Raw genomic sequence first — 60,948 nt, forward strand, 5'->3', positions numbered from 1 at the left:
TACCCATGAGAAAAAACCCAAATAGTAAATACCAAACTCGTTCAAAGAGTATGTAGTACACGTCTCAATTATTCAAATCGCTTGTCTATAAATACTACAATCGCTAATATTTTTAATGATAAAAATCATGGGTACACCTTTTATCCTTAAGTGGAAGACTTAGAGTATCACCAGCCTAGTAGTCAGTAGGCGAGTGTAATATTTGAAAAAGACGTCTAGTTAAGGACTTAAATGCACCCACCTAACACACGGCTAATTTTTTTTTTAAATGAAAGAATAATGATTAAACTTTGATTTTTGCCCGGTCGTCACAAAATCGTACGGTGCAGGTTTTGTAAAATTGACGTTTATTTCAGAAATTAGTTGAAAATTATATAATTACGACATGTTTTTCAAGCAAAGGAAATTAGTCGTATCTCTTCTTTTAGACAGAATAATTAAGTGAATTAGATTCTTAAAATAATGAAAAACAATATTTACAACTGTAAGTCCGCATGCTTTTGCATTCCTTCTAAATATTTGACATTTTGTACGTAAATATTCATAATCCCGACCTTTTCGGATCTACAATAAATTTTTTATTAAATGTTTTTGCAATCTATCCGTTTTAGTTCACACCAAATTACTCATCAGTTATCGTTTTTTCATTTAAGATCAAGACTTTATCTCAACATTTCTTAAAATCACGAATTTCTGTAATTTTATGATGTTGGGTAAAATCACTATAATTTCCGGAATCCCTTATCTATTTCGTTATCGTTTTTTACTGAATATATTAGTCGATTTCCGTGTACTTAATAGTGCTATTAGAGTACGATAAATCATATTTAAACGGTTCTATTTCTATCTTTAACTTCAGTGTAGCTTAAATAGATATAAAATCGTCCAAAATAAAGATCAAATCAAAGTAAAACATAGTTTTTGAGTTCTGTAGAATTCACCCCTTTCAAAATAAGGAATCGTATCGGAAAATTGTAGAAAATCTTCCGAGTCGTGTCCAATTTTCACAGTCCAGTTCACAATGAAACCCTTCCTTTGCTAAAAAGCAAAAAAACTATCCATTTATTGACACAGATGCATAGTCTGTCATATATTTACTACATAGAAACTATGTAGTTAACACTTAAATGAAGATACAGTTGTATCCGCAGTGGGAACACGAAAAGATGAAGTTTACAGAAGACTGGTCGATGAATATGAAAAAAATGAAAACATCCCATTTGAAAATACAAAATATCATAAGAGTTGCTATAAATATTTCAAAAGTAAGCACAACCTATCAACTTCTGTTTTGTCTGTACAAAAACTTTGTACTACATGTACCAATTTTACCGACCAGTAGATCTTCTCATATATCAACGAGAACAGTAGATCTACAACTCATTCTGATTTGTCTGTTTGTATATCTTGCAAATGTATAAAGCCTATAAGCAAGTTACACAACGTCATAAGGTATCCTCTGAGGAGCAAACTCAAGCTGTATTGAGTGTTACTACATATATCTCCTACAATGATCTGATTTACAAAATAACTCATGATAATTTTACTATTAAATCTTTATACCATCGAGCTTGCATCGCTAAATATTTGCTACAAAATTTGAAATTAAAGAGCTATTTAGTTCTTAACATAAAACAGCTTTTACTAACATTTCGACGATTAAAGATGACGTGCCTGTACACAAGGAAGTATTCTGGTTAACAACTTTAATTACTTGATCAGTTAACCGGGCTTAATTTCTGCCCGAGGATCGCCGCCGAGAAAACTACACAACATATTATCAGCTTCAACAAAAACTAAAAAAACATGGTCAATTTATAGTTACATGTATACAGCTTCAACAAGGCCAAGGTACATCCAATATTGTATACAGTAGCTCTATAATTTTGTCTTATGCGGTAAAGATGGAAAATTACCCGTTTAAAATGACTGTGATAATCGGTCTGTACAATTTAAAGATCTGAGCAGTGACTGCGAAACTGGTTGCAAGCACTTAGTGCAGCTACTTTACGGAAGCAGATATAGGGTAAAGTTGTAATCCAATCAGATGAATATCCATTATCTAAAAACATTTCACTGGATTATTCAATTGAAATTATGCCACCTGCTTTAAAAACATTTCTGTGTTGTCTTTTGGGTGATGGCACATCTGCGGCAGTTAATAAAGCGTACGATATTCCTATTGACAAAGTTCTTAGATGTATGGCTTTAGTAGAATGTATACTATCTATAAATATTTTTTTTACTCTTTTTCATTTAGGTTTATCACTACCAATGCACCGTGTTTATGGACACACCTTTGATAACTATTAACAAGTTTGACTGATCAGGAGATTAGAAACAATGAAAATGGGGCATACATTCTACATGGCATTATTTTTCTTCTGGGGGTTAAAATTTTATCCAAGACAATGTCGATCCAACTACAGAAACAATAAAAGATCTCCGTATGACTTTGGTTGGCTAAAAGGCAACATCGGTCCGGTATGATGTCATCCAACTTTCTACAAGATTTGATCTGTTCACGCATTGGTATAGGTATAGGGGGAGGGTTGAGATTTCCAAAAACATGTTTAACACCGCCGCAATTTTGCGCCTGTCCCAAGTGAGGAGCATCGTGCCTTTCTTAGTTTTGTATGATTTTTTATTTTAACTTCTTGAGTATATTTCGAAGCTTAGTATGACGTCCATTATCGTTTCAAAGTAGTTCATTTTTGTTTAGGGGCCAGCCGAAGAACACCTCCGGGTTTTGGAAGTTTCTTGCTGCATTGACGACCCATTGGTGGTTTTTGGCCGTTGCCTGCTTTTTAGCAGGTTGGTGTCTCCTCTATATAGATGATGTTCTTTCACTAAACAATTCAAAATTTGGTGACTATGTGGAACGCATCTATCCAATCGAACTAGAGATAAAGGATACTACAGATACAGTTAAGTCGGCTTCATATCTTGACTTGCATCTAGAAATTGACAATGAGGGTCGGTTGAAAACAAAACTTTACGACAAAAGAGATGATTTCAGCTTTCCAATTGTGAACTTTCCATTTCTAAGTAGCAACATTCCAGCAGCACCTGCATACGGGGTATATATCTCCCAATTGATACGATATTCCCGTGCTTGAATTTCCTATCATGATTTTCTTGATGAGGTTTGCTGCTCACAAGGAAGCTATTAAACCAAGAGTTCCAAATGGTGAAGTTGAAATCATCCCTTCGTAAATTTTACGGACGCCACCACGAGTTGGTTGACCGTTATGGAATAACCGTTTCACAAATGATATCGGATATGTTCCTTACGTCGTAACTACAATCCCCTTCCCTTTCATGAATATGACCTACCGAATTAGACTATTTACCGGATTTGTAATCACATAAGCAACACGACGGGTGCCACATGTGGAGCAGGATCTGCTTACCCTTCCGGAGCACCTGAGATCACCCCTAGTTTTTGGTGGGGTTCGTGTTGTTTATTCTTTAGTTTTCTATGTTGTGTCGTGTGTACTATTGTTTTTCTGTTTTTCTTTTTCATTTTTAGCCATGGCGTTGTCAGTTTGTTTTAGATTTATGAGTTTGACTGTCCCTTTGGTATCTTTCGTCCCTCTTTTTTTGACAAATCCCTCATGACTGTTCCAAATTTTTAATTCAATCTGTATATAGTAGATCTTGTGTCCGCTTTGAGCAAAACCTCTGCTGTACTGATATATGCCCATGCCAAGGAAGTTGTCTTTGTATGGATATGTTGACTGATAAGAATGATGAGATTACAAGTTAAAATGAAGCTATAATATTCCGATATCGCAATATTCCGACACCTAAATGGTCCAAAATCCCATTGGTCCGACGTTTCGATCACGGGATTTTAACGGGGTTGTCAGGCTTTCAAACTAACAGGAGACCATACGCTTCCTCAATTTTAATAAACAGCTCATCATGGGACTTTTCTAAACAATTAAAAATACGTCATATGTTATATTTTCCCCTTGCTTCAAATATTTTGTTTCGGATTATTTATATCAAATTTGCAGATATATATGTTTGTAAATACGTGCAATCAAATGATATGGAGGTATTATATGATTTAGATAATGCAAGGGCGACTACAGATACATTTGTGTGACTTAAATGTTGATTTTCAAAGACTCCGAGAGAAAACGTTATGTAACATGCGTTACCGTTAAAATCAACCAAAATTAATTAATATTATGATAGAAATATATTTTCCCAACAGTAATACAGCATTCCTATACAATAAAATTAATGGTACCAATTACTTGCACCAGATGCGCATTTCGACAATACATGTCTCTTCAGTGATGCTCGTGGCCAAAATATTTGAAATCCAAAGCTTGTATAAAAGATGAAGAGCTATAATCCAAAAGGTCCAAAAAGTATAGCCAAATCCGTGAAAGGAATCAGAACTTTGCATGAGGGAGATACATTCCTTAATTTATGATAATTTCTAATATTTTTTAACAGCAAATTTTAATAACACAAAGAATCCGTATGTTTATGCCAGTACCGAAGTACTGGCTACTGGGCTGGTGATACCCTCGGGGACTAATAGTCCACCAGCAGAGGCATCGACCCAGTGGTAGTAATAAAATTAATGGTACCAATTTTCTTATACCAGATGCGCATTTCGACAATACATGTCTCTTCAGTGATGCTCGTGGCCAAAATATTTGAAATCCAAAGCTTGTATAAAAGATGAAGAGCTATAATCCAAAAGGTCCAAAAAGTATAGCCAAATCCGTGAAAGGAATTAGAGTTTTGCATGAGGGAGATACATTCCTTAATTTATGATAATTTCTAATATTTTTTAACAGCAAATTTTAATAACACAAAGAATCCGTATGTTCATGCCAGTACCGAAGTACTGGCTACTGGGCTGGTGATACCCTCGGGGACTAATAGTCCACCAGCAGAGGCATCGACCCAGTGGTTGTAATAAAATTAATGGTACCAATTTTCTTGCACCACTTGTTTCGTTTTTGCATTTGTTTTGACTCGATTTTACAACTGGAAGTATCCGTGAATTGAAATTGCACCCATGACCTTTGACCTCGATTAAAAAAAAGCACCATAATTTCTTTTGACGACCGGGATATTTAGAAAGTACACATTGTTAGCTTTCTAGTGATATATAATTTAGCAGTGTGTTAGGTAGGTGCATTAAAAATGTAAATTTGGCCCTTATATCACTCGCCTACAGCACTTCGGTGTTGACATGAATATCAATTATATGGTAATTTTTATAAATTTCCTGTTACAAAGTTTTGATTTTTTTGAAAAACTTAGGATGTTTTTTTTATCCCAGAAAGGATTTTCTTATCCCAGGAATAGATTACCTTAGGGTATTTGGCACAACCTTTTGGAATTTCGGATACTCAATGCTCTTCAACCTTGTACTTGTTTGGCTTTATAACTGTTTTGATCTGAGCATCACTGGTGAGTCTTATGTAGACGAAACGCGCGTCTGGCGTAAAAAAATATAATCCTGGTACCTTTGATTATTAAAAATGACGCACTTGTGTCTGCACAAACAAAACGTTAAAGTCCAGTTAAAATTTTGAAACTGATATCAGTTGAACATATAATAGTATGATGTATTTTCTCACATGAAGCAAACTGGGATGCAGTATTCAGTACGTTAGTGATCTGGACGATATTTATCTAAATGCACGCAAGAACACCTTTATTATGTTCGACCTTTAAAAGACCCCATCAATTCAAAAGTATTACGTTTCAATAGTTTAAGAAGCACACAATCCTATTAAATATTTTACAATCTTTAAAGGTAGTTAATAAGCAGCATTGTGAATCTCATTGACAATGTGTACAATTACGGAAAATAATTGAATTAAATTGGGTTACAAAATTACAGACAATATATCCTCTTGGTCCTAAAGAAAATATCATGAGGATGTGTAATATGTCTATTAGATTTTTTTCAATATTTTTGATATATTTTCTAAAACAGTTCGTAAAAAACGTTGTCATGGGCGTAGAAAACATTGCAATCAAAGAAAATATCGTACCAACAAAAAAAATATTTCGGACCTAATTCAAAACAACGATAGACATTATCTGTTAGCCATGTTCTTTTATTTACCTGTAAATAAATAACATCAAATCTAAGAGGAATGCAACACAATTCTGTAGTACAGTCAAAAGTATGAAATCGTCCAAATTATAATTGCAAATTGGTCCATGGAGACTAGCTGTGCATCACTATTTATGGACCTGTTCGTTATTGTTTTGAGCTACAATCAATGACTAAAATCAACAAAGGTCGAAACAACATCTGATTAAAAAAATTAATGATACTTTTATATATGTTGGTGATATATTGGCTGTCAATAATGACGACTTCAGTACAAAAGTTATCATGCCATACTGACTTTAAATAAAGATCATTATAACGGTACATTCTTGATTCCTTTATCTTTAACGGGAAGCTTATAACCAGAATTCCTGACAAAAGAGATGATTTTTCATTTCCTATTGTTGATTATCAATTAGTAGATGGTGACGTTCCCTTATCACCAGCTTTTGATATATCTCAACTTGTACGTCTCGCTCGTGTAGGTAACAACGTATTAGATTTTAATGAAAGAAATCTCTGTATTAGAAAGTATTACAATAATGTTTTCGATATCACAAATTAGGTTAAACATGTACTGAAATTTCTCTTCGGTACAAGGACATCATTCGTATAATAAATCAACATGTAGACATCTTATACGTTTAGATATTTCACCTCCAATCTTTTATGGTAGAATTATTTACAAAGCACACCATGTCGGCAATACTTAAACCAAACCAAACCAAACAGACTTATTCAAAAGGGATACAGTAACGATACTGTTGACGGGTCATTTATTATTGCATATTTTGGTGTTAATATAGGGTCTTTGCATCGGACATAAAAAGTTATCAAAGGTACCAGTTTTCTTATCTTTTTATAGTTATCGAATATGTAGATTTTTAGCTCACCTGGCCCAAAGGGCCAAGTGAGCTTTTTTCATCACTTGGCGTCCGGCGTCCGGCGTCTGTCGTCGTCCGTCGTCGTCGTCGTCGTCGTCGTCCGTCGTCGTCCTGCGTTAACTTTTACAAAAATCTTCTCCTCTGAAATTACTGGGCCAAATTTAACCAAACTTGGCCACAATCATCATTGGGGTATCTAGTTTAAAAAATGTGTCCGGTGACCCGGCCAACCAACCAAGATGGCCGCCATGGCTAAAAATAGAACACAGGGGTAAAATGAAGTTTTTGGCTTATAACTCAAAAACCAATTTAGCATTTAGAGCAAATCTGACGGGGTAATATTGTTCAACAGGTCAAGATCTATCTGCCCTAAAATTTTCAGATGAATCGGACATTTCGTTGTTGGGTTGCTGCCCCTGAAATGGTAATTTTAAGGAAATTTTGCTGTTTTTGGTTATTATCTTGAATATTATTATAGATAGAGATAAACTGTAAACAGCAATAATGTTCAGCAAAGTAAGATCTACAAATAAGTCAACAAGATCAAAATGGTCAGTTGACACTTTAGGAGTTATTGCCCTTTATAGTCAATTTTTAACCATTTTTCGTAAATCTTAGTAATATTTTAGAAACATCTTCTCCTCTGAAACTACTGGGTCAAATTTAACCAAACTTGGCCATCATCATCATTGGGGTATCTAGTTTAAAAAATGTGTCCAGTGCCCCGCCCAAGCAACCAAGATGGCCGCCATGGCTAAAAATAGAACATAGGGGTAAAATGCAGTTTTTGGCTTATAACTCAAAAACCAAAGCATTTAGAGCAAATCTAACACACAGTAAAATTGTTCATCAGGTCAAGATCTATCTGCCCTGAAATTTTCAGATGAATCTGACATTCCGTTGTTGGGTTGCTGCCCCTGAAATGGTAATTTTAAGGAAATTTTGCTGTTTTTGGTTATTATCTTGAATATTATTATAGATAGAGATAAACTGTAAACAGCAATAATGTTTAGCAAAGTAAGATCTACAAATAAGTCAACATGACCAAAATGGTCAGTTGACCACTTAGGAGTTATTGCCCTTTATAGTCAATTTTTTAACCATTTTTCGTAAATCTTAGTAATCTTTTAGAAAAATCTTCTCCTCTGAAACTACTGGGCCAAATTTAACCAAACTTGGCCATAATCATCATTGTGGTATCTAGATTTAAAAATGTGTCCGGTGACCCGGCCAACCAACCAAGATGGCCGCCATGGCTAAAAATAGAACATAGGGGTAAAATGCAGTTTTTGGCTTATAACTCAAAAACCAAAGCATTTAGAGCAAATCTGCTACAAATAAAATTGTTCATCAGGTCAAGATCTGTCTGCCCTGAAATTTTCAGATGAATCGGACATTCCGTTGTTGGGTTGCTGCCCCTGAAATGGTAATTTTAAGGAAATTTTGCTGTTTTTGGTTATTATCTTGAATATTATTATAGATAGAGATAAACTGTAAACAGCAATAATGTTTAGCAAAGTAAGATCTACAAATAAGTCAACATGACCAAAATGGTCAGTTGACCACTTTAGGAGTTATTGCCCTTTATAGTCAATTTTTTAACCATTTTTCGTAAATCTTAGTAATCTTTTAGAAAAATCTTCTCCTCTGAAACTACTGGGCCAAATTTAACCAAACTTGGCCATAATCATCATTGTGGTATCTAGATTTAAAAATGTGTCCGGTGACCCGGCCAACCAACCAAGATGGCCGCCATGGCTAAAAATAGAACATAGGGGTAAAATGCAGTTTTTGGCTTATAACTCAAAAACCAAAGCATTTAGAGCAAATCTGACACAAATGAAATTGTTCATCAGGTCAAGATCTGTCTGCCCTGAAATTTTCAGATGAATCGGACATTCCGTTGTTGGGTTGCTGCCCCTGAAATGGTAATTTTAAGGAAATTTTGCTGTTTTGGTTATTATCTTGAATATTATTATAGATAGAGATAAACTGTAAACAGCAATAATGTACAGCAAAGTAAGAACTAAAAATAAGTCAGTCTGACCAAAATAGTCAATTGACCCCCTAAGGAGTTATTGCCCTTCATAGTCAATTTTTAACAATTTTCTTAAAATTTGAAGATTTTCAATAACATTTTCCACAGAAAGTACTGTTATAGATAGAGATAATTGTAAGCAGCAAGAATGTTTAGTAAAGTAAGATCTACAAACACATCACCATCACCAAAACACAATTTTGTCATGAATCCATCTGTGTCCATTGTTTAATATTCACATGGACCAAGGTGAGCGACACAGGCTCTTTAGAGCCTCTAGTTATCAAATCAACTAAACAATGTGAATATCAAACCTACTGCTAGCAGCCGGTTGGATATCGAATATCGATTAACGAACAAAAAACCCCGTTAATACACCGGCTTAGCGAGTAAGTCCAACACACACAAAGGTTAACATTTACATCACATTAATATATTATCGCCTGATATCACTTGAAAATTCCTACTTAATAACTCTCTATCCAAATCACAATTTGTAAAAGTAAACCATTATAGATAACAGTACGGCTTTCTAAACAGAGACTTGGCTCACACCAAACAGCAAGCTATAAAGTGTCTCAAAGTATTTAGTTTAAACCACTCAAGAAGAAACAGCAACGGTGTAATCTATATAAAGAAAAAAAATACTAATGAACCACATCAACAACTGACAACCACTGCACAGCGGGTTCCTGACTTAGGTCAGTCATAGTAAACATATTTTAATAGGCAATAACCTTCACCCATCCAGAAATAATAGTGTAACATCACAACTTAGAAAGACACACTATTATAGAAAGACACACTATTATAGAAAGACACACTGCCTAATGGTGAGTTGAAGCAGGTTTATATTTGTCTAAAATCACTTCCTGTTTACTGATATTAGATTGAAAGTTTCTTATTAATATTGTTCTAGGAGAAAACAGGCCAAATAATATATATATCAAAGGGCTAGAAAATCATAAGTTGAAAACAAACTGACAAATGTGCAAGTTATGGCAAAAAAAAAACAACCCAAAAAAAAAAACCCCAGATAACATGACAATATATTATTGTTTAACTATTATTTGCAGTATCAAATATATATAATTTGATATGTTTTATTTTGATGTAATTTGTAGGATGTTGCATCAGATACATTCTTCTCTGTGCATGAGTCAAACTTCAGTTTGGATATAAGTATTCAGGATATGATTTTCATGATAAAAAATAGAGGTAGATAGTCAAATACTAATTTTAAAATAACTTAGGCTTATTGTCCTCTATTTGTTTTGTAGACACATATGATACGATCTTACACTTTAAATCCTATAGTTGATTGTTGTCGTTTGTTGCTGTATATCATATTTAATTTTCGTTTATTGTTTTGTACATTAATCAGGCCGTTAGTATTTTCGTTTGAATTGTTTTTCATTGTCATTTCAGGGATTTTTTAAAATGTTTATATATATCAGTTTTGCTTATTGTTGAAGGCGTTTCGATGCCATATATTTGTTTACTTCTATATAAATTTGTCTCTGCTGGAAAGGGTTCAAATTGGAAAAAATAAAGCATCTTCTTATTTTTATATTTTTATATAACTATTGTTCTACATCAATTTTACAAATGTCTGTTCTTAGTCTGAAATATAGCAGTAGTTTACCACTTTTTTGTTCGTTGATATAGTTTGATGTTGTCGGTATTTAGGGATATTTCAATTTTAGAATTTATCTTGGATTTCGAGTTTTTATCATGCTTTTTTCCAGGTAAAAATATGAAGCTTAAACAGAAAATAGAGTTGATCAATCGATGGATCAGACTTGATTTAGCGGAGATTGAGATTTTCAAGGAGCAAAATAAAAACGCTGCATTGGCAGAGGTACATAATGTAACCACTAAACAAAGATAGTATTCATAGAGAGGATAAAGGAACAAAAAAACAAAAACAATGTCAACATACCACATTCAACATACACGGTGCACAACAAACCAAGCAATAACCAAAGTAAAACAAAAAAAAAAACAATTGGATCAATCTTACGTGGTCTGGATGGATGAGCAGATTCATCTCACAAAAATGTTCCATCCTGATAACTCATAGTTCGTTTTCATAAGTTAAAAAAAACCAACAAAGGATCTTCATTAACCACGCTGGATATTACTTTACATAATTTAACAAATATCCGCTTTACTTAATTTTACAAATATTCACTTTATCAACAAACTATCGTCATTCCCATTGAAACCAATTGTGCCCCACTGTTTGCCGACAAGTTCCTTGATCACTATGAGGCAGACGTCATGCAGGAACTTCTTAGGAAGAAAGATAAGCAATCAGTAATATCCTTCAATTTTACTTTCTCCTTTATAGATGATGTTCTCTTACTAAATAATTCAAAATGGGTGACTATGTTGAACGCATCTATCCCATCGAACTAGAGAAAAAGGATACAAAAATACAGTTAAGTTAGCCTCTTCTCTACATCTAGAAATTGACAATCAGGTTCGGTTGAAAACAAAACTTTACGACAATGAGATGATTCAAGCTTCCCAATTGTGAACTTTCCACTTCTATGTAGCATCATACCAGCAGTGTCTGCATACGGAGTATATATCTCCCAATTGATAGGATATTCCCGGGCTTGTATTTACTGTCATAATATCATTAGCAGAGGGTTGCTGACCACAAGGAAGCTATTAAACCGCGCGTTCCAAAGGATGATGTTGAAATCACCCCTTCGTAAATTTTACGCACGCCATCACGAGCTGGTTGACCATTATGCCATATCCGTTTCACAGATGATATCGGATATGTTCATTTTGTCGTAACTACAATCCCGTTCCCTTTTCACGAATGTTACCTACCGAATCAGACTATTTACCGACGGGTTCCACGTGTAAAGCAGGATCTGCCTTCCCTGTTGGAGCACCTGAGATCATTTCCAGTTTGTGGTGTGTTGCTTAGTCTTTAGTTTTCTATGTCGTGTCGTGTGTACTATTATTTGCCTTTTTCCTTTTTCGCCATGGCATTGTCAGTTTATTTTCTATGTATGAGTTTGACTTTCCCTCTAGTAGCTTTTGCCTCTCTTTTATATAATTTTACAAATAATCAACACCAAAAATCTATGGAAAATGCTTATTAAATATATGAATGCTATCTTATCTACCAATAACGTTTGCGTATAAATAAGGAACGTTTATCATTAGGGGAAGTAATTTCATCAAACGTTTTACAGGCGCCATCTACAATTTGTGGATATCTTAATCACACATTCCCGGGGGAATGTGACAGTTGCTATAAATAAAATCACATTTTTTTTGTTTCTATATGGTATCATTTTTGAAGTTATACTTGCTTGTAACACACGACTAAGTGATGCCACATTGGATTATGTTCGGTCTCTCCCTTCGGAACACATTTTTAAAATTGTTTGTGTTGCTCGATTTATAGTTATCTAGGTAATATTGGGATACTTATCTAATGGAATTTTTTTAAGGAGACATTAAATATTTTTTGAACTCATCTTTTTTACCATGTCATATCAGCGTCAAATTTACAAGTTTACCACATCTCTCCTATTTTCAATTTTCACAGTTGTTATTTTATAGTTCGTTTCTGTGTGTGTTTTAGTTTTTTTTAACCTTGATTTGTTTTCTCTCAATCGATTTATGACTTTCGAACAGCGGTATACTACTAATAACTTTAGTAATATAAAATGACAATGAATCAGTATATTTTGATTATTTAGAATGTTGCATTACAGGTTTCAGTGGAAGAAATATCAAATCTCCTAAAAAAGTCACTGGTCGACAATGAGGTTGATTTTGTTAAACTTGTTCTCAGTTACTTTGGACAGGGTTACAAACAATTTTTAACAGAAAACCTGTATTTGCTGTTTCAAGAGGTATGTTTTATAAGCAATCAGATTTTTTAATCAACGATTATTTTTATAGTTTTCATATGATTTGATAGTAAGATATGTATACAGTATGTCTATTTGCCAATACTTCTGTTTTGAAATGTATGCTTTACCAAGACCTTGTTAATAGAGATCCAGATACTTACGCTAATTATCAGTTTCGTTAACTGTTCTAGCGTTCTTTCTAGTTGTCATTGTGTACGTCTTTTATTAACTGATTAGATTTTTTTTTGTAATATCCTTTTTGGCATGGCTCGGTATGTTTACATATCGCTATTGGCGTTATTGTACTAAGTTGATATTTTGCATTCTTGTTCTCATGTCTGCTTATGAGCATTGTTTATATGCCAATTTAAAACAAAATACCTCTTTATGTCTGTTTATTTTACTCAGACAATGTTGTTAATATAATGAATGCTATACGACAGTCAAACAATTGAGAACTTTTGATACTATAAACCCAAATTTTTTTACAAAAATACATGCGGGTACCAGGTCCGGGAAATGATATTTTTTCTATCCGTTTAAGGTGTTTGAGCATTGATTTTGCCACTTTTTAACGGAATTTCAGTTTTTGAATTTTCCTTGGAGTACAGTAATTTGTTATTAGTTTTTTTTTATTGTGAGGAAAGACCATACTGTTTCATTTTTTTGCCACACTTTGACGAATGTATCAGCCTTCAGTGTAGGACTCGACGCTTTTAGGTTCACACTTTATATGGGAGTTACATGTACATATGACTTTCCCAAAAATTTGGTTGGTTTGGAGTTATCTGCCCGAAACCGTTTTATCCTTTAAAAACCATAACTAAAATAGGTACAAGGATCTAAAGATAGCACATGTATATTTGTTATACACACAATAAACTCCAGTGCGTTATATTTTTTTTATTTCCTGTCACTTCCTGGAATTCTGCAAGAGACGTGCCATTACGTATGTATTGGCTTAATGAAACTGTACTTTGTTGATTATATCTTCATATTCAAGATTCTTTTACAGCCACAGAGCTTGTGACTTCAGTGTTGACATTAAATGTCATTTAGGACTTGTATGTTTCAATTTTTTTTATGTGTCAGTTATTTATGTGTGTTGCTTTGTCATTACTGTTGTGTATGTATGGTATGACAACACTTTGTGTAAATGTGAGAGTAATATAATAAACCTTCTTACAAATGGGAAGTTTATCTAGGTGTAAATACAGGTTTATTAAGAAGATTTCAGCAGTATTGTAGCAAGATCTGCTTACTCTTCCGGAGCACATAACATCACCCCAGTTTTTGGTGAGGTTCGTGATGCTTAATCTTTAGTTTTCTATGTTGTGTCTTGTTAAGTATTATTTGTCTTTTTATCTTTTTTCGTTTTTCGCCATGGCGTTGTCAGTTTGCTTTTGATCTATGAGTTTGAATGTCCCACTGGTATCTTTCGCCACTTTTTAAATCTCTGTTTCTCTTCGGAAAATGCTAAATCAGGAATGTGACAATTGTTTTCATTTAATCTTTCGTTGTGATTAAGCGTTAGGTATTGACTTTTTTTTTGGTGTTCGTATTTTTGATTTTACACAAGAGTTTTGTTTTCTGTTTGTATGGGTATACCTGATTTATAAAGTTCAGATAGCAAAAAGATGCAAAATATGCAAAAAAAAAAAAAATAGATGTATCTTCCATTGTAGTTATTTAAAATCAATAACGTATTATGTTATAGATAATGAATAATCCTGACATACCGAGGTGTGTTATACGACAAGACAAACCTTTAAATATGCATTTTCTGACTTATATACCGTGCAAAATATTAATAAGTAAAATCACAAAAATACTTAACTTAGAGGAAAATTAATTCGGAAAGTCAATAATCACATGGCAAAATCAAATAACAAAACGCATTAAAAACAAATGGACAAGAACTGTCATATTCCTGACTTGGTACAGGCATTTTCAAATGTAGAAAATGGTGGATTTAACCTGGTTTTATAGCGCTAACCCTCTCACTTTGATGACAGTCTCATCAAATTCCGTTATATTTACATTGATGCGTTAACTAAACAGACACAATAAATAAAATAGTAAAAATATGGGTACATCAGTCATCATCGTATAACAATTTTAAAAGTAACAATTAACAGAACAAAAAAACATCTATCTACAAACACATTCATTGATTTGTGTGTCTAACGTCAGAAAATGTTATACGTCACATAGATTTGTCGTTCAATGTGTATACAAACAATTGTTAAATTTACATAGGCAATGTTAGCATACAGGGTTAAAAAATCAAAAGTATGGAAGAATAAATTTCAGAAATAGACCCGAGATTTAATTGGTTATCAAAAGTACCAGGATTATAATTTTGAACGCCAGACGCGCGTTTCGTCTACATAAGACTCATCAGTGACGCTCAGATCAAAATAGTTCAAAAAGCCAAATAAATACAAAGTTGAAGAGCATTAGGACCCAAAATTCCAAAAAGTTGTGCCAAATACGGCTAAGGTAATCTACTCCTGGGGTAAGAAAATGTTCAAAATTTATATATAGAATTTATAAGAATCCACAAATAGTTAATGCCACTACGCCTTGAATGATTTTGACGTTTGTGGTTCAACGTATTTTGTAATTCATAATAGAACAATATCATAATGACATAAAATAGAACAATATCATACTGACGGGATCTTTTAAAGTACAGAGTCACGTTATAAGAACCAAAGAAATACAAAAAGTCGCATATACAAAACACACCACAAAAAAATGAAAGACAATACAAACACATTGACGAGATGTATAAGTACCGAGCCCCTTCAAACGGATATCACATAAAACCATTCAACAGTAAAAGTAATATTAATAATAGAAAAAAGACAAATGAAAAAACTACAAAACACGTTTTTAAGATGATAAACAACATCAATACGCACAATCTATACATCAAGACCATCGTGTATTATTTGTGAAATTTATACGGAATATCTATCAACAAGGTCTTGGTACCTTCCGATGAACTATTTTTGAAAAAGGACGAGATTTTCTTTGACATACCCCGGTAATGTTCTTTGACATACCTCGGTAATATTTGCAAAGATTTGCAGCATTTGCATCCTATTTGACCAACCACACTAAAGTAGAAACTTCTTTTCTGATGCGTCCAACTTTTATTATGCCATACGTCTTTTTTTAATGTGAAATAAAAACACCTTATAAATCTAGATTATTTTAAAGTTTAGAAATATTTATCCACGCCAAATTAAAATATATTTGCACAACATGAAGTAAGTAACCGCCCGATAGTGGTGTATGAAAACTACAAGTAAATTTGAAAGTCATTTATTGTACCAAACTAGTTGTGGTTTCTTTCTATGTCTTAATGTCTTGAAGTGCATGGATTCAGAGATGGGGAGCAGTTGTGTTGCTGGACATTCACTATACGAATTTATACAGTCACTAAAGGTAATTTAAATTGTGCTGAATAATTTCGATTCTATTTACGTTCAATGGAATCATATGCGTGACATTCAATGTTTGACTGTCAATGTTTCACTGTCAATAATGAGAGGTTTAGTTAGCTTAAAAACCAGGTTTGATGATAAATTTTGTCTATAAGAAAATGCCTGTACCCAGTAGCAATTGAAAAGATAGCTAGATGTATAGGTATTACAGTGACACCATAATGTAAAGCTTGTCAGGACCCAAAATGCAAACCAATTTTTTACGTAGGGTCAATATCTAAGAACCATTTGGAAACGAAAACATACGTGGACAAAGTAATTTATTTATTATCTATAATATCGCCAAATCATAGTAGATCAAATCCGGTTGCATATGAAATAAGATTGAAGAAATCATACTCTTGAATAAATTATGGGGTCATTAACATAAATCTTGGGTGGTTAGGAGCACTATTTTATTTATGTTTCTATAGAATAAAACTTAAGGTTACAAGCTTTAACACAAGTAAGAGAAGATTTTGATTGGTTAACTACATGTGATGTTTTTTGTATATGCAATGAAATGTTATGTGATTTTGTTTCTATAGTACTGGACAGGATAAAACTGTACTCATACCAATTTCTTTTCTATTTTAATCATTTTTTTTCAATGCAAATTTAACAAAAACTAATAGTAGGAAATCAATGGTTATATTACACCTTCAATCCTCCCAAAATGAATGTAAAGTTTCATTGAAAATTTCGGGATGGGATTTAACATGTTTAATATTTGACAGTACCAGTTTTTAATTTTTGCCTTAGAAAAGTTGAATTAACCAGTCTGCTGAGCAAATAATAATGCTTGAAAGTATTATATAATCAATATAATCAACGACAAAACCAAATTATTTAAATTTAAAACACTCATTGGATGCATGTTCATTCGTTATTTATTTCTATAGCAAACAATGTGGAAGAAAGGTGGCAACAAAGTATGTCTCATTGACTCACAATATCTGGACGATATCAATAAAGGTGTTAGTGTACTACTTGGTAATCGAAAACTAAAGGCTTTTGAAAAGGAAGGTAATTAAATCAATTGTGTTGTTGCTCTGGGACAAATTTTATTATCATTGAACCACGTTAGTTCAGATGTTATTTAAACAGTTTTTCATGTGCATAATAAGATGTTGTATCATAGCCAATGAGGTTTTAGCAATAGCATACGTCACCTTGCGAACTTACACAATCAGCATGTAGAGAAAGCTATTAAAAACTCTGACATGACAAAATATATTATCCTGAATTACAGTAATTTCTCGCAATTCGATTGGCTGATATTGTTTTTATAAATTTCAGTCCAATTTTTTATTAACTCAATTGGAATTATTTCCATTATTTATAACATCAATTGGAATTATCACCCTTATACCATTGACCTAATAAAAAAATATTTAGTTGCTTTATAGTCCTAATATCTATAAAGGCAACAGTAGTATACCGCTGTTCAAAACTCGTAAATCTATGGACAAAAAAACAAAATTAGGGGTAACAAACTTAAACAGAGGGAAACGCATTAAATATAAGAGGAGAACAACGACACAACATTAAAATGTAACATACATAGAAACGGAATAAGCATTAGACAAAATACGATGAGAATAACAAATATAACATCAAAACCAAATACATGAATTTGGGATAGAAAAGTACCGTGACACGTCTTATAGTAATGTGAATTCACACTCAAATATAAGAGAAAACAAACGACACAACGGAAACACAACGTTAAAATGTTACACACACAGACACGAACTATAATATTACAATGGCCATTTTCCTGACTTGACATTTTTAAAGATAAAAATGGTGTGTTGAACCTGGTTTTGTGGCATGCCAAACCTCGCACTTTAATGGCAATGTTAAATATAACATTGAAATGACAACTTAATTTTACAGGACTACAATACAAAAAATAGGAGAACGTATTAGACAAAGAAACACATGATTAATAGATAACAAAAGGCATGAGGTTTAAAATTCAATACTCCAAAAACGCGCCTCGTCTACACAAGACTCACCTGTGACGCCCAGATACAAAAGATCGAAAGTGAAAAAAAAAGAAATTTAATTTTTAAAGTTTATTAATCAAAACAACAATATGTTTGAGTGCAAATTTCAGTTATTCTTCTAAAACAATATATGAGGTGCCTTTTTGTCAGAATCACAACCCTTTCAATTAGAAATAAAGAAAACATGAACAAGCGTTCTGTAGTATCCTTATTCAATATCACAGTAACAAAGCAGACAAACAAGTGTCCGTAATATCCTTATTTCAAATTTACTACGATACATGATAACCTAAAATGTACATGATTACGTAACAGGACATTAATTTATCTTAAGGTAAAAATTCTTGAAAATTTTTATCAAGAAGTGGATGGAGAGTTGTCTCATGAAATAGCCATATTAACACAAAGGTTTGATACGTGTTTTTGCTATCAATTTCCAGTGCGCCAACAGTTTACAAGTGTACATCCTTTTAAAGAATTGTTTATCTGGGCAGTGCTTTTGAATAGAAAGGAGATGGCGGAGATTTTTTGGCAAAAAGACAGTGATTTTGTATGTGAGTACGGCGCGCATTTATCAAATTTATGATTTGTGAACCTTTCCTGGGCTCATAACACAATATCCGTTTCTAAACAATAAAATAGTAATCAAAGGTACCAGGATTATAATTTAGTACGCCAGACGCGCGTTTCGTCTACATAAGACTCATCAGTGACGCTCATATCAAAATATGTATTAAGCCAAACCAGTAAAAAGTTGAAGAGCATTGAGGATCCAAAATTCCAAAAAGTTGTGCCTAATACGGTTAAAGTAATCTATGCCTGGAATAAGAAAATGCTTAGTTTTTCGAAAAATTTAAAGTTTTGTTAACAGGAAATTTGTAAAAATAACCACATTATTGATATTCATGTCAACACCGAAGTGTTGACTACTGGGCTGGTGATACCCTCGGGGACGAAACGTCCACCAGCAGTGGCATCGACCCAGGAGGGTAAAAAGTTATCAAAGGTACCAGGATTATAATTTAGTGCGCGTTTCGTCTACATAAGACTCATCATAAAAACCATACATATACTGTTAAAGTAGTTTTATTTCTGGAGAACCAATTTTCGTGGTTTTAGTGGATGACTTTATCCACGAGTTTAAGTCTCTAACGAAATAAATCAATCGTTGTCCGAATCAAGACATGGATTTGTAGATTTGATTTAATCTGTTAATCACTCTATCGCGGGTTAATAAGTATGATCACAACGATTTACACGGGTCAATGTTTACTTTGCAACTCCTTCAATCCAGACAATTTGTACAATAATGAAAACAACACATTAAATAATTTCTTGCGTCCGGAGCGCTTTTCTGGATTTACCTTCATCAGGAACGGTCAAAGCCAAACATTTGAAATCCGAAGATGCATAAGTTCTGAAATCGTTGAAGAGCTTTAAGTCGAAAATACCTAAAATAAATAGCCAAATTCATCTTAAGCTAATTTTGCCTGAGGGAGTTGAAACTCTAGTTTCTAAATAATTTCAATGTTTATAAACGGACAATTTTAGTAAAGTTTGTTACACCATGTCAGTACTGAAGTACTGACTACTGAGTTGATGATACCCTCGGGGACTGTAACTTTTGTTTCTAATTGCTTCAATGTGTCTTATTTATTTTTTATAAAACTAAAATTCACCAATTTAATAACCCACAAACATGTAAATGTTGCTCAAACCACGAAAATTGATACCCACGAATTGAAGTACTTTCGCAGTATGTAAAATAGATGTTTCTTTTATGTAACACATACATTTCGGTTGATAGGGTACTCTACTATTATATTTAAAATTACGCGTACGTTAATATAAATCATTAACCATATATGATAAAATTAATATCTAGTGTATTTTGATTTTGGTCTTAGGTTGATAACCTTGAATCTGAGGTCAAGGTAATAGGTGAATTTGAAGATCAAATTTTGACTTTTGCTTTAATTTCCTATGTTCATGGTGTAGGCATGATAAAGTCATAGACTTTTCATTAGGTTGCAAAGCATATCACCTTAAAAAAGTCAACTGGAAGTAACCTTGTGTACAACGGAAGTAGATATTTTTTAACATAACAGTATATAGAACCATATAAGTTTATGGAACCTATGACAAATGAAATATCAACTGATCTCCTTTATGTAAGACAAAAGTGTATTGAAACAATATATTTTGGGATTCAGTATACAATAATTTAACATTTGAAACTGTCAATGACATTTTATAAACGGGATGTTATTTTTTATCTTTTCCGGTGGAAAGATTTTCAATTGTTCATTGAACAAGTGTTTTTAATTTCTTTGAATTATTCATTGGTGATTTTTTAAATATTCTTTGTGTTATTGTTGTTATTTTCACCGGAAAGGGTTTCAAATACCTCGAAAGATTATTTATAGCTAATATCTGTTTTTGCAGGACTTCCAGTAAAAGACTTGTCAAACTAAGATTAGCACAATTTCAAAACACTAACTCTTTTTCTGCTAGTCAATGTGTTTTCAACTCTAATTAGAATTGAATCATGATAAAAACTATCTGTTAACATCACGGTTTAATTTGTTTGTCCTGCTACACACGTTGGGTATATAGGAACCTGATGTTCAGCGGTTGTCGTTCGTTCATGTGGTTCATAAGTGTTACTCGTTTTTTATATAGATTTGACCGTTGGTGTTCTTGTATGAATGGTTTTACACTAGTAATTTTTGGGACCTTTTATAGCTTACTGTTCGATATGCGACAAGGCTCCTTGTTTTAAGTCGTACTTTGACCTATAATTATTTACTTCAGTAAAATGTGACTTGGTTGAAGAGTTCAATTATTTCAATAGCACTCACACTACATCTTCTTTTATTTATATAGTTTTGCCAACATCTAACATTCGTTCGTTCAAGTAATACGTTTTCCTAATTTTCAGATTATCTTTAATGATGTTTAGAATTTTTTTTCGTTTCAATGGTCAAAAGAAATGCCTGGGGAAAATCAAACTCTTACGTGAAAAACCAAATGACAATGGTAGGACAAAAAAAGCGAAAAACGACAACATGTATAACAGCAGTTTACAAAGATAACTAACGACTAAAAATAATTTAGTGTTTTTGATTGAAGTGTAGTTTTGTCCTTAATAACTAACAACCAATTAAAAACATAGTGATACTTTAAAAACATTTAATTTAGGTGCTGCTTTGTATGCAAGTTCATTGGCCAAGACCCTTGCTGAAAATGCATGCTCAAAGGAATATATGGAGATGAAATCATCTCATACAGAAAATTCAATGTGAGTCGTTTTTAGAAAAATCATACTTTTAGAAGACTTTGTAAATGCAAGGTAAATTTTAAGATCATTCCTTAGCGCTTCAAATGCTCCATTTTAATAGCAGAAAGAATAAGTAAAATTATAAAAAATCGAATCCAAGGAAAATTCAAAACGGAAAGTTCCTAACAAAATATATAGTAAAAGGCTCAAACACAACAAATGAATGGTAAATAATTGTCATAGTCCTGCCTTTTTACAGGCATTTTCTTATGCATTAAAGGTTGTATCTACCTAGTTGTATAGCTAGAAAAACCTCTAACTTGCATCACAGTCGTATAAAAATGCATTTTATCGACAAAGATGTGTGACGACAGACATCATAATTAAAATGTCAAAAATATAGGTACTGCAGTCAACATGGTGTTATAATCTTAATCAGAATAGAAGCAAAAAGATATGTCAACAAAGAAACACATAAAGTCATAGAGATACAACACACCAGCAAAAATGAAATTCAAGAAAACAAAAAATCTCCATAGCACAACACAATGACGGGACTGGAATGACAGTTTATGACCAACCTCAATAAAGTACCGTATAAATTGCACTACATAGAAAAAAATCAACAACTCTTTTGTCACCTTGATCAATATTTATTCGTTTAAAAATCTATAATTGATTCTCAAAACATACTACGGAAATTTCCTGAAAGTAACCAACTGTAAAAAAATCTAAGACAAACGATCATAACTGTCCTTTCTAAATAAAGATACTCCAATTTAACATAAAAAAAAAAAATCACGACAAAAGGGATTTTACTTTTTCTTTTCTTTTGCCACCATCTTACGGTATTTAAATATTATAATTAAAATTAAAAAAAAAAAAAAGATATTCGAAGAATATTCAAAATGTAACAGTCCGTAGTCAAATGGCAAAATCAAAAACTCAAACCTACCGAACTAGACTTATTATTAGGCGTGTACTAACATGATAAACACTACACGTGCAACATATGTAACACATGAGAGCTCTTCCAGATTTTGGTTGACGTTGCTTTTTCTTTAGTTCCCTTTGTTGAATTTTGTGTACTACTGTGGATTCAATATATATGTGTTGGATACCAATTTCCGTGGATTTCGTGAATATAGGTGAACCACAAATGTTCAACGAATAACAAATGTTCCATCGACTTATATGCAGACTTTAGTTAACCACGAATATTCCTCTATCCACGAAATTGTTACTAACAAAAATAGTTGAATACACATTATTGTTGGTCGTTTTGGTCTTTTTTCCTTTTCAGCCTTGGCGCTTGTAGTTCATTTTCAACATATGGGTGTGAATGTTCATCTGGTATCTTTCGACTCTAAACTTTAAGGTTAACAATTCAACACTGAAATTAGACCTTTGAATTTTTACTTTATTGTATAAATATTGATTTTGCTTATACAAATATGAACTTATACGTTTCTTCAATCTGCCTATACAAGTGTTTTGCTTTTTTCTGACTGTATTTAGACTTGAAACATTGGACGTGGATGTGAACTGATTGATAATTTAGTCTTATATACATTCTATTTATTAGTTGCTAATAGATTTAATTTATTCTAGCTGTCAGTAATTGCAAGTACTCTCATAACTTTACTAAGTGTTGTTGTTTTGTTGTGGAGATATATACAAACCCTGCAGCGTCCATTCATTTTTTACTATTATTTGTCTTCCTTCTATCGATCAAACAAGTTCAGCCTTTTCCAACTGATTTGTTTTAGTCACGACATATATTGTCCTTTTAAACCTTTTGTATCGAGTAAAGGGATGGTTTGGCGCAATCTAACATGTTAAACACCGCTACATTCTATATGCGACTGCCCATAGGCAATAATCTATGATTGAGTGGCTGCATTAATTCGTTAAATTGGTCTTTCCACTTTTCTGTGGAAAAACCTATTGTTTTTGTTCTGATTATTAAGGCTTTCCACTTTTCTGTGGAAAGACCTATTGTATTCGTTCTGATTACTTGTAAAAACCTATTGTAATTATTATTACTAGAACACACCCGCGAAATCGCGGGCACATACAGCTTGTGAACTGTTGTAGGATGATTATTTGTAAAAGATATTATGTATGGAGAATTTCATAAAAGGTATCAATAGCTAGCCCTCTTCCTTTTTCCAAAGTCCGATATTTGTTTCCTTTCTGTTAAATTCAATTATTTTCGTGTTTCTGGCCTCAGACCATAATTATTCTTCTCTTTTGCTACAATGCTTCTTTTGGTAAAAGTCAAATCAAATTAAAAATTTGCACCGTTTCAAACATCAAATAAATGTAACTGCTTATATATAGACCATTATAAGTCTAATAAAATATGCTTCAAGGACAATCCATCAGTGCTTTTTCTTTTGAGAACCTTACTAACATGCCAATGGTAGGGTATGAATCTTATATAAATGACTAAGACCGACTAAGGCTAATTTGAGGGGTGGTCGGAGGGGATCAATTCCCAAATCCCGAACTTCAAAACATCCGATCCCGACGCTTCGAAAAAGGTCCTGCCTCCCTCTAATCTCTACCTTACTTTCATTTTTGCCAATTCACTATTTTCACTTTCAACAATAAATTGCCCCATCTAGTCTGTGCATCCGTGCGTTCGTTCGTTCGGTCGTCTGTCTGTCCCGCTTCAGGTTAAAGTTTTTGGTCGAGGTAGTTTTAGATGAAGTTGAGCATGTTTTACTTATTTTAACATATATGCAAGTGGTATGACCCCTTAAATAGTAAACATTTCAAAGAAAACAGTAGACAGAATCAGGGACTTTCTATAATAACATAGAAAATCCCTGACAGAATACAGAGTCTATGTATATTAAAGTAGTATAATCGTAGTTTACATGTAGATAAACGCGAACAATAGTCAATAGTTGTCCTCTCTTAGGACGTATAATAGTTGTGGTTCTTGCGATCTTTACACCATGAAATGAAACGCGAAAAATAATTGTCCTCTCTAAGGAGGTATAATAGTTGTTATTGTTGCTATCTAAACATCATGATATGAGAACGCTCTGAATGGCTTATTCATTTTTCATTTTTGTTATCTATCATACGATTGCTTTTTTTAAAAATGTGTCATATGTTTTTCTTATTTTAATATATGCAACTGGTATGGCCCCTTAAATAGTAAACAATTGAAAGAAACCAGTAGACAGAATACAAAAAGTCTCTATATATTAAAGTAGTATAATCGTAGTTTATATGTAGATAAAGGAGGTATAATAGTTGTGATTCTTGCGATCTAAACACCATGATACGGAGAACGATTTGATTGGCTAATTTATTTTTCATTTTTTGTTATCTATCATACGATAAAAATGATTTACTTAATGTATGAGTAAAACAAATAAAGGAGAAATATGTTGCTTTTTATGATCCGTTGTCCTTTGTCATTAAGTTGTTAAAATCACAGTCGAAGTAAAACATGTGCAATGATTTTTAAGGTGTTGAAAAGAAAAGTCTATGCCTTTTTTACCATCCGTGTTTGTGAACATAGCTGGCATTTAATTCGTTTGAATGATTCGGCAACACAAGTTCTCTATCAACAAATTAAAGTTTAAAATAATGGCATTTGCGATCTTAAATTCCTATCGGGTCACACTTATTACTATTTGAAGTAGACGACAGTAGTTCACCAATGTTTAAAATGTAAATTAAAACAAAAAACTAATATAAATAATTAATGCAAAATAAGTTTTTTTAAATAGTATTTAAGATAATAAAGATGAAAAATACTTAAAAATATTCAAAATAATAAATCGAAATTTGCAATAAATGATAACGGTTGGCATCAACAGGATAATCGTCTTCTACTATATTCGTTTCCACCGCCATACGATACCGTACTAAGTTAAAATGTCACCACTTGGAATATAACCCAAATAGTAAATTACTGGTAAGACGATTCTACTATTATCAAAAGGTAAAAAACGGCTAAAATATTTCAATGAATAGTAGACACCAGTTGTCTTATTTTTTATTTCAAACTTTTTGTATAATGTGAAAGCAATATTAAATGAAGGCAACAGTTGTACACCGCTGTTCAAAAGGCATAAATCTATTAAGAGAAAGCAAATCAGAGTTACAAACTAAAACCAAAGGAAACACATCAAATAAAAGGAAAAGATCGAAACAACAAAAACAAAAGACAATGCAACATTCATAGAGACTAACTATTAAATAACAACTGCCATTTTATTGACTTGGTACGTGATATTGTGAGGACAAAATGGTGGGTTTAACCTGATTTTGTGGCTAGACAAACCTCTGGCTTTTATGGCATTGTTTTATATACCTCTAAAACGACAACATTACATGACAGGAATACAGTACAAGTAAATGCAAGAACATATAGGACAGAGAAATACATAAATAGATCATATAATAGTACATTTATACAAGTTAGCAACAGATTAACAACGAATACGTAAAACAAGTTAGGACAGTACACAAACAAACCATAATAGAATTACGAACTGTCCGTCAAACGAATGTATAAACTTCGAATCTATGCCAAATATAATTATTGTTTGTTAGACAAGTTGATATTGACCTGAATGTGACAAAAAAAATCAATCAACGACAAAAATACGTAATACAAGCTGCTCATTTCCTGCTATTTATATTTAATGAACATGCTAAATGGAAAAAAAAACAAACTGTAAGTTCACTTTTCTTAGATGTATTTTATTATTGTACTAACCCATACGATTTATTTAAGATATTATGAAAACCTTGCCTGTAATGTGATGACCGAACTCTATAGTAAAGGTGAATTAGAAGCCAGACAACTGTTAGTGACAAAATATGAAAGATATGGTTCTACAACAATTTTTGAGTTAGCTGACCGCAACAACCTTAAGAAGTTTATGGGACACACTGCATGCCAAACTAAATTGAATATTATCTGGAAAGGTCAAATCCTACCTTATACATCATCCATGAAGGTATTTTTATGATTTACTTCCTACGGAAAAGTTAACATAATTATAATCTGTTTGATATATTTGCGCCTGGTTAAATTACATTAAAGGCACATTGGTGGCCTTCGGCTGTTGTCTGCTCTATGGTCGGGTTGTTGTCTCTTTGACACATTCCTCATTTCGATTCCCAATTTAACATATTGTAATGCACAAGATGCGCATTTTGACATTTTATAAGAAATAAAAGAAATTAGAGTGTGCAATTGTAATTGAAATTATGTACAAATAAATAAGACATGATGAACATTGAAAATACACCGAACAAATCCAAAAAGTAAGCACGCTTATTTAAGATTATAATACTGACCTTACCACATAGGATAATTCTGAAACTGGTTGAACTTGTCAAATAAGTTCTGTAATTCTAATTCAATTATCTGTAAAATAATCAAAATTAAATATTTCTTGAAACATTGACTTTGATTGCACAACATCTACTACCGCCAAGTATTGATTGGTTATTGATGATCGTACGTGTAGCCTAGCCTATCCTTTTTGCGTTACCTTATCCCATAGTTAAAAAATCATAGTCAGGTGACCCTTTGAAAGCAACTATCAAATAGGGCACAAAATAAAGTATATAACAGACATGATTTAATCTGCCTCATATCGTTACTTATAAAAAAGCACGACTGGAAACTGAGTTTAACAGCAAAATGAGCTTAACTTAGCTACCAAATTATGAACATTCAATGTATACATGGTATATGTAGTAAGAGTCGTGCAACACACTCAAATAATGGATTGATCTCTATGATAAATCGATAATGCAAAGCTTGCGAATACTATTATTATTTCCTTGCTAGTGATATGGTTTACGCTAATCAGTTTTTAGTTGTCAATTCATTTATTTGTTGATTGACGTGCGTGCGTAATATTGTGGTATGATTGCCAATGAGACAACTCTCCGCAAGAGACCATTACACAGGAATTAACAAATATGTGTACCCTTAACTCACGAAAAAGATCATATTTTCTTATTTATTTAATGATTTCGACACTCAGACCTATTCATGAAAATCAAAGTGTCTTTTTCATTTTGAAAATATTTTCGTTTTCTTCTGCCTTGTTTTATCACAAGTGAATACCAACAAAAAAATATACCAATGCAAGGGTTGTGTTGCTGCATATATCTTTAACGTGTATTAATTTAATTTCCATGATGTTGTTTCAATCGTTTTGGTTTTATATACAAATGGGCTTTAGTTGAATTAATCACTTGATGTTTGTATTCTGCTTATTAAAAAAATATTTTTAATTTTCTACAAAACAGATTTCAGTATTCTTTGTATACATGTATTCCTGATCTTTTAAAAAATTTCTTTGAATGAAATGTGTTTCGGTCCTTAATTTGAAATCACCATGTAGGTAGTTGATAATCTGTATCTTTATTTGAAATGTTTGTGGAATTAATAGATATAAGCAAAGGTGCTTATTGTAGATACTTAGAGGCTTTATCCTTCCATTTTTAATACCAAATATGATGAGCAAAGAGGATAGAAAAATATATGTGGCACCAAACCATATGGATGCATCATTGTCGGGCAGAACTTTTCTAAGAAGTATGTCAATGTATAGAAAAGGAATTACATCTGAGGTTCTTCATGAGATGCAACACACAGAAGAAATAAAGCATTCGAATGAGAGAACAATTAATAAAAGGATCAAAAGCATTTATAACTTTTACAACGCACCTGTGACAAAATTTATTTTTAATGTGGTGAGTGTCATTTCCGGTAGATTGATTAGGATAGATATACTTTTTCTACGTAATGGAATCGACCTTCTTTGGTGAGGATTTGCAAATTTGTCTAGATTCCTATCCTCAGACCTGAGTGCAATCTAAATGATATGATAGAAATATCAGAGAAACATTGAATCGTGATCAGCCCTTTTAACGCGTGTTCACACCATGCAGACCTATATAATCAGGGGTGATATCCTTATTAAACGTATTGAAAAAGTACGAACTATTGAAATTAACAATGCATATATATCTTTGTTTCAATGTCAGGATTAATTTGACCATACAATGTATAAACTCACTAGCGACATGTACTTTCAGATTGAAATCGTGAGTTTCAAGAATATATATCCGTCTGATGTCTTAATTGGTCTATTTGTCTATTGTTACATTTTGAATGAGTGTAAATTCTAATGGTAGTGGATCCAGTCGTAACATAAAACCCGTGACTTACGTGAATGCGATTCTTTCAGTTTTTGGTGTTGGTACTACTTGTATCTTCGAAATGAATTCAAGTAATTTTAAAATGAGTATACTTCTGCTGATTCAAAGTTGTACACATATGAATGTATACCAAGTGAACAAAGACCAGTCATTCGGACGATTTAAAAAACACATACTGAAATATATTTTGAGTGCTATCTCATTAAAGCTCACAATTCTTGTATTTACAAATAAAGGCCACAGTAGTATACCGTTGTTCAAAATTTATAAATCGATTGAGAAAAAGACAAATCCGGGTTACTAACTAAAACTGAGGGAAACACATCAAATATAAGAGGACACAACAGAAACACAACATTAAAATGTAACACACACAGAAACCAACCTTAATATAACAATGGCCATTTTCCCGACTTGGTGCAGGACATTTTAAGAAAAAAAGGTGGGTTGAACCTTGTTTCGAAGCATGCCAAAACCTCCTTCTTCTATGGCAATGTCGAATATAACATTAAAAGGACAACATTACATGACAGGATTACAATACAAATAAGAGGGAGAACATATAGAACAGAGAAACACACGAATAATAACTAACAAAGGGAACTAGGTTTTAAATTTAATACGCCAGACGCGCGATTCGTCCACACAAGACTAACCAGTGACGCTCAAATGAATAAGTTCCAAAGCCAAGACAAAAAGTTGTAGACCATTAAGGACTAAGTGTTCCAAAAAGTTGTGCCCAATAAAAGATGTGAAATCTGCTGAATAAATAATTATATAAATAATTATACAATAAGTATTTACTTGAATTCAATATGTAAAGTTTATGTTACAACATAATTTGCATTGTTTTATATTTAGCTGGCATATGTTATATTCCTGATAGTGTTCTCCTTGTTCTTGCTGACGGATTTACATCCCTTGCCTGAGAAAAGCATTTCTTATTTTGAATACCTTACATGGGTATGGGCAGCTTCTATGATGGTAGAAGAACTGCGACAGGTATGGTTCTTCTCCTATTTTTGTTTATCCTTTGACATGTAATCAACCTGTTAACTTGGTATCTACTACTATTTTAACATGCATATAAATTACTTATATTACAGCAATGTCATGTAAAAACGCATACAAGGTGTGACTTCAAAGCAATGCCAGAAAAATGTTACATTTAAATAGGGAGCATCTATTTTATTATCAAAACTAAATTAATGACACCAGAGTTTTATTTCAGAACAGTTATTTAAAATGTTCAAAATTATTTGAAAAGGTATAATTCTGATTAATTTACCAATAAGTGCTAAAATGGAATAAACATTTTCTTAAAGGATTTTATTTTATAATTGGTTGATTATAAAACTGCAAAACATACCAAACCCTCCCAAATAATATGTCAGAGTCATGACAGTTACTTTGTGTAGTTTTATATTAAATATCTAACATGCATTATCCCCCCTAGTTACGCCCGAATTAAAAAACGATACGATACAACATGTCGTACCGTAACTATTGTTTATAAACGGCATGCATAAGACATTTACAGAACAATCGTTGTAGGCACACAAAAGAGGATTTTGATCAGCTAGTGTACGATTGGGAAGCCAAATTGAATATTTCATTAAGCACTCTCAATAATTAATATCAGTTTAATTGAACTCGGTGTCATATGTTTATACACTTAAATTTAAGATTAAGATTTTACCAATCACAAGTTAAATACGTTATTTACAATACCTACCAGCATCAATTTCTTAGGTAATCTCAGATAACAACAGTTTTGTTATCATCTACAGGATGATAACACCATATAGTCTATATTGTATCAATAGTTCAAAAGATGTACTTTTTTTAAAAGTTTTATTATTATTGAGAATCACATTTCAGGCTTTTGTTATACCAAAGTCACTATTGAAGTATAATGCATGGTACAATTTTTGGACACTGTTCGAGGTATTGATATACGGTATGCTTGTAACCTCTGTAATTCTTCGAGTTACCATGAACGATGATAATTTCAGCTACGCACGTACAGTGTATGCAATTACAATGGGATTATTCATTTTGAACAGCATGCAGTATTTTCGTGCTTCAAGGACACTTGGTCCAAAAGTGATTATGATTGGGAAAATGGTAAGTATTTCAGTATTTATTATTATCTTATGTCCTTGGTGCTGTGTGTAATTAATCATAGTTCTATAATGTAGTTAATAGATCAATATGTAAATTCAGAATAATATTAGAAAATGTCCTTCAATATATATGACATTTGCTATTGAATGTACATGTAAGTATATGTGAAAATGCAAAAATGATATAGTGTAATGCCTCATAGTCTTTACAGCGTGCACATGATATGGTGTGATTTACATTGGATTGCCTGTTAAAAGTTTATGCATAATTCATCAAAAATTGATTAAAACTTACTTTCTGAAGTACTGACTTCTATTCGTTCTACAGTGAAAGATCACCTCCAAAAATATTGTCATTAGATATATCCTATTAGTTGTATTTATCAGATGTGTATTCTCAAAAATTCTTTATTACAGCAATAATTTCATTTTTAATAAATAAAAATAAAACCAAACACACATGTCGTTGATAAATAAACCGAATTCTTTAACTACTAACACGACTAACACAACAACGGTTTTAACTGTAATATTTTGTCTGTTTCAGATGTTTGACATCATATTCTTTGTGTTGATATTTGTCGTGTTTTTATTTGGCTTTGGAATCATGTTTCACGCAAATATATACCCAAACTCAGAACCAGGATACAAACTGTTTAAAGAGGTTATATACATACCATATTGGCAGCTATACGGCGAACTGTTTTTAGATATTTTTGAAGGTAATGATTGATATCTTTAGAATAAAAAATATGTAATAGAAATGTTTTGTTTAGAGAATATTTAGATTAGCATTCAAACTGTTTTATAATATTTATGTTACAATTTTTACCATTGGCTAAAATTTGTCGTCAAATCTACAGATGAGGTGTCGCAACTAAGGAGCCTGTAATTCAGTGGGTGTCGTTTGTTTATTTGTTTCATATTTGTTTTACGTTCATTTTATATAAATAAGGCCGTTAGTTTTCTCGTTTGAATTGTTTTACATTGTCATTTCGGGGCCTTTTATAGATGACTATGCGGTATGGGCTTTTCTCATTGTTGGAGGCAGTACGGTGACCTATAGTTGATAATTTCTGTGTCATTTTGTCTCTTGTGGACAGTTGTCGCATTGGCAATCATACCACATCTTCTTTTTTATAAGGAGCTGTCATATTGAAATCATTGAATCAATATAATTTGATATCTCCAATATATTGGAAACCAAAAAAACCTGCCTCAAAACCATCGTTTATTGTGATACTATCGAAATTTGAATCGTTGGATATAAGTTGGATATACGTTGGATCTGTTCTATGTTCCTTTGAAATTTCACACAAAGCTGAAGAACTGGATCTGCCAACACTGTAATGGATACCAAAACTACATAAATGTCCTTACAAACAACGGTATATTGCTGGGTCTTTAAAGTGCTCCACAAACCTCTTTCTAAATTATCAACATCTTATTTAACAGCAATCAAAGCTCGACTTCAAGCTTAAGGTTATTGGGAAACTGCCTATTCTAGTCGTGAATCAGATGTGGATACTAAAAAAAATCCAAAGATCTTTAAGAGTACATACAATCTTATTCTCTTTCGTCTTACAATAGTATTAAAACATTTGACTTTTCTACACTTTACACAAGTATTCCACATTCCAAACTAAAAGACAAATTCTTTATTATTATGAGGCTGACTTCATACAGGAACTTCTTAGGAAGAAAGATTAGTAGTAAGCAATATCCTTTAACTTTCTTTCCGCTATATAGATGATGCTCTCTCACTAAATAATTAAAAATTTGGTGATTATGATCGCATCTATCCAATCGAACTAGAAATAAAGGATACAACCGATACAGTTAAGTCGGCCTCATAATTTGACCTACATCTAGAAATTGACAATGAGGGTCAGTTGAAAACAAAACTTTACGAAAAAAGAGATGATTTCAGCTTTCCAATTGTGAACTTTCCATTTCTAAGTAGTAACATTCCAGCAGCACCTGCATACGGTGTATATATCTCCCAATTAAAACGATATTCCCGTGCTTGCATTTCCTATCATGCTTTTCTTAATAGAGGGTTGCTGCTCACAAGGAAGCTTTTAAACTAAGAGTTCGAAATGGTGAAGTTGAAATCATCCCTTCGTTAATTTTACGGACGCCATCACGAGTTGGTTGACCGTTATGGAATTACCGTTTCACAGATGATATCAGATATGATCCTTACGTCGTAACTACAACCCCCTTCCCTTTCATGAATGTAACCTAACGAGTTAGACTATTTATCGGATTTGTTAAAATATGAGCAACACGACGGGTGACACTTGTGGAGCAGGATCTGCTTACCATTCCGGAGCACCTGAGATCATCCCAAGTTTTTGGTTGGGTTCCTGTTGCTTATTCTTTAGTTTTCTATGTTGTGTTATGTGTACTATTGTTTGTCTGTTTGTCTATTTCATTTTTGGCCATGGCTAAATTTTAAGTAAAAATTATTCAAGACGTAACGCTCTCAATTTTTGAATTGTCATCTTGTCAGCAAAAACAGACAACATACAAAGAAAACTAATGAATGAGCAACAAGAACCAAATCAAACTTTGTGATGATCCTATGTGCTTCAGAAGGGTAAGAAGATACTATGGAACCTGTTGTACTGCTTATGTAAGTACAAATTCGTGATATAGGCTTTTTGTATCCTTCACCTCACGTTTTTAAACCACCGATGTCTGTCGTTCCCTGTCTTGTAAACAAGCACTTTAAAATCCTGACTAAGCGGACTACTCCGTAAAAAGCATGGTTTTTCATCCTCATCCTCATCCTCCTCCTCCTCCTCCTCCTCCTCCTCCTCCTCCTCCTCCTCCTCCTCCTCCTCCTCCTCATCATCATCATCATCATCATCATCATCATCATCATCATCATCATCATCATCATCATCATCCATCATCATCATCATCATCATCATCATCATCATCATCATCATCATCATCATCATCATCATCATCATCATCATCATCATCGACATCATCATCATCATCATCTCATCATCATCATCATCATCTCCTCATCATCATCATCGTCTCCTCATCATCTCATCATCATCATCATCATCATCATCATCATCATCATCATCATCATCATCATCATCATCATCATCATCATCATCATCATCATCATCATCATCATCATCATCATCATCATCATCATCGTCATCGTCGTCATCATCATCGTCGTCGTCATCATCATCATCATCGTCGTCATGATCATCATCATCATCATCATCATCATCATCATCATCATCATCATCATCATCATCATCATCATCATCATCATCATCATCATCATCATCATCATCATCATTATCATCATCATGTTGACATTAGGATACAGTTGAATCACGTTCACGTTTCTGTCCTTGGTCAGCAAATAAATTAATGTTCAAAACAAAAATGAATTAAATCGATTCGTTCTTATTGAAAGGAAAAGAAACAGATTGTACAACTGATCCGACGCTGTATAAAAATGAAACCTTTGCACGATGTCCAGAAGGCGGTGAAATAAATATAGTGTTGCTAGGTATTTACATGGTGCTGACACATATCATTCTCATCAATTTTGTCATAGCGATGTTTACGTAAGTATTTAATTCAAAAGAATAAAACCGTTGCGTTTTGAATATAATCTGATCATTCAATTGCAATGAAAGCATACAAATCATTTTAGCTAAAGCAAACCAGGTCTTTTGGGTTTTAAATGTTTTAACATCGGATTTTTTTAAATCATTGTAGGGAATACATAACCTTAGGAAATCAACATGATTAATGTCAAACGATTTATTCTCACACTTTATTTCATTTCATTAGTTTTTGTTCAAATAAGCATAATCTATCATAATGGACTGTATGTTAAGACGCTAAAAGCATTTACTGGTTTGCCAAAAAACAACAACAACAACCCTCAATTTCAAATTTATTGTACTAATTCATTCTTTGCAGGTATACTTTTCAAAGGTCCCAAGACATTAATGAACTTGTTTGGACATTTCACAGATATTCCCTTGTCGAAGAGTATTATGACCGGTGCTTGTTAGTACCACCACTAATATTTCTAAATCACATCAAGAGAGCTTTCTTTTGTATCTTGTATAAACTCTTTCCTAGTAAACAGACGACGACAATAAATGAATTCAGTAAGTATAAAAACGAATAATGTTTGAACACTTTTAAAATTTAACTTTGTTTTGTATACTTTTGAAGATGTAGAACATTTGTGAACTAAACGATTCCCAGAACTGAATATGGATTTGCAAATGATGCTTGTATAGCAGGAACGATTACCCAGCCGACGCATCTGGTATATTTTGTGTTTTAAGTCTTTGATTTACTTAGTTTTTTTTTGTCATTTCATAGATATCTTCTTAACGCAAATGTGAGGTTTCAGCATAGGTTAACAATTGGTGTCTATACTTTTCACATGGCTACAGCTTTGTTTTCTTCAGATCAATGATTTCTGATGACTAAATTATTCCAGACATGACAAAGGGACTAGACAGGTCTCACAATTCCTACCAGCAACGTTTTAAGCAGTGATCGTAAAACTCAATTTTTTTTATTCGATCTTCCTATATGCATTTGGACAGTTTACGATGGACATATACAATATATGACAAGTAAATAAAAGAAAACTTGAATTAAAACGCATAGCTGAGTAAACAAAAGAAAGACAAATATTAGAGTTAAGGTTCATAATTAAAGACAAAATTAGATAATAGTATACGTCACAATAAAGTTGTCAAATTTCGTATTTAACAAACGATCAGAAATCAAAACGAACATACTAGAAATAAAACACTATATAACTGTCAGTGGTCTAATTTGATCATCTTAGTGGTTTTGTAATTCCTTTTGTCGGAGGGAAATGACAGTTGTTATCCATTCGCTTATGGTGTCTGAGCTTTTGATTATATTATTTGCTTAGTCACCTTCTTTTTAGAATTTTCCGATATTTTTGTTAAGTTACTTTTATAGACACTAATATATTTGTTCACTTTTTTATAGTTGGGACGATTTACTGCTTAGTGCATTGTTTATCATGTTCATAAACCCTTGATTTTATTTTTATCGTTCAATACAGTACGCTAACCTTCAAATGTATTCGAGATGTCTCTGTTGTTGAATTGTTCAACATTGACCTCGTACATCATGTTCTTTAGTTTGATATCTAAATAGAGATAAAGATAATGATATTTCTTCATATCATTTCTGATTTGAATAGAAAGCTAAATGTTACCGTGTTTCAATTTTAGTGTCCACATTTATATTTCTGGTCACTTGTGAAATTTCCATATTGACTTTGCATAAATACTTTGTATCTATAAAGATTAAGGTGAATATCAATAAATTGTGAAAAGGTTCATAGCCTTTTTTATTGCAGTGCTATAATCTAAAACTAATAAAAATAATTAGTAAGAACTAAGTGCTTTCAACGAAAGAATAACACAATTTTCGTTAATATGTCTTCAATGTTGATTTTCTTTTGGGGCCTCGTATTTCAATGTCACAATTTTCAATATATACAAATACATAACAATACTAATCACTAATCAGGTAAAATGTTGCTTATATAAGACAAATCGACAAAACAATGAAAACAAAGCAAACATATTCTTGTGCATTGTAAGGGATTTACTGGATTTACCAGAAAACACTACGAACAAACAGATAAATAAAATATAAATGTCTTCGGTTTATTTTAAACGATAACGGACAAGACGTATTTCAAACAATAAAAATTGTGAATGGAAATGGGGAATGCGTCAAAGTGACAACAAACCGACAAACAAAACCCAGCATATAGCCGAAGGCCACCAATGGGTCTTCAATGCAGCGATTCCCGCACCCTGAGGCGTGCTACAGCTGTCCCCAAACAAAAATGTTTACTAGTTCAGTGATAATGGACGTCATACTACGCTCCGAAATATACACAAGAAGCTAAATTTAAAAATCATACAAGACTAACAAAGGCCAGAGACTCCCGACTTGAGACAGGCGCAAAAATGAGGATTAAAGATTTTTATTGAGATCTCAAACCCCTTGCCCCCAAGTATATCTCTAGCCAATATAGTTATTATATTGTATTGAATGACATATCGTTCTGCAAAAAACCGACCTTCGTTAGATTCGATCTTATTTTGATATAAAAATGAAACTATTCTGAAATTTTAGCTTTATTTGTAAGGTACAACCGTTGAAGGTAACAACAAAAAATTTCTCGATTTGATGGAGGCTTATGCAGTGAAAAGGTATCTTATTTATAATGTGCATTAATGCGTAAATATTATCATAGAAAAAAAACGACAAAGTATTGAAGGGATCCAATTCAATCACTACAACTGGTCAAACAGTGTTCTTCGTCAATTAAACATTGCTTATATAACAATAGAGATTAGTATTTGATCGAGCCACAAAAATTAATATTGGGATAAAACAATAATATTTTAATTTGTTAAATTGTCCCCTGGTTGAAACCGCCGTTGAAGCATCCTTGATAATCAATATCAGAGTAATTCTGATTCAGTAAATTCAACGATGACCGCCACATTTTTTTTTAAATTGCATTAAAAGGGAAACATATATATATAACAGTGTTCAGACTTAGAATAAGAAGTATTGCACTTCCTTCTTCTTATATCTACTCTATATTCATTGATTCCCTTAGGAGCTTTTTTGGTAAAAATCAAACATATATCTTAATATTTGTAATTGCATGAATGAACAAGAACAATGTATGTATCTCCAAACATCGCAAATATATGCCTTAAATTACTTGTGCGGACAATGTTAACATACCTTTAGTTGCATATTAGAACGCACTGGTTCGCTGGAGATGGATACCTCTGATCTGACCAACAGGGCAATTATGCCCTCGTATCACAATTTCATATATTTATTTATTATTAAAGAGAAACATATATCTGTTTATTATTCAAGAGAAACTTATATCTGTTTATTTTTCAAGAGAAACTAATATCTGTTGATTATTCAAGAGAAACTTATATCTGTTTATTATTCAAGAGAATTTTATATCTGTTTTTATTATTCAAGAGAAACTTATATCTGTTTATTATTCAAGAGAAACTTATATCTGTTTATTATTCCAGAGAAACTTATATCTGTTTATTATTCCAGAGAAACATATATCTGTTTATTATTCCAGAGAAACTTAAATCTGTTTATTATTCAAGAGAAACTTATATTTGTTTACTATTCAAGAGAAACTTATATCTGTTTACTACTCAAGAGAAACTTATAATTGCTTATTATTTACGAGAAACTTAAACAAGGGTTCTACAATGATCCCAAAATTCTTCATTTTTAATTTTAATTGAGAGGTTTACCGCTATAAAACCAGGCTCAATCCACCATGTTAAACATTTGAAAATGCCTGTACCAAGTCATGAATATAACAGTTGTTGTCCATTCGTTTGATGTGTTTTATTATTTGATTTTGCTATTTGATAAAGAACTGTCCGTTTTGTATTTCCTCGGAGTTCATTATTTTTGTGATTTTACTTTTTGGTACCATCTTTATCCAAGAATGGTACTTTTTAACAAAGTTACAGAATTCGTAAGGACCATTTTGCTAAAAATAAAATTATTATTGGATCTTCTTTCTTTTCTATACATGATATAACATAAACGGTACTAAATGTAAAGCCCGTCAAGGAATCAGAGCTTTGGACATGAGATAGATATTCCAAAGCCGAAAATGATCTAGAATTTTTTCCAGAAATTTGAATTCAAATCATTTCCGTATTGTCATGACACTACTAAGAACTTGCAACTCGATACCCTCGGGAATTGACGTGCAACGGCTAAGTTATTATGTTAGTGATTTTGTAAAAAAAAGTATTTGTTTCGAAAAAAGGAACGCTGAATGTACGTATATAATCCAAAATTTCAAATTAAATCAGCATTCAAATATTTTTTTGTCAAGTTTTTTAAAACTTAATATTGTTAAATCTCGTTTTTATAGGATGTTAGATAACAGAAAACAAGCTGGCAAAACTTGCTTAAATGAGCAAATTGAGAAGGTAAAAGATGATGTTGGACGAATACAAAATTACCTGACCGATGTGACATCAGATATTAAAGATATCAAAACTACTTTGCAGGTAGTACTTACTAGACTTCATAATCCTATTTCGACGAGACCAAATTCACAAGCTTCGGAATCCTTGTTAGAACCAAATTCTCGAGATGATGTTCCTATCTCTGAAACCAATTAACAAGATTTATATTCTATGACTGAACAAGATAATTATAATAAAATACTGTACATCTATCCTGGTGCATTGTACGTAAGATTTGATTTTTGAGTGAACTAATTTTGTAAAAAAAGTGCTTTTTTTCTCTTGTTTAACATAAACATTGTTTTATAACAAAAAACCAAAATGTTGCAAAATAGTTGCTGGATGCTTCACCAAAGAAATCAACCAGTCCTTGTCATGAATGGTTTGTTGTGTAGTAAATGTTTTACTTTGTGAACGTGGTACACGTGAAAAGTTGCTATATAAATCTGACACAATACATATTTTGATAACAGCACACGTTTAAGCATTTAATAGCCGCGACTATACTGTTTAGGTTATTGTCATTTTTTAGGGGCTTTATGGTTGTCTGTAATTGCTTACATCAACTTCATTTGAACTTTGGTGGATAGTTGTCTTACTGGCATTCGCACCTTATCTCGTCATATTACATGCTATATCTGGCTAAACAGTTTTTGTTTTCAGTTGAAACATATATCATCTATGTAAGCTTATTGAGTATATGAGTTACAAATAGGTGCGGCTAGTTGTTTTTTTATGGCCTAGATGTATGATTTTTTTATATCTTTTCTATGCGTTGATCTAGCTTGCAGAAGCTGATAATGGGTACTGTGAATTTGTTATTAGGTTTGGTTTGTTGTGCATCGAATTCATTCTGATATTGTGTTGTTACACACCTATCCAAGTAATGTGAGGCGGGTATTACAAAATTCTGTATTCGTCTGTTTCTAGTAAAAGCCCCTCAATCACAGGTAGTACTTCGTTTTATTGAATATTGTTACTGTGGGTTGTTTCCAAGAAGGTAAAGAGACTTCTTAATAAGAAAATGGATGGGGAAAAACTGAAAACACCATATCAAAAACAGAACAATTGATTGATTGATAAGTTGTTCATTAATTTATCAAACTGAAATATAAGTTTCCTCTCAAAATGTAAAATCACTAAAATACTGATCTCTAAAGGAAATTCAAACGGAAGTACATAAACAAATGGCAAAATCAAAAGCTCAAACACGTAAAAACGAATGGAGAACAAATGTCATCTTCCTGACTTGGTACAGGAATGTCGTGGCGTTGTGCATTTATTTTCGACTTGAGAGTTTCAATATCACTTTTGGTATCGACTAACTGTTGGCATAAAAGGCTATGCTGCAATACAACAGTATATATTCACCGACCGTTAGAGGGTTGCAAAGCCAGTCAAGGTCGATTAGCACTTCCATCATCATATATAGAAGAAACGACAAACACAGTATATCCACGTAAATGTGTAAATAAAATACGAGAGTTATCACAGATTCTTCAGAATGGTCATTCCTGCCTTTTATGTTGCATCTGAAATACATAACACAATTTTTGGTCACTGAGCAGTTGAAATCAGATTTATCAATGATATGAATGTTAATTTTATCTTTATTTGGTGGACGGGATTTTATATTAAAGAGAAATCATATTGTTATTGCTTCGCGTTTATAGAATTGAAGAGTTTTACTGTGCGTATTGATATGTGCGATAGTTCATTCTACATTATCTAGCAGTATAGGGATATATAACGGATACATTTCAGATTATTTTTCCTTGAACAGAGGGGTTCGTCAAGGGGATACTCTGTCTTCGTATATATTTATTTTAGTGTTGGAATTACCCAGTGCAGCTATTAACAATAATACTGATGTTGCTGATGTAACAATTAATGACTCAGAATTTTTGATTAGTCAATATACTGATGATTTTTCCCTAGTCATGGATGGTGACGAAAATTCTCTAAATCAATGTTTAAATTTGTTTGATAAATTTTCAGAATGTACTGGACTTGGGTGTAATGTTGACAAAACTGAAGCCATATGGATTGGGTCCAAAAAGAGAAGTATGGAAAAACTTTTGCCAGAAAAAAATCTTGTATGGAACCTTTTAGGGAGGTTCAAACTATTAGGTATATGGTTTGAGCTTGCTAAAATGGATAAGACTCTATGTTTTTTTTACAGCCAAGATAAACAGTATCAAGGGTTTTAGTGATTAAAACTTTAGCAATTCACATATTGGTTCAAGTTTGGACTGTACTTCCTACCCCCCCCCCCCACCCTCCCCCCACCCCCTCCAGAAGGGGTTTTGAGGGAGATTCAAAAAACATTTTTCAATTTTTTATGGAAAAGAAAACCGATAAAGTTAACACTGTGATGGTGGTCTTTAGATGCCTAACATTTACTATTTTTGTTATATGGTAAAAATGTCTTGGCTGTATAAATTATTAGACCCGCAAAATTGCTCTCCATGGAATGTTTTGCTGCTTAGCCATATTACAAAATTGGAAGGGGACAAAATTTTATATTTTAGCAAGGAAGGATTGCTTTATTTAGCAGAAAAAGTCAATCCCTTTTGGCATGATATCCTGGTAAATTTTGCAAAGTTGAAGAATAAGTTGAAAGTTGAAAACAATACAGATATTCTTGCCCAATTCATATGGCTAAACCCAAACATCAAAATAGATGGCAAGATAATTTTGAAGGTTAAATATATAGAAAATTCTTTATGTTTTATCAATGATCTGGTGTCAGATAATAATACATTATTCTCATATGAAGAATTTAAAAAAAGTATAATATCAATGTCAATACTAATTTTGTAGAGTTTTATGGTGCTATTCCATATAGTTGGAAAAGTATGAATAAATGTAATTTCTAACTTGATAATCATGATAATACTGAAAATGAATAAGTAGATAAAGTTAAATAAGAACCAAAATCTTGTAAATCTTTCTATAAATTATTTCTGGATGATATAAAAGTCAGTATCGTCCCGTAATAAATGGGAAATATATTTAAATATGCAGATTGAAGATTGGAATTGTATATTTCCATGTCCTTCATTGTAACCAGAGATTCATTTTTACAATATTTCACTTAAAATTGTTCATAGGATTCTACCATGTAATTCTTTTTATGCCCCACCTACGATATGATATAATCTTTTTAATTTTGAAGCCAAATTAGACTTTTGACCCCAATTTCACGGTCCACTAAACATAGAAAATGAAAGTGGGAGTTTCAGGTTAAAGTTTTTGGTCAAGGTAGTTTTTGATGAAATTGAAGTCCAATCAACTTGAAACTTAGTACATATGTTCCCTATAGTATAATCTTTCTAATTTTAATACCAAATTAGATTATTACCCAATTTCACGGTCCATGGAACATGGAAAAGGATAGTGCGAGTGGGGCATCCGTGTACTTTGGACACATTCTTGTTTTTATTGAAATGTAAATTAAAAGAAACTGAACTATGTACATTTTGTTCAGAAATTAGCGAAAATATTTTTCACATATTTTAGGAATGTAATGTAACACAACTTCTGGTTATCCATTATAGATTGGATTAGATGTTATGACATCTTCTTGTCTATCAGTGGAAAAAAGGTCATTTTAGGTGTGTCTAAGGATTTTGTCAACAGTAAAACAGTTAAACTATCTTGTTGTTATTTAAATGCTATATATACAAATGTATATGTAAGAGCATATTGCCCACAAAATATAGTGGGATAGAATATTTAAAGTATTGGGTTAATATAGAAAAATACTCTGTATGTTTCATACCCCCCGCACAAAAAAATAAAAATGGACCAGAAGTGGTAATTGTTAGAATCAGAATTAACAAAATCAATTGGAATATTTATTTCATATAATACCATTATGATTTAATCGATCTTACAAGTGTTACTTAACTTTTTATACTTTGTGTCTAATGCTGTATTATAGAATTTAACATGTTTCATCCTAAATAATAAAATAATTACAAAAACATAAACTAATAGTATAGTATAGGTTTGAGATATGACAAAAGTTGTTAAAGCACGTCGCATGCTTGCACATGTCCAAAGTCAGGAAATCTCGAACCTTTGTAAGTCTTGTCTCTGTTTAGAATTTAAGTTCATTTATTAATTTTGGAGTTGAGTGTGACATTCATTTTCACTGAACTAGGACACATTTCTGTTCAGGTGCTAGTTCAAGATTGCAATGGTGCGGGATTTTTTCGATTGGTGGCCTTGGGTTGTTTTCTACTCTTTATTCGGGTTGTTGTCTCTTCAAAACATTCCCCATTTCTCTTGTCCAGTTTATACATTGATTTAGTGCATCTTCATTGCAACAATATAATATTTTATACAGATATAAGAAGATGTGGTATGAGTGCCAATGAGTCATGTCACAATTCATAAAATAAAACCATTATAGGTCAAAGTACGGTCTGCACCACGGAGCATTGACTCACATCAAACAGCTATAAAGGGTCCCAAAAATTACTAGTGTAAAACCAATCAAACAGGAAAAACCAACGGTCTTATCTGTATAAAAACGAAAAACGAGAAACATTTATGAACCACATCAACAAACGACAACTACTGAACATCAGATTCCTGACTTAGGACATGTGCAGCGGGTTTAAACGACATCCCGAAATTCGAAACAAGAATTTCACGGATAGCTAAAGGATAAATCCCGAAATCCTGAAACTCCCGATCCCGACGTCCCGAAAAAGGTCCTGCCCCCTCTTAGACAACTGTCATATTGGTATAGGCATTTTCGATTGTAGAACATTTTGGATATAGTCTACTACAGGTACTGAAAAATGGAGATACACTACGGATTCATCAATATAACCGTTAGATAACATTTTTCAAGCTTGAATATGCGACGGAGGTACATCTCGAGTTAAGTGTACACATTTCATTTTATTTTCTGATATGAAGAAATATTATTTTTTTCCCGATTTCATGATTACTTGGAGATAAATAAACTCATCATAGATACCAGGATTAAATTTTGAATTTACGCTGACGTGCGTTTCGTCACAAAAGACTCAGTGGTTGTAAAAAAAACTGATCATAGATACCAGGATTAAATTTTGTATTTAGTGTATTTCTATTACATCAATTATTATTATTTTTTCGGGTAATAAAAATCCTTTGATTACGTGTTAGACGCCTAGATAAAAATAAGAATGGAAATTGGGAATATGATAAAGAGACAACAACCCAGACAAAATACAGATAGTAGCTGGAGGCTATTAATGGCTATTCATCGAAGCGAGATGCGCACTTTAAATTTGTGTTATACGCATGGATTTAAACAGATTTGATACGCATTGATACATCACAGATAACCCGAACGATGTCATTGCACAACAAAGTAATTGCATTATCCTGCCTTATTGACCTTTGATCCATGAAGGTATAAACACAATCATACCATTTGGCTGTTACAATCGGGAACAATCTATGTTTCAGTTGTATCATTTGAATTAATGATAGATGTACATGATGGACATACTTGTATTATGACTAAATATTTCACCTGAGATCGTCCCCAGTTTTTGGTAGCGTTAGCGTTGCTCAGTCTATATTTTTTTATGTTATGTTTTGTTTACTTTTGTTTGGCTGTTTCTTTTTCTTCTCTAGCCATGCCGTAGTCACTTTATTTTCGACTTATGGGTTTGCGTTTTACTAAAATTTAATCATATTATCCAGGACATAAAAGAGTAAGATTGCTGTTCATATTTTCATTCAAATAGTTGATTGGAAAGTATAGAAATGTAGTGTAAAGTTGGTGTAAATTTAAGAAAAAATAAAACACGTAAAACATTTAAATCTACTTATATTTTTTATACTTTTTAAAAGTCATAACAATTATTGATAACATGATTTTTGAAAGATATTTTTAGTTTGACTAGGAGTATAAAATAAACGACAATAGAAGTATATAAGGCTGATTAACGTTGTCCAACTAAATGTTTGTTCTTCAAAGATGTCATGGCATTTCTGTATTTCAACCTGAAAAAAAAAGAAAACGGTAGTTTGGTGATCACAGATTCAAATTAAAGACAAAAAGGGAATTTTATAAACTTAAAATCAAACTATCTCCACTAACAAAGAACTGCGTAGAAATAACTGATATAATGAATCACCTGTGACAATATTCGCACAGACGTAAAAGTGGTTCAAAGTGGACATGGCAATGTGACGGGAAAAAAAATATTAATAAAATTAAACAGACTGTCAAGACACAATATTCACAAAATCGGGCGATCAACCAAAACAGACATAATAGGTTAATGTGCCAAATACTGAGACAGCATGTAGACATGCATCCAAACATAGGTACTAGGCGAATAATTTCTGCCTATAAACTGTCGATTCGTCTACTTTAAACGCATCAGTGTCGTTCTTCCAGAAAGGCAAATCGAATACAAAGTACAGATGTGTCAAATAGTTCGAGAAATGCAGTCTTTATCCGAGATCGGAATATTTCAACGGTTACACCAACATCTACTTTACAGAAAATAAGAATACTAGTATGTAAATTGCCCAATTAATGTTTGTGTTAGACCTTATGTAGACATTAGCAAGCTGTATATATAGTATGTCAGTTTTGATGGACTTCTCCGTTATACAAGTCACTTGGAATTCGCTGTATGTATATCTTTTTGTTGTCCGTTTTATGTTTGTTGATGATGTATTCTTAATGCTGAGTATGCTTTGCGTATGTGTATATTCATACTGGTGCCTTTGTTGGTGTCATAATTGCATTTACCCTATTTATGATATATCACTTCGCCTTTGACATTCAAATATTCTACCTTTGAGATTGCCTGATGAATATTCATTCAGACATATTTATAGAAATTTAAGCGCAGCACTTAATTTACCTTGATGTTGAGTTTCCTATACTGTGGTAATCATTTGACATACCTTCATGAACTGCGACTTTCTTTTCTGCAAGTACCACGTTATTTGTGTCATATATTACACATTTAAAGTTCCCATCATATATATCTTTCTTCACTGCGCAGCTGAATTCAGGCTTATCACCGACATGAACGTAATCCTGGTCTTTATTGATAACCAATTCATATTTGTTTGACGGCACTTGCAATAAACAAGAATGTGTCCAAAGTACACGGCTGCCCCACTCGCACTATTATTTTACATGTTCAATGGACCGTGAAATTGGGTAAAAATTCTAATTTGGCATTAAATTAGGAAGATCACACCATAGGGAACATGTGTACTAAGTTTCAAGTTGATTGGACTTCAACTTCATCAAAAACTACCTTGACCAAAAACTTTAACCTGAAACTCACACTTTTATTTTCTATGTTTAGTGGACCGTGAAATTGGGGTCAACAATTTAACTTGACTGTAAAATTAGAAAGATCATATCATAAGGAACATGTGTACTAAGTTTGAAGTTGATTGAACTTCAGCTTCATCAAAAACTACCTCATACTCCAAAATTAACAAATCAAAATGCTTGATTTCATGTTTCGAGCATGATTTTTGTGCTCCAAGCACTGATCAAAGTTTTATGACTTCAGCCCCTGGTATGATTATACGGCCAATACTTGCTTGAAATTAGCAGTTATACAATTTTAGAACTCATCCTATATACTATTACATATCTCATGCTCTAAGTATACGCCGATGTTTGGGTTCTGTTTGGTTTAACTTTAAACTGTTATGATTGTATAAGGTATTTGATTATCAAATAGGTTTGCGTCGAACATCACTTCAGATAAGACATTTAAGTTATAAATGCGTATTACAAATGTAATTTCAACTGATCGGGCGGAGCTTATGTTTTAATTTGCATAAGGACAGTCTATTTGAAGATGTGTGTGATAAGGATGATTGCCGTTATAATTATTATTGAATTCTAATCACCTATCAATGTCACCCAATGCATATACAAAAGAATTGAGTGTATGATATGGGACGAATAATTGGACACTTCAATGATGAGTTTATTCCAAAACTCCTGTCTATAGATGGACCGGTCTTAAGTAAGCATACGTCTAAAACCCCGCCCAGTCAAGTGAAATAAATCAAGTAACATCTGGTGCATCAAAGTTGGAACTATTTATATTTTCAAAAATAATCCATATAGACCCAAAAACAAAATATACCGTACGAATAATAAAATAAATCTTATTAAAATGTAACCATTATCCAAAGTAGAGCAGGAATTGCTTACATACCCGAGACACCAGAGATCAGTCCAATCTTTTGATGTGTATTCTACAATGTGTTTTGATCACTTGTTTGTTATTTCACCGTCGTTCGGATTTTGCATATGTTGTTGTCAATGTATCGCGATTTCTAAGTTTTGAATGCTTGTTTTGTATATCGTTTTTTCCCCATAATAATATAATCATTTCTAGGTTAGTATCAATACTGCAAGACATGTTGTACTCAAATTATTTTAACACTGATCATAATTGAGTCAAACTTGCCGCCACATATAGATAGTTCTTTCTTTGTGTTTCAGCTTACTCCACCACCAAAAACATTTCCCGCAATGTTGTAGCAAAAAGTATAATAACCAAAACTTGGGAAAAAGGGAAATTAAAAAACGGAAAGTCCTTTGTAAAATGGTAAAATCAAAAGTTTAAACACAACTATGATCTAACAAATGAAAAACAACTGTTACATTCCAGGGTTGGCACAGTCATTTCCGTATGTAGAAAATGGCGGATAAGACATACAACAACAGGTACTAACAGTAGGAGGTGTAGTATACAGTAAAGGATAAGCAATTTATCAGTTGGTTGAAATTTTACCAAATTGAACCGCTGGAGGTACATCGCAGTGTAAAGTATACATATTTCACTTCCTATTTCTGATACTGGGAATATTTATCTTCTTCCTGGTTTCATGCTTGATTGGATGATTTCTATTATATTAACTCTGCATTTTCTAGGTTTATATAAGTTGTATGAATACGTGTTATACACCTAGGTGTGTCCATCAAACTTGTGATTTACGCATTAATTCAATCACATTTGCTATGTATTTTTACATCGCACACTACCAGAAGAATGTCATTGCGGAACAAGGTAACTGTACTGTCATGTCTTAGTCACCTTTGTTATAACATTAACTCACAGACCTCTTATTCTTAATAAATAATTCCTAAAACTTTGACAAAAGAGCATTAACACAATTACACCCTTTTGCTGTGACAATGGGGGAACCCTCTCTGTCCCTTTGGATATTCTATTACTTATGTCCGTTTTGTTCACACATTGTTGTAAATATAACGGAATTTGATGAGACTGTCGTACAAGTGAGACGTTTAGCGCTATCAAACCAGGTTTAATACACCATTTTCTACATTTGAAAATGCCTGTACCAAGTCAGGAATATGACAGTTCTTGTCCATTCGTTTTCGATGTGATTTGTCATTTGATATAATTAGGGACTTTCCGATTGAATTTTCCAAGGGGTTCAGAGTTTTTGTGATTTTACTTTTTGATTAGTTGAGTAAATTATACATATTTGATGATGATGATTAAAAATTGCATATGAGATTACCCCCAGTTTTTTTGTAGGGCTCGTGTTGTTCAGTCTTTAGTTTTCTATGTTCTATATTGTGAACTATTGTTTAGCTGCATGTATTTGTCTTTTTAGCTATTGCGTTGTCAATTTATTTTCAATTGATAGGTTAAATGTCCTTGGTGTTTTTCGCCCCTCCTTTAAACAATTAACGAAACGAGATAGGTTAAGGTAATTACCGTGACATTCTCCAAAATTGAATCATACTGCTCAGTAGATTATAAGGTTAGATTGCTGATTAAAATCAATCATTGTGTCAAACGAATAACGTGAAAAGAGTTAATTCAACTAGTTGATTTTGAAAGTTCAAAGACGTAGTGTCAATTAGTTACCAAAATAAAAACCTATCATACTTTTAAATCAAGTATTTACTTTCAAAATTATCTATAGATTAACTAATCGAAGATTTCAAATAAAAAAAAAACCTCAATGATTGACCGTACAACACATTACTTTTGAAAAAATGATGCATTAAACCTGGTTTCAAGATAGCTAACATACATACAAACAAACATACATAATAGGGGTATAACATTCAACAATGTGTTATAATCTAAAATAAATTTATTTGACAATCAGTACATAGTATGCATCTGCATCGGAGAAAGATGTTTTTGTGCTTCCAGATACCAAGGTTTGCTCTTTAAAATGTTCATTACATTTCTGTATTCCAATCTACAAGGGAACACATTATAGAGATGTAACATATATGTTCTTGTCCATTCGTTTTTGATGCGTTTTGTTATTTGATTTTGCCCTGTGATTATGGACTTTCCCAATTGATTTTCCTCTAAGCTCAGTATTTTTGTGATTTTACTTTATACTGATGTTTAAGTATTTGGTATTGTATTGTTATACATATTGTGAATCATCGTATAACAAATGCTCTCTAAATTTCTTTTATTTATCGGTGTCACAAGATAAGTTTGTCATTGGATAATCTTAAAATCTAATTTGAATGATTCCAGATGGAAGACGTTATAGCAACGTCATGTGTGTTGTTCAAACCTTTATTTGTTAAGAACTATATTGTAGACAATATGTTTCTTTCTGTGATTATATTTTTATTTCTAAAATATCTATTTTATGGATTAAGGCATTTGTATAGCTATCTCGCCCTAACAGATTGGTGTTCAGTACAAAAAGCCGTATGCTTTTCATAGATGTTTTCTTTTTAGTCTTTATGCTAATGTTATCTTAAAAAGTTTTTTTGTGACTCATTCTTTCTCCTATTCCAACCAAACTGTTCAACTGACATACACTGGATAATTGCAATTCAATTAAAGGTTTATTTCTATTGAAACATAATTTAGCTAGGAGCAAGTAGACAATTGAGTGGGCAAAGTATTACAACAAATATGTATAAGCTTTTACATGTCATATGGCGCATGACTTAAATATATTATACCTTAAAACCTGTATCAGTGCAGCCAAGAAATATTCCAATTTGATGCGAGAAAGAACCAAACGATGAAACAGGAGCATATAAGGAAATTGTTTGACAGTTTGACACAACCTGAAATAGAAATAAGCTATCGTTATAACAAAATATAAACAATGACCTAATACCTAAACTGAAAGGTCATTTGAAATATCAGAGTTGCAAATCAACGACATGAAAACCTATTATATTAACCCATGGAACGAAAGATATTTTGTCTAATGCTACATAAAGTGCACTTTCACATTTTTCATATTTAGGGTTCACATATTTCCTAAAGCTATAAGTGTTTTACTAGCTGTATTTCGTATTTCGAATATGTGAATTATTACGGAGCGCTTTAATTTCTTTTTACAAAGTTATACGTATCTTTACTAACCACCTGACATGTTGAGTGTCGTTACATTTACACAAACAACGCGGTAAAACTCTATTATTTGAGTATTGATAATACAGTATATTTGCTTATCATATGTTTATGAAGTGCCGACAATAACGGTACAAAAAATAAACACAACAAAATAAGCGTAGTCCGAAAGATAAATGCGGTATTCAAATGATCATTGTAAAACGGTATAACAGAAATGACTTTGTCATAAAGAGCAAAACTGCAATTACACTGATTATAGATATAGGAAGATGTGGTGTGAGTGCCAATGAGACAACTCTCCATCCAAATAACAATTTATAAAAGTAAACCATTATAGGTCAATGTACGGCCTTCAACACCTATAGGTAGGAATACAAATAACAAAGTTTCATTTTGATTTGGTTCACATATAACAATAAACACATGATCTCTTCAGACCTTTTACCAATCATCAAATGGTGTCATTGTTTAGAAATACTACTCTCTTAACTGATAGATAGGCACATATTCACACGTATAACAAATGATAACTTCATTGTGCAAATTAGAACAATTAGTTTTCTTTCTTTTAATTAAGTGGTTTGAATAAATAAAACCACTAATGCATAGTCCCATTGCGTTCCATGTTAAATTCTACAGTTTCCAGCATTAACGGCTACTGTGTCTTAAGTTAAAATAAAAAAGCAGTTATTTTAAGTCATGACTTGTACCGGAATTTGGATTGTACAAAACAGGTACTTATGATGTGAAAAGTGTGAATCCTATTGTAATTGTATGTACTTTTGATTATTCAAAAGAATCCTTTAACAAGGGGGTCTACAGTTATCCTTAGTACCCAAGCTTTCAGTTGAAACCAAACACTACCCAATTTCTCTCCTTTTGACAAAGATACAGCTACGTGAAGGCATATTTTTTTTAAACTACCTTTTTACATTATTTCTCACCAGGTTAAAACTAGTGATTCTTTACCTATTACTTCACAAAAGGACGACGTTTGTCTAAACTAGCTATCATCTAACTGTTTTTGTAAAACTAAAAATAATTCTGACCCAAATGTCCCTACCCGAACGTATAAACGGTCCTACCTGAAGCCCTTTTTGCCACATTTTATCAATTCTCGCATTGCATAGATTAAGGACAACTGAATCTGCATTTGTCTGCGTGCCATCAGAGCAATAATCCCCTGCCGGGTGAGATAACACAGAATGGTTTGACAGAGCAGAATAAGTCATGGTACTGTTGCAGTGATGTCCATCTGAAAACACGTACATTAATTTTACATAGAAGGAACAGTACAGGTATTGGTCCAAGGTAAGAACCGATGAATCAATAGCAATGCTACACGAATCACATTATTGTCTACATAGGAAAATGCATTTGCCCAGTCGGGAATGAAAGAGTTGTTGTCCATTCGTTTGATGTGTTTGGGCTTTTGAATTTTGCATTTGATAACGGACTTTCCGTTTTAAATTTTCCTCGGAGCTCGGCATTTTTATTAATTTACGTTTTATCTATATTTATCAAGAACAAAGAAATTGATAAATGCTAGTAATTGATAGTGACAACCTATATGAAAACTGCAAGATGATATTAAGAATAGTGGAAACGTTTCGATTAAAATGTTTAGAACATTTTAGACGTGGTGATGACAACACTATCTGAATTGTTACACATCATCATAACACATAGTAATGCTACGATATCAATAACAAACAAAAGAAAGTATTTCATATAAGCATAAACAAATATAACTTTTCGGCGCTAAACAAGTGTCGATGCTAGAGATATTTTCTCTATTATCCCAATTTATAAACACATTCTATGTTTTGGTGTGAGCTCTCCTGATAGAGATAAATCTAGAAAGCGCTTCGTACGCAGAGAATTTATAAGAGTTTGTTAATAATTATACTGACCACATATATTACACGATGAAGGACAGATCTGTTTAACTGTTGAGTCATTACATTGATTTGATATCTTGGAACAATCATTTGAACGGTCATCGCAGTACCTGGCTGTATAATCTGAAATACAGGAAATATGTCATACCATTAAATATTGAATGAAGTAGAATAACAAACAATCAATCATATTTCGTGGAAAAGTTTTAAACACATCGGTCCATTCTTATCTAAACAAAATATGCACCAAACTTCTCCAACTAACAAAGATATTTAAGCGGGTAGACCTTGGTTCAGGGAGATAACTCTTTAAATCAGTTATGTGTTTGTTAAAGTCAAGTTTCATCAATGAATTTTAAGCATTTACCTGAAACAGATTGGAAACCTAGAAGCTTAGAATATATTTTTGAAAATGGTTGACACAAACGTACTGATGATTTTAAGAGTTATTTCCCTTAACCTAGGTCTACCTCCTTAAAGGTGTCGTAATTCTTCTCTAATATTTGATGTGTTTCCCTCAGTTTTAGTTTGTACATGGATTTGTTTTTTTTCTCAATCGATTTATGAATTTCGAACAGCGGTATACAACTGTTGCCTTTGTTTAGCTTTACGTTGTTTTAAAAACAGCTTTTCTACACTTTTACTTATAATCAGGACCCTTAGATATTACACGTTGATTGTCAACTATGTTTTAAATGCCTTTTTATAAAAAATCATATAAACATTTCATGAATGTATTTACACCTAATAATATAAATCATTTCACCAGCAATACTTTGTTTGACTGAAAGCGTCTGTCTAGATCTATTTTGTAAAATATTTGTTTTTGCGATCCTGTACTCTACAATTCCATAGTGCTTATAATCAAAATTATTACGAAACTGATGAACTATCAGAATCTTACAATCGTGAAGCTATAAATAAGACCATGAACGGTACCAACTCTACTGTTTTCTCTATGACTCATATATATGCTATATTTATCATTAAAATGCACCTACTACAAATACCACAACTCCTTGGACAAAGGATCATCAGATGTATCCCTGCTTCACATTCACCAGGAAGTAGCTGAGAACATATAACATGTCCATCACGGCAAGTGTTGTTTATAATACTAGATACAGTTGTAGGTACTGCCGTGGTTGTTTTTGCTGAAAATATTAACAGGTTTCTAGAAATCGGGACAAGTGGAGGACTATATAATACACTGTTAACAATTACACATATCAGAAAACAGAATAAAACGGGTACTTTTATCATTTATTCCTATTTTGTATTCATTGACGCTGTGATGCATAGAAATGTACAAACTACTTGTCTATCATCAAATTATCCTCTCAAAACTTTTGTTGTTCTATAAAAGTCTTTTTATGACCTTACATTGTTTGTAGATATTGCTTTAACACCTTCTACTTGTATTTGTACTTGTATTATATCCATCTGATGAGTTAAGCCTTTTTGTCAACTGATTTTTATAGTACGTTCTTATGTTGTACTGTTACACCACTGTCCAAGGTAAGGGAAGGGCGGTGGTCCCGCTCAAATGTTTAACCCCGCCAAATTCCCTTTGCATGTGCTTGTCCCAAGTCAGGAGCCTGTAAGGTTGTGGTTGTCGTTTGTTTATGTGTTACATACTTGTTTTTTGTTCATTTTTTGTACATAATTAAGGCCGTTATTTTTCTCGTTTGAATTGTTTTACATTGTCGTTTCGGGGCTTTTTGTAGCTGACTATGCAGTATGGGCTTGTACGTTGACATATAGTTGTTAATTTCTGTGTCACTTGGTCTCTTGTGGCGATTTGTCTCAGTAGCAATCATACCACAACTTCTTTTTTATATTTGAAAGTGTAATGCAAAAATCATTGGTGATGCGCATAAAATAGATAGCAAGCGTTTGTATTGAAATATTTGGCATATATCAAAAGCATCACACTTTTGATAGGATATCATGATTTCATATCTATCGTGAGTTATGTAATGCACATTACAACATACGGCATTGAATTTGTTTAGTGAGTGGATTAAAAGTTTTATTTATTAAAAAAAATACATTTAAGAATGTGTTTCCCTTAGCACAATAAAGAGATTTGAATTTTGACTTTAATTTGGAATGACCTTGTTGTCAAAATGTGTTTGTTTAATAAAATGTGCAAAATAAGACTTATTTCCTAGCCCCAAAAATGATGATTTATCCTAAATTCTGTTAAGTGGTTATGTTTATTCAATTTAAAACGATTTTTTAGTTGTCTCCGGATCTAACGCAGTTGATTGTGGCAATTGTCGTTACGTTTTAATGTTTTCGCTTAAATATACTTGGAGACTGTAAATAGAGACATGCGTATGTTGATTATTTATGCGCTTAACTTTCATTTAAAAAATGTATCAAAACCAAATCACCTCTTCAAGACTATTTGCTAATGCATGATACTTATTTTTACTTACCGATTACATTAACTTCGACTTGCGCTTTGGCAAGTACTACACCAGTTTTGTTATATAAAGCACAGACAAAAAATCCATCATATTCTGTCTTTATTCCTGTAAACATGATACGATTGAAATATTTACAAGGGACGAGGTCATAAGTTATCAAATCGATAACACAAGTAGACAAACAACGAATACAGACTCAACTATATAGAGCAACATAACTGAAGAAAAACCCCAGTTACCCGGTAGTTGAAAACATTAAAAAGATAACACTTTACCAATCACTCATCAAAGATATGAATCGAAAGTCTGGCAAAACAAAAGAAAAAACGACAAAAAACATACAACACTACATGGAAAACTATTTAATTATCGAGCTGCACACTCTAGCAATGGTCAATGATTTTGAACATTTTTGAACCATGATGGCATGAAATGCAAAAAAGAATTGTAAAAAAAAACATACATATTTTATCTGCTCAAAAGTAGATATAAACAATATCTTGCAGTTTACTGAAAACTGTTCTCACATACTTTTTGTCTGTTTAGAGGAAAAAGACGAGATATTACATGTCTATGCCAATCCAATGAAAAGCGTAAATTTCGGTGTCAATATTTGCAAGTTGTGTAGATAAATAGATCTGAATTAAGTTGGTAATCGAGTATGTAGTTACTGTCATTTTTCTATGCTTCGCAAGTTACATTATATTAAGCATAAAAACGTTTAATAATAAATCAATACATACCTTGACGAAAATGCAATATAAACGTCATTGAACTGTCAGCATAGTCTAATTGCAAACTATATTCGCTCGCTAGTCCTACTTCAACATTGGCGAGTACGGATATAATCAAAGTTGACCCATTACGACCAACCTTTTCCCATCTTAATGGATTTCCTATGAGAAAATTGGCGTTTTTTTGGACAGTACAGCTGTATGAAGGTGTGTCGCCAACATGCACGTAATCCTGTACTTTATTGATCGACAATCCATATCTATTATACGCCACTAAACAAATAAATATTTTAATTAGTTGTTTGATGAATTCTTGATAAAAAAAGATAAAACTTACCTGATTTGGAAAAGCATTGTCTTAATGATAAATGAATGTTTATTTCATAAGATAACCAATTATATATGATGTGTCATATTTAAAAAAAATATCTTAAATTAAAGAAAACAATCAAAATTCTTATGAATACAATTTCAATAAATTATAATAAGTATTAGCTGTTGATGCAATGTTAACATTTTATCACTATTTTTCAAGCTATAATTCAAAATTCACACACCTGATCATACAGGAAATAATAAACACTTATTGCTTATGTTTGTTTCGAAGAAAGTATATTTAGTCGAAAAAGAATGCATGTAGTTTCCAGAAACTAACAAAAAACCCTGGCCGTTTTTGGCACAACTTTTTTGATCTTTTGGTCCTCGATGCTGTTCGACTTTGTGCTTGTTTCTGCTTTCAAACTTTTGTATCTGGGCGTCACTGGTGGATCTTGTGTGGATAAAATGCACTTCTGACGTATTAAAATTTTTTCAACTTGTTGCCTTTTGTTGGCTGTTGTTCGTGTGTTTCTTTGTCAATTGTATTCTCCAATTCATTTATATTGTAGTCCTGTGGTGTTGAGTTGTCATTTTAATGTTATATTTCACATGGCTATGAAAGGGGAGGTTTGGCATGCCACAAAACCAGGTTCAACCCGCCATTTTTTTCTTTAAAAATGTCCTGTACCAAGTCAGGAATATGGCCATTGTTATATTATAGTTCGTTTCTGTGTGTGTTACATTTTAACGTTGCGTCGTATGTTTTCTCTTAATTTTGAGTGTAAATTCACATTGCGATAAGACGTGTCACGGTACTTTTCTATCCCAAATTCATGTATTTTGTTTTTGATGTTATATTTGTTTTTCTCTTGGGATTTTGTCTGATGCTTGGTCCGTTTCTGTGTATGTTACATCGTAGTGTTGTGTCGTTGTTCTCCTCTTATATTTAATGAGTTTCCCTCAGTTTTAGTTTGTTACCCCGATTTTGTTTTTTGTCCATGGATTTATGAGTTTGAACAGCGGTATACTACTGTTGCCTTTATTTTCCATCATGACGTTGTTATAAAATGTAACAAATACAAGTAATGGAGGAAGAAATTAGATTTTTTTTCTATAATTGGTTTATATGTGCCATGAAGAAGGGTACGTGTATAATAAAATGCATAAAAAAAAATCAGGAAAAAATTACTTACCCCATCGCCCATCACCCAAAATTACCGTATCGCATATGCGTTATCAAATACCGTACCAACGTTCACATCGCTAAGAAGATACTATGATGTTTCCTGATCTTTTAAAGTTTTTACCTGTATCAAGCAGTATAAAATGTTTGTTTAATATGACCGTTATGATATCAAGTTTGAAAAAAAACATTAGTACTTTCCATCCTCAATACTGTTTCATGTTTTTTTTATTTCCTGAACGTAATATGCACATACCTGTCACGTGTTCCAATTTTGAGTGTATCACTGGCTTAGATGATATAAACAAAGTGGTATTTTGTATAACATTAGGCATAGTTGTAAAAGAGTCCTGCCTGGCTGAACTTTTTAAATGGCCATAAGCTGCAAGAGTTGTGTAAATGTTGTTTGAGTTTGATGATATTATAAACGTCGATGTTGGCACTTGATTGATATAATTCTCCGTGTTGACAGCTGATGTTTTATATGTTGTTGCCAAGAAATCAGTGAGTTGTGGTTTAGATGTTGTAGTCATGCGATATATGGCTGATGTAGTTTGTGATACAGACGTCTTTGGTTTAGTAATTGAAAGCTGTCGTTGGTAAAAGTATGAATATGAAAATCCTGACAGATTCTTTGCAGAACACATCTGTACGGGCTTGTATGTTGTTGTCGAATATATCTGTGTATTGAAAGTATAACCATCACGTTTAGAATTATCAGTTGTGTAAATAAGAAAAGGTTGTAGTTTTGTTATAGGCTTCCTGCATAGTATGATACAATATCAATAAAAAGTAAATTCACAAAAATAATGAACTCCGAGGAAAATTCAAAACGGAAAGTCTCTAATAAATGGCAAAATAAAATGATAAAACACACCAAACGAATGGACAACAACTGTCATATTCCTAACTTGGTACATTCATTTTCAAATTGTAGAAAATGGTGGATTGAACCTGGTTTTATAGCACTAAACCGCTCACTTGTATGACAGTTGCATCAAATTACATTATATTTACAACGATGCGTGAACGAAACAGACATAATTAGTAAAATGTCAAAATATTGAGTACAGCAGTCATCACTGTGTCACAATCTTAATTAGGACAAAAACAAACAAATATTTTTATTACAAAAAATACCATTCTCGTCCTCCGTTGGCAATTCTTATTTCAAGAGTTGGAAGATATATCGTGTACTTTATCTTTCGGGTGTTTAATTTACTACTATGATAAGGCCGATGCATATTCAATATATATTTCAATAATCAACACGGAATCCAATATTGACTCCAACCTACTAAGCTTAATTCAACGTCAGTTTATTTCCGACTTATGAGTTTGAATGTCTCGCTGGTATCTTTCGCTTACTTTATATAATCGCGGTCTGTACAAACCTTGTCATCAAAGTAAATCCATATTCTACATTCACTATCTGTACACACATCTATATAAGCCACCTTTAAGCAAGCTATTTCAGTTGATTTTAAGTGAATTTCCCAATGTTCAGGACCATCTAGCACTAGGTCTTTTCGGCACACACATCGACTGGCTAAAATGATTAAAACAATTATTGTAAAGAAGTAGAAGATATCGGGATGGCTTTCAAACCCCCGTCTGTAAAATTGAAATAGACAAATATCTGATCCAACTGAGAACAAAAAACTTATAGTAACGAGGAGGGGTATCTGTTTGTGTATGCTAAACATATATATTAATTCAATCAGCTGAAAGTACATAGTAGTCTTTATATTTGCTTTTATTCGGTGTCTAAGAATTCGACAACAACGCGAACTACTTTATTCAGATGTTTAGAATAGTTTACTGTAAAATGTAAGGTATACACAATAAGATTGCGAAAGCGAATTAGAGGTATAGTTATCATAGGAAGACACTCTATAAAATACCAATTGAAATGTCTTAACTTACTCCTAGCTGTCGAATTCAGTGTCATTACATTAGATCCACAAGGGCTCATTGTGACAGCTTTGGAATCAACATAGCCAATCTAGAAACAAGGAATAATAGTCATCAAAAAGGTCTCAATGTCATTATTTCAAGTATTATCCTTTATCATGAATCAGTTGGAAATACCTTCCCTACATTTTATAGATTTGTCTGGTTCCATCTATATATATACCTGTTCTAAACGTACGACGACAGAGGGTTCAATTTTGCCTAAATCTCAATATTGCAGACTTTTGGTTCTATTTGCACCTGTGCAAGTTGACCTTTAAATATATAATTAAGTTATGCACGTTCTTACTGTTGACCGTGACCGTGTGAATTCTTGTGTGAATCAAATATCTAAAATACCCCAAGGACATACTAAATTCAGTTCAGAAGAGTTTTAAATGGTAAAACTTTACGGACGCCATCATGAGTTGTTTGGCCGTTACAGAATATCTGTTTCTCAGATGACGACGGATAGGTTCCAATTGTCGAAACTTCAATTCCGTCCCCCCTCCCAAATTTGACCTACTAGTTTAACGTGTTTATTGCTCAGTCTTAAATTGTCTATATTTTGTTGGTACTGTTGTTTGTCTGTGTGTCATTTTCTTTTTTCCATGGCGTTTTCATATAGAAAAGAAGATGTGGTATGATTGCCAATGAGACAACTATCCACAAAAGACCAAAATGACACAGACATTAACAACTATAGGTCACCGTACGGCCTTAAACAATGAACAAAGCCAATATCATTTTATTTTCGACTTGTGAGTTTTAATGTACCCTCCTTCTTTCTTAACACTTTTGTGTTGACATGAATATCAACAATGTGGTCATTTTGATAAATTTCCTGTTTACAAAACTTTGAATTTTCGAAAAACTAAGGATTTTCTTATCCCAGGTATATAGATTACCTTAGCCGTATTTGGCACAACTTTTTGGAATTTTGGCTCCTCAATGCTCTTCAACTTTGTACTTGTTTGGCTTATACATATTTTGATTTGAGCGTCACTGATGAGTCTTATGTAGACGAAACGCACGTGTGGCGTACTAAATTATAATCCTGGTACCTTTGATAACTATTATACTGATATAACGCGTGTGGTGTACTAGATTATAATCCAGGTACCTTCGATAACTATTATACTGATATAATTATAGTTAAAATATATTAAATTATTCAATATCAAAGATATTCTATGAAACATTACTTCAGAAACATGCAAGTGATACTTAGTTGAGAGTTTTCATTGGTTAACTCCGAATGATACTTCGTTGAGAGTTTTAATTGGTAAACTCCGAATGATACTTAGTGTGCGGCCGGTACTATTATTTGAGATTTGAAATTTTCTGAATTTTTACCGTAATTACAATATATATGACATGTGCTATAAAGCTAAAACCTCTGAAACTGTATACAAATAAAAGTAAAAATATTTACCAATCCGGAAATGTTGACCTGTATATGATTATTGTACGAATGTGGTCTTCCAACAAGTTGTGCACAGTCATTGATCAGTGTTATAATTATTGTACGATTTGACCCCAGTTTGTCGTATACGTCAGCCTCGTTGTTCACTGGACACACACATATATTTGATGAATGACCAACGGCCCAACCAAGAAAACTGACCAACAACATATATGTCATACCAAACATCTGAAATGAATATAACTTACCGTTAAAATATAATAACAATTACACAAATTAAAAAAAGGGTGAAATTCTGAATATTATAATGTAATACCAGTTCATAAAATGCAAAAGAAACAAAACAACATACAAACAAACATCACAACTTATCACATAAATGTCAATCCATGGATATCAGGCTATTCCCACAGGCTTTAATACATACCCTCGTGTGTCTATTGATTCGTTGACTATGTGAAGTTAGATTT

General features: G+C 32.5%; 1 protein-coding gene across 1 annotated transcript; it reads right to left on the reverse strand.

The window, feature by feature from the left end:
• Positions 1-49,263: 49,263 nt before the first annotated feature.
• On the reverse strand, positions 49,264-60,703 carry LOC143058350 (uncharacterized). Its single transcript, XM_076231826.1, has 11 exons — positions 60,488-60,703; positions 59,026-59,104; positions 58,494-58,648; positions 57,356-57,779; positions 55,608-55,871; positions 54,874-54,969; positions 53,431-53,583; positions 52,442-52,552; positions 51,614-51,783; positions 50,126-50,233; positions 49,264-49,392 (listed from the first exon to the last, which is right to left on the reverse strand). Exons 1-11 carry the CDS (start codon positions 60,695-60,697, stop codon positions 49,282-49,284), a joined length of 1,881 nt encoding a protein of 626 aa, XP_076087941.1. The 5' UTR covers positions 60,698-60,703; the 3' UTR covers positions 49,264-49,281.
• Positions 60,704-60,948: the final 245 nt, after the last annotated feature.

The sequence above is a fragment of the Mytilus galloprovincialis genome, chromosome 14 (assembly GCF_965363235.1).
Source record: "Mytilus galloprovincialis chromosome 14, xbMytGall1.hap1.1, whole genome shotgun sequence".
Taxonomy (NCBI): Eukaryota; Metazoa; Mollusca; class Bivalvia; order Mytilida; family Mytilidae; genus Mytilus; species Mytilus galloprovincialis.

What these genes read in the sequence shown, in the direction of transcription:
- LOC143058350 (XM_076231826.1), bottom strand. Translation starts at nt 60,697, where the DNA reads ATGACATATATGTTGTTGGTCAGTTTTCTTGGTTGGGCCGTTGGTCAT. An exon ending in AAAATTGGAACACGTGACAG is followed by an intron (nt 55,872 to 57,355) that starts GTATGTGCATAT and finishes TTATTTGTTTAG; the next exon opens with TGGCGTATAATAGATATGGA. An exon ending in AAGGAGTTGTGGTATTTGTA is followed by an intron (nt 52,553 to 53,430) that starts GTAGGTGCATTT and finishes CCTGTATTTCAG; the next exon opens with ATTATACAGCCAGGTACTGC.